The 72,089-nt window shown below is 36.6% G+C and overlaps 4 protein-coding genes across 14 annotated transcripts; 3 read left to right on the forward strand and 1 right to left on the reverse strand.

Moving 5' to 3' along the window:
* The first annotated feature begins 23,970 nt into the window (after positions 1-23,970).
* LOC103423437 (tropinone reductase homolog) lies at positions 23,971-25,742 on the forward strand. The gene is made up of 5 exons (XM_008361524.4): positions 23,971-24,205; positions 24,314-24,521; positions 24,616-24,832; positions 24,969-25,078; positions 25,202-25,742. Exons 1-5 carry the CDS (start codon positions 24,129-24,131, stop codon positions 25,370-25,372), a joined length of 783 nt encoding a protein of 260 aa, XP_008359746.1. The 5' UTR covers positions 23,971-24,128; the 3' UTR covers positions 25,373-25,742.
* A 4,249-nt stretch (positions 25,743-29,991) lies between these two features.
* Positions 29,992-31,745, forward strand: LOC103430383 (tropinone reductase homolog). Its single transcript, XM_070809637.1, has 5 exons — positions 29,992-30,169; positions 30,283-30,490; positions 30,846-31,062; positions 31,158-31,267; positions 31,393-31,745. The coding sequence occupies exons 1-5, from the start codon at positions 30,093-30,095 to the stop codon at positions 31,561-31,563; spliced, it is 783 nt and encodes a 260-aa protein (XP_070665738.1). The 5' UTR covers positions 29,992-30,092; the 3' UTR covers positions 31,564-31,745.
* A 3,709-nt stretch (positions 31,746-35,454) lies between these two features.
* On the forward strand, positions 35,455-39,119 carry LOC103450267 (ultraviolet-B receptor UVR8). 9 transcript variants are annotated; one of them, XM_070809386.1, is made up of 11 exons: positions 35,455-35,802; positions 35,909-35,982; positions 36,066-36,147; positions 36,779-36,910; positions 37,007-37,243; positions 37,400-37,615; positions 37,876-37,919; positions 38,105-38,287; positions 38,396-38,486; positions 38,584-38,627; positions 38,741-39,119. In XM_070809386.1, the coding sequence occupies exons 1-11, from the start codon at positions 35,589-35,591 to the stop codon at positions 38,861-38,863; spliced, it is 1,440 nt and encodes a 479-aa protein (XP_070665487.1). In that variant the 5' UTR covers positions 35,455-35,588; the 3' UTR covers positions 38,864-39,119. The 9 variants fall into 9 exon arrangements, 6 of the variants coding, with proteins under 6 accessions (XP_070665487.1, XP_008387813.2, XP_028945439.1 ...); XR_003767245.2 differs by having other exon boundaries at positions 35,457-35,802; positions 36,063-36,147; positions 38,105-38,282; positions 38,390-38,486; XR_003767246.2 differs by having other exon boundaries at positions 35,457-35,802; positions 36,063-36,147; positions 38,105-38,282; positions 38,390-38,486; positions 38,587-38,627.
* On the reverse strand, positions 38,915-44,040 carry LOC103413786 (transcription factor EMB1444-like). Of its 3 annotated transcripts, XM_070809385.1 has the most exons (12): positions 43,813-44,038; positions 43,274-43,727; positions 42,678-42,926; positions 42,260-42,347; positions 42,106-42,147; positions 41,938-41,997; positions 40,461-41,657; positions 40,273-40,374; positions 39,879-40,019; positions 39,669-39,794; positions 39,198-39,322; positions 38,915-39,117 (listed from the first exon to the last, which is right to left on the reverse strand). In XM_070809385.1, the coding sequence occupies exons 2-11, from the start codon at positions 43,369-43,371 to the stop codon at positions 39,233-39,235; spliced, it is 2,193 nt and encodes a 730-aa protein (XP_070665486.1). In that variant the 5' UTR covers positions 43,372-43,727; positions 43,813-44,038; the 3' UTR covers positions 38,915-39,117; positions 39,198-39,232. The 3 variants fall into 3 exon arrangements, with proteins under 3 accessions (XP_070665486.1, XP_008350445.2, XP_008350444.2); XM_008352223.4 differs by having other exon boundaries at positions 38,915-39,322; positions 42,678-42,884; positions 43,813-44,040; XM_008352222.4 differs by having other exon boundaries at positions 38,915-39,322.
* Between the last annotated feature and the right edge of the window lie 28,049 nt (positions 44,041-72,089).

Below are 72,089 nucleotides of genomic sequence, written 5' to 3' on the forward strand. Positions count from 1 at the left end.
TTGCCTCTGAAGTTATTGCCTTTGTAACCTAAAGAACTTGAGAAGCCTTGATAATGACCACCATTGTTGTGAAATTGACAGCCATTATTGTTGTAATGACCCCACAAAGTTTGACCAAAAGGTAACCCACTACCATCACTCTTATAGTTTTGGTCATTAATTCCAGAGCTTGAACCAATTTCAACAGAATACGAGGATTTTGATCAAGAACTAAAGATTTCCCTTTGTTTATTGTAGTACTAGCCACCAATGCAAAACCAAAAGATGTTGAAGACTCAAAATATTGACCAATTGTAGTCTCTTCTGCCAACAATTAGGACCTGAAATCCTTCAGTGAAATATTATTCTCTCTTCCTCTTATGACACATCTAAAGGTATTGAATTCTGTAGGAAGACCTTTTCAGGGCAATAATGATTATATCATCATCATCAAAATGAACACCTGCAGCTGCAAGATGATCCCTTGCATCCTTGATCTTTTGTAAATATACAGAAACAGATTCAGACCCTGTCTTGGTGTTTTGGAGTTCAGTTTTCATCTGAAATATTGTAGCTTTTGTAATTGTTGAAAATCTTTCAGCAAGATTAACTCATATTTCATAAGAACTTCGGCTCCCAATGATGCAGGACAGTGCAGTTGTAGACAGAGTTGCAATGATTAATTGCATAAGGGCACGATCGTGCATCTTCTAAACGAGATAGTCATCTTTTTCAATCCTTTCACTTGAAGAATCATTATCAAACCATGGAGGACATTTTCTTGATCCGTCCATAAACCCCATAATGCCATGTCTTTTGAAGATGAGTGTGATCTGAAAACTCAATGTGAGGTAGTTAGAATCATCGACCTTGACTGTAACGGATGTAGAGATGGTGGGAATAAGATTGGTGATCGGAGACTGAACAATCTTGATCTGATCATCAGTAACCATTGTTGATACTGTGTAGAATTCTTTCATTGAGACAATTTATCGAACAGTCGATATGCAGAAAACAAGAGCAATTTCTTGAAGCTCTGTGGAGATCAGAAGAAGCCAATTGTTTTTGTTTATCACAGAATAGATTGCAAACTAGAAGGTAAAGAAGAGAAAGAAATGCTTTGATTGAGGTGCAGAAGTGCCAGGTCGATGCTTGGTGATGATACCAAAGATTGAAGCAGTAGCTTCAATGGAGATGATTAAGAAAAACAGACTTGCAGATACAGAGAAAAAGAGAGAGAGAGAGCGAGAAAAGCTTTCTTGTATTTCTAAAGTGTTAAGTTACATTCCTTACACCTTTGTTATATGTATTTATATGATTGCATTGCTTAATGCACAAGGTAGTATTCTAACAACAGATTCTAACAACCTTGTAACTTTCCTTGGATCTTGTGACACTTGTCATCATCTAGACCCTCAAATTCCCTTCACTTGGATTCTCATCTTTGTATTTGTTTACACTCTTACTTATAGGATGTTTTTTTTTCAGACTTTCTTGTGGTCTTAATTTAATATTTTGGTTTCAAGTAGGTTTCCAGCAAGATTACTATATATACAAACTTGTTGCACAGATCATCAGCACAACACATTTTATAGTTCGTTTGCCTTCAGTATTCGATAATATAAATATAAAGCTTTCTTCTTGCCTGCTAATTACTAAATAACCTCTTGAAGTGAACAAACATTTAGTTTGAGAAGCAAACATACATGGCAGGTTTTGACAGCTATAGATGGTCACTAAAGGGTATGACTGCCCTCATCATCAATGGAACCAAAGGCATAGGGTAATTAAATTTGCTACATATCTCTTATCTTCATTAATTTTATTTGTGTACTTGAAACATTCATGTTAACTTATTTCGTGTGAAACTTTTGTTGCGAATGCAATATTATCAAATATGCCATAGTGGAAGAACTAGTCGGACTTGGAGCAACCGTGCATACCTGTGCTCGTAGCAAAACCCAGATTCTTGAGAGACTTCAACAATGGGAAAACAAGGGATTCAAAGTGACTGGCTCAGTTTGTGATCTCACCTCTAAAGCACAAAGAGAGAACCTCATCAAAACTGTCTCCTCTATTTTTGATGGAAAACTTAGCATCCTTGTAGGTTCATTTATGACTAACACTACCTTAATTCGCAGCTTATTGATTAACATGAAGATGAGTTTTGACTTCGCTACATATGGTGCAATATGTAGGTAAATAGTGCTGCAACATGCAAACTTAGAGGAACCACATATTACACTTTGGAAGATTTCTCAACTATGATGGAAACCAATGTTGAATCCCCCTACCATCTTTCTCAACTTGCACACCCTCTCTTAAAGGCCTTTAGAAATGTGAGTATTGTCTTCGTTGCCTCCATTGTCGGTGTGGTAGCTTTACCGAAACTCTCTACTATGCAGCAACAAAAACCGTCCTATGTTGATTTTCAATTTCTCCAGAAATAACTGTCTCACACCTATAACATGTGTAAGATTACTACAGTATTAATTATTAACTACAAGACCTACAACATTACTACCATTGTTATCTTATAGGTGTAGTCATCCAAATTTCGAAGAACTTGGCATATGAATGGGCAAAAGACAACATTTGTACTAATGTTGTGGTGCCATGGGCTGTCAACATCGGAGTTAAAGTTGAATCTGTAAACACCCATCCGCCCTATACCTAAATATTGTTGAGTCCTTTGTGTCTTAACAATTTAATTACTATGTTTTAGGTGTATCTAATCTAACAATTAAACTTGATTTAATTTGTTTTTTCAGGACTGTCATTCTGATGATTTCAGACGCCTAATAGGTCGAACTCCCATCTGTCGCCTTGCATAGCCTAATGAAATCTCATCTTTGGTCACTTTCCTCTGCCTTCCTGCTACTTCTTACATCAATGGACAAGTTATTAACGTTGACGGAGGATTTACCGTTAGCGGTTTCTAGCAAAAACTCATCAATGTATAGGCTGCAAAATCGGCATCTTATCTATCTGATCACATATATCATCTAACAATCCCAATAATACTTCTTCAATTATTTCCTATGCCTATGGATAATATCAGTTCCTCCAAGTTGTTGATATGTCAAAATCTCTATGTTAGTAATAAGCCTCGGGGAAATAGTCAATCCAATCTCAGTTCATTCATTCAAAAAAATACTTCTGTCGTTAAAAAGTCTCTATAATAATTGTAGACATGTAAATTTTGTTGCATACAAATGATGCAGTACAAAGCTCCACGTGGCATACTAATTTTATTTTAAAAAATTATGGAATAAACATATAAATGTTGCAGTCCTATTAGATTAGGAATGTGATTATGTAAATCCTAGTAGATATATGAATATCTCTTATATTCCTATTAGGAGTTGATTACTTATTAAGAGTTGTAATCCTAAAAGGGTAAGGATTTTACCTATCCTACTACTATAAATAAAGGCACAATGGGGTGGAATAGAACACACACACAATTACACATCTCTCTCTTCTCTCTCTATGCCGCACCATCTCTTTCTGGCCTCCATAATTGTTTAGTAAATTATGTCTACAACACGTTATCAGCACACTGTTGACGCTGCACTAAAGAGAGTTTATTCTTCAATCAGAAGAGTATTACGTTTTAATCATTCTTTTTATAATTAATTTATTATTTTATTGAATTGATCTACATGTTATTGATTCAATTTAATTTTTCTATGTTGAACGTGATACAACACATTGGAGATGCAATTTTAACTTGCCGAGAAGGATATTCTACAAATTCAAAGGTTTTTGTTGTTTTCTGTCACTCAGGTACGCTTAAAATAAAGGAAGATATTTGAAACGACCATGAAGCATGAAAACATTTCCCATGATGCATGAACCCCTTATATTTATATTTTCCTTTCGATATATATATATATATATATATATTGTATATGTTTATATATTTTTCAATATATATATATATATATATTTGTTTCATGCATTACGCAATTATATTTGCTATGTGGAATATGTGAGTCAAAATATATTCATAAATTAGAAGCAAATCTAGGGTTTGTAAAACCCTAACAATTTCAAAGAAAAAAAAGGAGGAAATTGGACATCACGACACCACCACCGTTGGCAAAGTCGCTGGATTGAAGTCCAACTGACCATCATAGCAACCAGGCCTCGGCCTGGGGTCAATCTAGATAGGACATGAAGCCCTACGCCCACCAAAGTCCTTCTGGCCTGACTGCCAGCAAGCCTTTGTGCTTGCTGCAACTTCTTGTTGCCCCGACCCGCAACCATTCCACCAGCCTAGTTGGCTGGGTCCTTTCCCACTACCCATGCCTCAGTCAGCCAGCCCACGAGGCTGGGCTTAGTCCTCGTGAGCATAAACCCGCAGGCCATCACTTCCCTAGGCCTAACCCGTGTACACAAACCCACAAACCAGACACCCAGTTGCGATTGGGGTTTCTCTCACACCCGTAGGCCTCTGGGCCTACCCCTGCTGCTGGGCTCATGTCATTTGGCCAGTTGCTTGAAGCCATTACATGGGCTGCTATTGCAGCCATACCCGTGCCCTTTGCTCACGGCACCCAGCCCAATTTTTGGGCTATGGTATTTTCAACCCAACACTATTATTTTAGCAATATTTTACTTCTACGATCGACCCCGTTTAGTCCCAATCTATTGAATTAATTAAAAGTGACATGCAGTCCATTAATCTGATAATGAATCCAAAATTATTGACCTGAAGATCACTTTTGGACATTAACGATTCAATAATTTATTTTTATACTTTGAACCATTGACATACTTTCGTAGTAACGAAGCTCTCACACTTGAGTTCCCGAAGAACCTCAAATCCACTACACTGAAATCAGCATATTGCATTTTGTGTTCTTGCATAAACCTCTCTTTTATGAACTAAACGTTCGTAAACTAAATTGAACCTGTAGTTTCAAATTTGTGCCTTTGAAACCCGAAGTTTTCATAAAACAATACACCCATGAAAACCTAACGTTTTTCATGAAAACCATGTTTTAAAACTCGAATGTTCTAACTTTGATGCTTATGGATGATTCATTCCTATAGCACCAATCACAATCTTGTTCCTTCCAAATTCAATGGATTGTTGAACCGTCACAAGTTCGATTTCCCTTATTTGGACGTTTCTAATAGAAACCACTTTATGTGGGGCACAAGACATTGCCTGAAGCACACCATGATTACGTCCATGAATGAGTACAATTCTGAAATTTATAAATCCGATCGAATTTTGACTAGATAATACTTTTCTCATCCTTCCATGTTTCTAATTCATTCCTGAATCAGCAATGTAGAAAGCGGAAGCTTACCAAATTCTCGAATCTGATTACTACCACATATGTCAGAGAATGGCATAGACTCGGTTCGGCTGAAGTCTACTGAATGGCTCAATCCAGTTTGATCACAGCCTACCGAATGATGGTGCCTTACTTGGGCGGAGGTGCACCGAACGGTGCTGCTCTGCTTCTCCAAAGACTTACCGAACAGACCTTTTCAGCTTTGGTTGGAGCCTACCGAATTTATTTCGGGGTATGTCTCCCTCACGATCCAATTTTGATTTTGTTTTTACAACGTATAGTAGAATCAGGGCCTGCCAAGGTGTGGCATCATGCTCGAAGCATGATCCTTGGCACTTAAGACCTAAAAACTTCATGAATAAGGGAAAATATTCCTGAACCTTAACCCTGCAGAATCTACTTTCGTCTCAATGGAATAGATCATTGGTTATGCACCTATTTGTGCCCCTACCAATGTTGTTGAGGAGTACCATTCTCATAGTCAATATGTGAGATTAATTTTGCTTCACCAAACGCCATTGGAAAAGCAGAATTTTGACATGAATGGCCTTGTTGGCCGAATCCACCCTAGTAACTTTGGTTTACTTTGTGAACGTTTTTCCTTGTTCTTGGATTCAAGTTTGGTGTATGTTTTACTTATGGATAATCTTATTGATATTTTCCTCGAATATGAGTTAATTGAATCATGTTTCTATATACATGTGACCAATTCAATTAAATGCGTACTACGCACACTAACTTTACACCTAAATCACATCTCTAACAACGACTTCAAGTCTATCCAACCTGATTAAAAGTATTGGCACACTCCTCGTTGTATGAATGGTACCGAATTATCATTTAAGGGACCTTAAATTCTCTATGTCGTTTTAAGGATATTTGAGAGAACAATGATCATAAATGAAACCACCGACGAAAATAGAGTGGAATATCTTTGCACCACCTCCAAAAATGAGCATGCAACTTTGATTTAGGGCCAATGGGTTGTCTTCCAATTGGGAACACACCACATGTGGCCGGCATAGAGCCTAGTGATTAAGCAGTTTACTTGCTTTGGCACGACCATTTGGGTTGAACAATGATGCTACGACGCATCTCCTTACCTGAAGTAAGGATCTTGTGCCTACAAGCATACTTTGCCAAGCCTCCTCATTAGGGAAATTGATTTTCTATATCATTTCTCGCAAAAATACGAAATCACCATTTTTCATAAGTGGATTCAAGGGAATATATGTGGACTAATCCAACCAAAATGCAGACCATATAAATACTTATGGTTTTGGTTAATGAATCAACAAACTGGTCACATGTTTGTCCACACACATTGCTGCTAAACCCCCTAGCCGATTAAGGGTTCACCACCCTACTTATCCTTTAAGGTCTGGGAGACTGGATAATGTCAGAGAGTTTATATCGACAGTTTTCGATAAAGTATTGCATGTGTTTTGAGTTTATTGAACATCGAATTCTCACATTCACCCCAAATAGCCTCGCCTAGTGATCATAAAGCGCACTTTAAATGATCGCCCGAATTTTGGTAAACATACCAAGTTTTCGGTTTCTGCCTAGGGCTATGCAATCTTGTACACAGTTATGTTGGTCTGCCTTGAAGCTCATTGCCACCCAACATATATGATGTTACAGTTGGTTACTGGGTACGAACCTGACGATTTTCGTATTTATGCATTTGGGTGTGCATTCCATGTGCCAAGTTGCGCCGCCGCAACATACCAACATGGGTCCTCAAAGAAAGATGTGAATCTTTGTCAATCATGATTCTTCTTCACATTAGCTCTCTTCGAGCCCTTGCACGCGATCTCTTTATTGCTCATTTGTGGGTTATCACTTTAATGAGACAGTTTTCCCATCGTTAAGGGGAAATAAGAACGTTAATGTTCCTAGAGAACGGCGCGAATTTGATTCGATTTTGCCCATTATGTCTTATCTTTATCCCTGTACCGCACAAGTATGATAAGCAAGTGCGATGAATTCTAGATTTTATAATGTTGCTCCAGACGCATTCCTCTGATCTAGCTAAAGTGACGAGATCATATATCAGCTGCAAACATGCCTGCAATAATAAATGTACTTAATGGACGTCGAGTCAACATCCCTAGAAGGTGTGTCGCCCCTGTTCAACGGTACGGTACATCAGCAGATAACCAATCAATCTGTCTTGGCCTAAAACACGACAGATTACTCAGTTCATAGGATTTACTTCCCTAGAAAAGAAAGACGCGGTATAAAAACGAACCCATACTTGATCCAAATCATTTCCATCTCATGAGATTAATCCAGATTACTCCCAAGACATGAAGTTCTTGGTCCAGTATACTAGTTTGGATGAGCCAAATGGAATTGAAATTAGATTACCATCGATGATGTTTTCACTTATATGGTAACTACCGACATAAATGAAAAGCAACGATATTGAACCGTGTTCCTTTAATTAAGTGACATGTAAGTTCCCGAAGAATTACATGGACTGGTTCCAAAACCACAAAGCACCCTTTTAACTTGTTTGAGGCGTTCACTTACAATCCGACGGATGTGGTATACCCATCTAAGTGATTATTTGATTAGTCAGGGATATGAAGTATGCCCTTGCGTGTAAAACTATGAAGTCTTATTCTGAATTGCTAGAGTTACAGTTTATGTCATTGACACGAATCTCACTAAGACTCCGGAAGAGCTTGAGAAAATTTCCTCGCACCTGAAGATGGAATTTGAGATGAAGGATCTTGGGAAAACTCATTTATGTCTTGACCTGAAGTTCAAGTGTTGTTCTGACGGTACCTTGGTCTACCAATCGAACTACACCCCGAATGTGTTACCTTTGAGTCTACCTTTGATCGTCCATACGTTATATGCAAATGAGACCCTTAAAAAGGTTATGAAATTTGAAATTCCATATCTAAAGTTCAACTTTGCACTTCGTTGTACTTAGCTCATTGTATTAAGACATGACATCTCCTTCACTGTTGATCTTGGTAAAGATGCAGCACCGCGCTTACACGTAACCACTCCATTGGTATTAAAGACATAGTACGTACTATGAATTTGGGCAAATCAAATCCCAATGCATCTCGAGCGGATCCAACCCTCTAATCCTGAGAATGATGCTTGCCTTGTTTGTTATACTAACGCATGTTACTTATCAAACCCGCACAAGGCAAATTCTCAAATGGTTATGTCTTTACCGTTAGGGATATCACAATATCTTGGAGGTCCACGATATGACCTTAGTTGCGAAATCTTCATATCGTTCCAAGATTCACCTTACTTCACTACGCCACAAGTGAGACATGGTTAAGAGTTCTTGTTGAGCATATTCGAAGTACTTGATGTGTTTTCATCCATCGTTGAGTCCCAACGACAATCCATGAACACTATGTTGCATGTATCAACCCGACCAAGCCATGCTACATCAACAAAGTCAACACCAAGACATATTGCGTCTACATCTACATTAGCAAAGTATTAGGAGATTGAAGTCATGCAAGCCAATCCCAGACAACCTTGTCGACCTCTACACGACGTCACTGCCGAAGTCAACCTTCCAGAAGCTTGTCCGAGGAATTGGTATGCCTAACTATCATATGCAATGCTTGTAGTTCTCATTTGGAAGTTATGTCAAACTCAAAGGGAGTATCCAGAAGTATACTCACTTGATCTTAATGTACTTTTTTTCCTTACAATTAGGAGCATTTTTCACACTGGGTTTTTACTACCTAACTAGGTTTTAATGAGGCACCCATCCTAGGCTAATCATATCCTTGTGAGCTCTTCTACTTGCGTCCATAAGACGTATAGTTTTGACTTAATGCAACTTCTCACTTTTCTCCTTAGTCTATGGGTTTTTCTCCCACCTTGGGTTTTACCATATGAGTTTTACTTTTTATGCATTCTTTCGTTGATTTGAGACTCTCAGTAGCTCATTGTGCCAACGACCTCATCAACTGTACTTGCTTCATCACTGAAGACCTGATGCACCATTTACTTGAGTATTTACACACTCAAGGGGAGTGTTGCAGTCCTATTAGATTAGGAATGTGATTGTGTAAATCCTAGTAGATCTAGGAATATCTCTTATGTTCCTATTAGTAGTTGATTACCTATTAATAGTTGTAATCCTAAAAGGGTAAGGATTTTACCTATCCTACTACTATAAATAAAGGCATAATGGGATGGAATAGAACACACCCACAATTACACATCTCTCTCTTCTCTCTATGCCGCACCCTCTCTCTTTCTGGCCTCTATAATTGTTCAGTAAATTATGCCTACAACAATAAATTCATTATCACATTAATGCTAGGAACTTTAATCAAAATTTGAAAACTAATAAAGTCTCAATCAATGAACAATAGTAACCAGGGACCATATACTAATTTTTCCTAGATAATATCGTTATCTAAACCCTAACTCAAAGTTAAATTATCATTATTATTAACTTAGTTAAATTATCATTATTATTAACTTGTTCCTCATGCTAAAAACGAAAAAAAATATTTTATTACAATTGATGGCAACGACAGCTCATGCTTTCCAACCTAACTTCAGTTTGAAGCTATATTGACTTTTCGATGACCAAGTTGGTTCATTCTTTGAACGCAAACCAGCAGAAATCTTAGCGGAGATGTGATTTTTAAGTTTTTTCCTCTTGATCAAATAAGTAACCTTAATTATCAAACCATTTTTCTGCGATTTTTTCTGATTAGACTCCTCTAAGCGAAAACTAGCTCCCGATTAGTAAACAGATTTTTAGTGCCTAAAGGAAAAGAAACTATTCCTACGACGTTTTTAATCACCAGAATTAAAATTAATTTGTAGTTATGCCGTCTCTTAAGCAGACCACAACATGATCAGCGTGGTGAGCTCTTACTACCAGAAATTATTATTTGCCCGACAAAGGTTTGCATGACAAACAAAATTTCATCTAGCAAAAAAACTGAACCCAACGGAAAAAAATTTGGTTGGACAAAAGCGGTCAATGTTTAGGTTTTTACAGAGGTTTTAGGCAACGAAACAATTTTGACGGGCAAAGTAACTTTCGTTAGGCAGAGTAACTTTTGTCAGGCAAAGTTCTCACACCAAGGAGAAAAAATGGCGTGCATTATGCTACCTTCTACCAGACAGAAAACCGATTCGTCTGCAAAGGTAACTTGGCGTGACATACTAGTTCGTAGGGCAAACCCCAATTCATAAAATATATATTTGCTTGGTTGCTTCTCCTTTTCCTTGGTGACTTAGGGTTTAGGGTTTATATTTCGTCGATCAAAATGTAATACGTCAAGCAATGATGAGTGACATTTTCGCATATTAAATTTCTTCAATGATCTTCGTAATCTATGAAATTAAACCTAATAGTCAACGTAATTGGTACATACTTTGAGATGGCATATGCCAAAATCATCCAAATTCAAGTTTCCGGATTAGATTACAAGACGAAATTCTTCGACCGGTGAAAATGTGTCATCATCACGACGTAACGGTTTTTTAGCTCCGATTTTGATGATTTTTTACTACATTCCTAGACCCTAGATTAATATATAATGAATGACCTGATCCTCAATTTAAAATATTTACACTAATGTTTACCACAAAATTTTACATACTACTTAATAGAAGTGTAGAATAAACTAAGTGTTTGTTGATTCTATTGTTTTGATGTGATACACAGTCTATAAAACTAAACTGAATGATCCAACCGTCAAACTTATTTGAATATACTATGAGATTGCATACTAAAAAAATCACGAAAAGCAAACTTTCAAAGATTAGGTAACGAGATGAAATTCTTGGATGGTTTGAAACGTATCATCACAATTTAACAGTTATTTTAGCTCCGATTTTAATAATTTTTTACAACTACACTCCTCGACCTAGAACAATACAATGACCGGACCCTATCATCAATTTTAAAAGGTTTACACTAGTTGTTATCACAAAATTTTACATTCTACTTAATATAAGTACACGATAATTTTTTAAGTATTTGTTGAATATATTGTTTTAACTGAAAACGCAGTTTGCTAAACTAACTTCAACAATCCAACTATCGATCACTTGTTTGAATATAGTACGAGATTGCATATATACGCCACTCCTATGGATAAAACTTAAAGAAAAAGACGAATGACGAAGCCAAGATACACTAAAACCAAGTGGTTCCACCAATATTGTGTATGATCTCAGAGGTCCATACAATATTCAGACCAGGTCCATTAGTGGGCTCTAAACTGGGGTCAGCAACTAAATGGTCAATTATAGCATGCAGTGCGTTCACTTAACCTAATTATTTGTTTATATGAGCCATCTAATCAATAACATAATATCACCCTTTTTGTATGCACTAAGAGCACTTGTTTTATGCTCAAAAGTAGTAAACACTGATTCCTTTTAAATTTGGGTACCAAAAAAAAAAAAAACAAAGTCAAGTATATACGCCACTCCTTGGCACTATGCTGTCGATAAAATTTAAGGAAAAAGACCAAAAGAAGAACTCAAGATAAAATAAAATCAACTGGTTCCACCAATACCGTATGTGATATCCAAGGTCCTTACACTATTCAGACCAGGCTCTAAACTGGGATCAGCAACTAAATGGTCAATTACACCATGCAGTGCGTTCACTTACCTAATTATTTGTTTATATGAAATTTTATGAGCCATCTAAATCAATAACATAATATCCTTTTTGCATGCACTAAGAACACTTGTTATATACTCGAAACACTGATTCCTTTTAAATTTGGGTTAAAAAATAAAATAAAATAAAATAATAAAAAAAAAACTATCAAAGTCAAGTATATACCATGGAAGAAAATGCCGATAATATCGGCGAAATATCGCCGATATTATCGGTTTTTCGGGACATGGATATTTTAATTGGTATCCGAATGGTTTTCGTCCAAATATCGCGATATTTTTTTGAACGGTGCAATCGGACTCCGAGCCGAACGTCGGAGAAGAACGCCGGAGACGGTGTGCCTATTCCCGAGCCGATTTCGTCCCAAAAACCTTGCAAAAACACGATTTTTAACTTCAATTTCACATATAAACTTCAAATTTCACGCATGCAAGAGGTAATAAACGATTCAACGGCGCACCGCCACAGACGACTGAGCCAACTCTGACTTCGCCAGAGCCACGATCAACGGCGGCGACATCCAGATATTGAGAGGGATTCGAGATTGTCGGACTGAGGAGCAGAAGGCCGTGGTGTGTGTGTAGGGGAAGGGAGAAGAGAGATCGAGAGATCTCTGTGTGTGTGTGTGTGTGTGTGCGTGGGAGAAGGGAAAAGAGAGATCGGAGAAGGGAGAAGAGAGATCGAGAGATCTGTGTGTGTGTGTGTGTGGGAGAAGGGAGAAGAGAGATCAGAGAAGGGAGAAGAGAGATCGGAGAATGGAGAAAAGAGATCGAGAGATCTCTGTGTGTGTGTGTGTGTGTTTGGGAGAAGGGAGAAGAGAGATCGGAGATCTCTGTGTGTGTGTGTGTGTGGGAGAGAGAAGGGAAAAGAGAGATCGAGAAGGATCGAGAGAGAGAGAGACTGAGGTCGTGGTCTGCGTGTGTGATGTTTGTGTGCGTGCGTTGTGTGCGTGTGTGGTTGCGTGCGTTGTGTCATTTGTGTGTGTGTGTGTGGGTTCCTCCTGTCAGGAGGACACATGACTCACTCAATATTCCCGACAAGTTTTACAATTATTTTGACAATTTGACAGACTCACTTTTACAATTATAATTTGTATTCTTTTCAGACCATGGATGGTGGTTTCATTCAAAACCGTGTGCCGATATTGTTTTAAAAGGTGGAGTATCAGAGCCATTGTGATATTCTTTCAAAGCTGCATTCTTTCAAGAGGTCGAGTATCATAGCCATTCAGAGCCTTTTCGATTATTTTATTTCCCTTACCCCTTTCAAAGTCATTCCAGATCCATTCCAGAGCTTGAACACAAAGGGTTCCATATTTAAAGTAAGTTTACAAACTAGTATTTATATTCTTATAATTTATACAACAACAAAAAAATTTGTGTGAACTCGTATGTTAATTTTTTTAAGTAATTAATACTTGCATGTTAGTTTTTGTAAGTAATTAAGTAATGTTAACAATTACATGTTAATTTTTTTAAGTAATTAATACTTGCATGTTAGTTTTTGTAAGTAATTAAGTAATGTTAACAATTACATGTTAATTTTTTTAAGTAATTAATACTTGCATGTTAGTTTTTGTAAGTAATTAAGTAATGTTAACAATTACATGTTAATTTTTTTAAGTAATTAATACTTGCATGTTAGTTTTTGTAAGTAATTAATTAATGTTAACAATTACATGTTAATTTTTTTTAAGTAATTAAGTAATGTTGTATAATTATTCCCTAGGATAATTTTAATATGTTTAATGTTATTTATTATTTTATTTCCCTTACCATTTTCAAAGCCATTCCAGATCTATTTCAAAGCTTGAACGCAAAGGGTTCCATATTTAAGGTAAGTTTACAAACTTATATTTATATTATTGTAATTTATACAACAACAAATAAATTTGTGTGGACTCGTATGTTAATTTTTTTAAGTAATTAATACTTGCATGTTAATTTTTGTAAGTAGTTAAGTAATGTTAACAATTACATGTTAATTTTTTTAAGTAATTAAGTAATGTTGTATAATTATTCCCTAGGATAATTTTAATATGTTTAATGTTATTTATTATTTTATTAATATTAGGTTTTATTATCAAATAGGATAATTATTCATTAATATTAGGTTTTTTTATTATCAAATTGGATTATTATTCATTAAATTAGATTATTATCAAATTGGATTATTATTCATTAAATTGGATTATTCATTAAATTGGCTTATTATCAAATTGGACTATTCATTAAATTGGATTATTATTAAATTGGATTATTATCAATTTGGATTATTATTCATCACTATGTTTTATATTAGGATTATTTTTAAGATAATTGGATTATTATTCATTAAATTGGATTATTCATTAAATTGGCTTATTATCAAATTGGACTATTCATTAAATTGGATTATTATTAAATTGGATTATTATCAAATTGGATTATTATTCATCACTATGTTTTATATTAGGATTATTTTTTTATCAAATAGGATTTTTATTCATTAATATTAGGTTTTTTTTATTATCAAATTGGATTATTCATTAAATTGGATTATTATTAAAGTGGATTATTATTAAATTGGATTATTATCAAAAAGGAATATTATTCATCACTATGTTTTATATTAGGATTATTTTCATGAAACATAATTATCATCATTTATAGTAGGATTATTTATATTAGGATTATTATCAAAAAGGAATATTATTCATCATTTATATTAGGATTATTTTTTTATCAAATTGGATTATTATTCATTAATATTAGGTTTTATTATTCCATATTATTTTTTTAATTACTTAAATTTTTACAATCATTTTCTTTACTTCATATTTAATTCTTCTGTAGAATAACTTTATTATTTAGGTTCTCTTATATAACCGTCATCACTACTATATTTTTTGGCCAAAAAATATTTGTCTAATTTTCATGAAAAATAAATGTAGGTACATTTACGATGTCCAGTGGAGCTACTAAACGTGATCCAGCTTGGGAACATGGATACCCAATAGACGGAAACAAACATGGCACAATTTGCAAATATTTTGGTCGGGTAATGAAGAGTGGCGGAATGACACGACTTAAGTATCATCTTAGTGGATTAGATCCAGCAAAAAATGTCCAACGATGCGATAATGTCCCCCCAGAAGTGAAGGCATTCATCAGCACATTATTAAAAAATAAAAAACAGCAGAAGGAAAAGATAACACAGGGAATGGAAAATATTCGAGCTGGGCTACGGGGAGAAGTCTATGGCCAAGAGCTTGACAGTGATGATGATGATGATGAGGACGAATGTGATGATGACATGGGACCTGAAGAACGACGCAGTTTGAAACAAGCATTACGTGCCTCCAAACAGTCAGCATGGGAAAGAGAACACCTTCATAAAATTCCTAATAGAGCACAAGGTTCCGGGACAAGTGGTGGTGCACAAATGAGACGGGGAGGCAGTCTTAGAGAATCACAACCAACACCACCAATAGCCCCAAGTTTATATAAGTCATCCAAAGCACGTCAAAAGAGTGTTTGGAGTTATTTCACTGGAGGTAATGTGAAGGAGGGAATGGGGCGTCTAATTAGCAAGTTCTTTATCTATGAAAATGTCCCTGCTGCGAAGGCATCATCACATCATTTCAAAAATATGGTAGTGGGATGTCAACAGGCCGGTGTTGGAGTACAACCTCCCACTCCCTATGAGATAAGAAACAAATATTTGGATATGGAGTATAAAGACATTGGCAAGTATGTTAACAAGTTGAGGTCAAAGTGGGAAACTAATGGTTGCACAATCATGTGTGACGGATGGATCGGCCCGACCAGATTGTCTATCATCAACTTCATGGTATACTCCAAGGGAAAGACAATTTTTTTGAAGTCTGTTGATGCTTCAGACCATATAAAGAATTACAAGTATATTTACAAATTATTGAGGGATGTAATCATGGAGGTGGGAGAGCATAATGTTGTCCAAGTCGTGACCGACAACAGTTCTGCATTTGTCAAAGCTGGAAAAAAGTTAATGAAGCATCATAATGTGTTTTTGGACATCATGTGTAGCACATTGTATTGATCTCATGTTTGAGGCAATGGGGAAGAGAGAGAATGTTGCTACTGTGATCAAAAGAGCTAGAACGATCACAAATTATATTTACAATCACGGTTGGTTGTTGGCAAAGATGCGTGAATTTTGCAAAGGAGAAATTATTCGTCCAGCTACCACTCGATTCGCCACCAACTATATTGCATTAGACAACATACTCAAGAAGAAAGCAGGGTTGAAACCACTATTCACTAGTGACGATTGGGCCAACCACAATTTGAGCCGCTCAAATACAGGTCGTATGGTGGAAAGTATAGTGCTTGATCATGCTTTTTGGACTCAATCAGAACATGTGTGCCAAGTGTTTGAACCTCTTTACAAAGTTTTACGGATCGTTGACACAGAGGTGTATCCTACTATGGGGGCAGTATATGAGTTGATGCGTGTAGTGAAGGATGAATTGGAAAGAAAACATGGTGCAAGGTGGGTCATAAAGATAATTGAAGACCGATGGTATAAAACATTATACCACGATTTGCATGCAGCAGGTATAAATTATGTCATAATTTTGCAATTCATTTCTTTAGTTGCATAAGTATTATTTCTCTTATTAGAGTATGTGTTTCTTTGAACAGCATATTATTTGAATCCCCGATACCAATACAGACCCGGTGTTGGAGATGATGGTAACCTTATACGTGCTGTACATAATGTATACTCTAAATTAGACCCTGCATCACCAGCAGTTGGCCAATTTGGAAATGAGGTAGACAATTACTTAAATTATAATAATTACTTTGTTGGATTAAACTAACACGATTTATTGAATTCAGCTAACATGGTTTAAAGATGCAAGAAGAACTTTTAGAGAACCAACATCAGTTGCTGCTCGAACAAATATGTCTCCTAGTGAGTATAAACATATTTCACTATAAGTTTATAATAGAATTTGTTGGAGTTATTAGGCTTATCAACATTGTTTTTCATTGTAGCTGAATGGTGGATCATGTATGGGACTGATGCACCAACTGTGAGAAAGTTAGCAATCAAAGTATTATCACAAACAGCTTCCTCATCTGCTTGTGAAAGAAATTGGAGCACATTTGCACTCATACACACAAAGCAAAGAAATAAGTTGGCTCATAGTAGCTTGGAAAAATTAGTTTATTGCTACTACAACATGAAGCTTCAAATTTGAGATAAGGAAGCAGAAATAGATCATGTCGACCGTGGGGACCCACTAGATGTGTTTGATATTGTTGGTGAAGATGATGATACAGAGGGTAACCAACTTTTTCAATGGATTAGACCTCTTCATCTAGATGATGATGAAGGCAACCCAGCTCCCAGAGTTGCTGAAGAAGCACGTAATGAAGGGATAAATGTAGAAAGAGTATTAGAGGAGGAGGTGGGATCTAGCAGCGCTGACTCTTTGGAAGAACTTTTGCGCCCAAGACCAAGAAACACTGGAATTCCACCTTCTTCCAATCCTACACAACCACAACATCGTGCTGATACTAATGATAGCTCTAGTACAAGATCAGGAGACTCACCTACCACCGGAGGTGGGAATGATGAAGGACATAGTGGAGCTGGAGGTAGTGGAGCTGGAGGTAGTGGTGGTGGGTATGGAAACTATTATGGACCACCACCTCCCGGATATATGAGCCCATTCACTGGTGAGGCAAACTTCACGCATGCAACACAGGATGATGACCATGGCAGTAGGCGGGCAGGACCAGGAATTGGTGCCATAAGGAATGACTATACTCGCAGAGAAATAGGCAAGGGGATTTTGTCAAGTCAAGAAGATGACTCGTTATCTAGAACTTCAGACTCTGTTGGATTGGGAAGTAGTAACTATGGTTATACTCATAACCAACCATTTCCCTACCCTTCATATCCCATTCCTGTTGGGATGGAATCGAGCGACTCATGGAAACAATCCCAGACTCAATCTTCAAATGATTTTTCTTATGGACAACCTCAACCAATCTCGGATCCATATGGGTGGCATGTTAACAATTACATGCAAAACTATTTTGGAGATTTATCATTTGATAACTACTCTTCACAATACACTCATTCTACACGTAGAGATGATGAAGATAGTGAAAAATTTGAACCTCATAGAAACTCTATGTGGTACTAAAGTGTAAAATATTGTACTAATTCATTATATATAAATGATTATGGTGTGTTTAGACTTCTTTCATTAATTACTACATATTTTCTACACTCACAATGTTTGTCAACTCGCTATATAATCAACTTGATAATGTTAAATCCATCATGCAATGCATTTCTTTCCAATTTTTTGTGATAAACTAATAGATAATTGACTAAATAAACATCCTACAAAGTTTCAATAAAAATTTCCAAGTTTTTCTTACAATTTCCGTGGTTTCCATGTAATTTTTATCGATATCGATATTTTACCGATATTTCCATCAATATTTCCGTGTTTTCGGACTACCGATATTTCCGATATTACCAATATTTTCTTCCTTGGTATATACTACCATCGATATACATTGAATTGACAAATGAGAATCCCGGCCCCTAACAATTTGGAGGCCAGTACCCAATTTTATTGATTGGTTGCATATATAGTAGATCTCATTCTCTTTTCATTTATCCCTCATGACTTCTCATAGTTCATAAGTTCCTACAATATTCCAAATAATAAACATGTATAAGGTCTCTTATATACCTCTTCACAATTCATCTAGAACAGACTTGCGTTATGTTTGATCGAATCTGTAAGCTTGGAGTAATGTTTTCTAGACCAGTTATTGTTTGCTTTTTTCTTGTCTACGACCGCCTTATAACCAAAAATAAAAGATAAAAAAATGGCACACAATAGCAAGAAAATAAATATGGGACACAAATCTAGTTTAATAATAGAAAAACGACATTATTGTATCACATTGTAACCACTTCTTTTGGAGGTAAATCTAATTTTCCTGCCATTTTGTCATTATTTTTTTAATACAATATTCTACACTAAGAAGAAGGTGATATGCTATTCTAATGGGAGCAGAGATAGAATTAAGCCCAGACAATGGGTCAATCACTTACTAAGTATTGCCGATTTGTTATTGTCAATTAATATCTACTAAAATTAATATATTTAAAGTTGAAGCTGCCTATATATGTTACGTACGTACATGTCAGTTCACATTCGGATGGGCCATGCTTCACAAAGTCAATTTCCGTATTCCATAATTTTTTTAGGAAAAATTTGAAATAGATCAAATTTTATAGGTCTATTTTTTAAATAGGTCCAATTTTTAGTGATTTTTGATTTTTGAAATAAATCATTTGGACCCATATCAAAATACCCCTTTTTCTATTAATGGTCAAGAAACAAGAACTACAGTACTGTACCTATTACAGAATCTAATTAAGAAATACGACCTTTGTTAATTTGGCAACAACAGTAATTACGGCTCAATGGCTCATACTTTGTAATCTTAAGACAGGCTTATTAGAATGTATCAAGGTCTTCCGTACGCGTTGAATATATCAAAATCAAGAACAAATATTTGATGTTCAATATCTATGCATTGAATTGATAAAATCGCAAGAAAAACTTTGACTCAGCCAATGGAGTGCCACAACGCCGTTTGCACCTTTCTTCTTATTAGTTTAATATTTTGGTTTGCAGTGAGAATGCGATATATATCCACAGCTATAGCTTTCACAGATTACCATCAGCATATCCACATCTAGCAATTTCATTAAATCTTTAGATATATAACCAATTACCGGTTCAAGTGAACAAACATCTTTACATACAGATAAAGCAAAAATACATGGCAGGTTTCGGCAGTCAAAGATGGTTTCTAAAGGGCATGACTGCCCTCGTTACCGGCGGAACCAAGGGCATCGGGTAATTAAAACTAGCATTTGCCTACACACTTTGTATGTATGTACACTTTTTTTAGAAAATGAGAAGGAGAGGGGGAGAGAGAGAGGGAGAGAGAGAACGTGGGGGAGTGGGAAGTTTTTGTTTTTAATTTTTTTTTAATATTGGAGGTATTTTAACATCACATGTAGGTGAGGCTTCACTAAAAAATAGTAAAATTTGGACTTGTGAAATTACATTATTGCCCATCATTATTTTTGTGTGATAGAATACTAATTTGTCTTTTCACCTTCTTTTGGTTGACAAAGAGGGTTTCATTAATTAGTAGAGATTAGCTATTTCTTGTCTAATTTGTAGTAAATTTTATTAATAAAGAGATATTATCGATAATAAAATAATTCTAAACTCAAAAGATTAGACCTATTTTAATAAAATGAACTATTTATAATACTAGTTCAAAGTATTAAACTCATATCAAAGTTTTTTTTAAGAGTATATTGTAGACTAACTTGTCTTTTTACCCTCCATAACATTAGCTTGCTTTATTTTTCATGTCAGTGAGCGAGAGTGAAGGCTCTGATACCAATTGTTAGTCTTATATTCTAATTAGATTGATGGAGTCCTTAATTACATATGATTATGATACTTTACTTGGAAGCAAGTAAGAGGGTTTTTAGGTTTCCTTTACGAATGGAAACACTATCCTTTTGGCTTATATAAATAACGGTCCCTATAAACCCTAGATATGACAACCATAGAGCACCATCATCAAGCTAGCTAGGAGTTTATAGAGGAGGCAAATTGTCTACCCTCCCATACCATGCCCTTCCCATCCCCTCCTACATTGTGCGGTCACGGTTAAGCCACGTCAACATTTTATATTGATTTTTTTATAGAGATAATAAGACATGTTGACGTGGCTTAACCATGACCGCACAAATAGGAGAGGATGGGAAGGGCATGGTAATAGGAGGGCAGACAATCTGCCTCCGTTTATAGAATGTTTGGTGTTGTTCCTCTTGGTTGTTTATCTCTCTCGGATCATCATCACCATGGCTGCTGGAGCATCTTTAGGTAAGGGTTCATATATTGTTTTATTATTTCATGTTATGTGTTCTAACTATATAAGCAAATAAGACTAACAGTTGGTATCAAAGCCTTTTAGTTAAAACTTATAAAGTTCAACATATGAATATGGATTTGAATGAAGTATACATGCACTACTTAATAGTCATGCTTGTTGTCGTGATTTTATGCATGAAATTGTCTCTGTTTTGACAAAGCTGCAATCATATTTATTACTGTCAAAATCTTTATATCACACTGTAATAATGCATCATGGTAAATCATGATAGTTTTAACTGTTCTACATGATTGTTGGTACTTCGGTACCTTATAGGTATTGCATGATTAGTATTTGTGTTGTTCAGTTAGGTCATATATTCAAGCTACAACTATTTATCATGAAATAACTAGACCATACAATCACGTTGTTTTTCTAAAATGCATTTAAATCATGACATGGACGTTGTTTATGTTGCTCACAAGTGTTGATCATGTTTCCTGATTACATTTTGAATGGCATGACATGGTTGTGAGGGTTTCCATCTTGCCACAAGTGCTGGAAATCACCATGAAAGTAATTGGTATAGTGCATAGGTCAGTGTCAAAAGTATACTAATCCATCTTGCTCACAAGCGTTGAAGTTTGTTGGGATTGTTTTACTTAAAATGTGCATGTTATATTATTCATTGATCAATGCTGTGAACACTGTTCAAATCTTAAGTGGTACAAACTACAAAAAGTGGAAACAAGACCTTGAATTTGTCTGGGTTTGATGGACTTGGACATGGTAATTAGGGTTGACTCTCGTCCAATGGCTACTGCTGAAGCAGCTGCTGAGGTCAAGGCTAAGTTAGAGAAGTGGCAAAAGGCTAATCATATTGCTCTTTTAGCGATCAAGAAATCAATGTCTTAAATAGTGAGATGAAGGATTCCAGAATCTGAGAATGCCAAAGACTACTAGGCATCCATGAGAAGTTCAAAGAATCAGACAAGGTAGAAACTGGGAATCTCATGAATGAACTCATGTCAAAGAAATACAATGGTATGGGATGTATTAGAGAACACATACTAGAATTGCTGGATATCGGTGCTAAGTTGAATGCACTGGATGTTCCTATGAGTGATCCCTTCCAGGTTCATGTTGCACTCAATTCACTGCCAAATGAGTACTCATAACTCTAGAATACATACAATGCACATAAGAAAAAGTGAAGCTTGAATGAATTGATTGCCATTTGTGTGCATGAAGAGCAGCATTAGGAAGGAAATATTTGAGAAAAAAGGTGAACATGGTGACTCCAATGATACTGCTGCAAAACAAGACAATAACAAAGCGGCATCATATCACTCTAAGCTAGGTGAAAACAAGGTGTTCGAAGCTTTCAAAGGAAAATGTTTCTTCTGCAAGCCTGGACACATGAAGAGACACTGCCAAAAGTACAAGAATTGTATTGACAGTGGTAAAGGAAAAGGTAATGTAATGATTTTTAAAGATGAAGTCTTAGTTTTTGAAACAAATAATGTTAATTAATATGCTCAAGACTCAGGGTGGATTGATAGTGGTGCTGCAATATATGTAACAAATTCCTTGCAAGGCTTGGTAAGGAAGAGGGTGTCAAGAAAGGATGAGGTCTCTTTCGTTGAACCCTTTACAAGGAATAATCTTTAACCTAATTCGACGGCCTTGAAATCAATCTGATAAGAGCTTTATCGATTGTTTTAAGTTCATTTGTGTATCTACTTTACTTATTTTTTTGTATTCAATATTATTAAAATCAATTTCAGCTTTGTACTTATTGCTCATGTTACTGTTGAAGATATATAGTGATTGACACATCATCATAAGTGTCATATCAGCTATTAGAGTTAGTTAGTTTGTTAAGAATTAGTTACACAGGTGGCTTAGCTGATAAGCTACATGTGCAAACTATATAAGAAGGAATCAGGGTTCTTTTGTAATCATCTTTTGCTCTTATGAAATAACAAAGCTTTCACTCATTTCTTTCTCTATTTCTCTCTATATTCCTTTCGATCTTTCTCTCTGTATTTCTTCGATACTGCTTGCATACATTCATCTGCTAGTTTTTAGATGAATGTTATCAGTTACTTATTGTCTTTACTCTTCTCTTATGAATAATTGAACTGAAGTGGTGTATTTGAAAATAACCAGTTTATATCTAACTCCATCTTAACATAATATCGATAAATAGTTGCGGTCCTTAATAGGAAAACCATTAAAAATAACCAAACTTGAGCTAGCTTCGGCACAATCATTTGATATAGGAGTTCTATTTACTTGTGGCGCAAGTATCGCATATACAAATAATCTATTCTAAATACATACCATTCTGTTGGCATAAGCCATCGGTATACGCTTTACAAACAACAAATTAAAGGATTCATTATATCTCTTCGAAGTCCAAAGAGTGAAAACCTATAAGCTCTGAGAAGCAAACTACTCAACAAGCAACTGAATTTGTTTTTTTTTTGGTTTTTTTTTTGGTAAACGCAACTGAATTTGTTTTCACGCAAACATTCATACGCATATCTGAGAATGGTGAACCGTGGACTTTTGATATGAGCTCAAATGTATGACCAATGGTAAACCCAGTTATGGTGAACCGTGGACTTACATTTTTCTTTCTTTCAATTGTTTTTACATTTGAAATTGGGCAAGCTCTACAAAGTCAATTAGTGCGTACCGTACATTTCCGTGTTTACAACTTGTAGATGTCAAAGTCAAGAATCGTATGCAAATTGCTCGTGTAAAAAAAAAAATTAATAATACAAATTGCTGGGAACCAAATCAAAATAAAAAATAAAAAAAGAATAATTAATACAAATTGCTGACTAGCATATGGTTCTATACATGCATCATGCATCCATGGACTCATCAATGCAAGAAGTTGACAATCCCTAATTGTCAGGAAGTTTGACTCAGCCCAATTGGAGTTCCACGTATAAGACGCGGTTGGAGACTTTGTGATCTTAATTTAATATTTTGGTTTCAAGTGGGTTTCCGGCAAGACTACTATATATACAGACTGGTTACACAGATTATCAGCACAACACATTTTAGTTAATTCGTTCGTCTTGAGCCTTCAGTAATATATATATACACACACACACACACATACATACAGAGCTTTCTTCTTGCCCGCTAAATAAAGAACAACTTGAAGTGAACAAACAGCTTTAGTTTCAGATCAAGTAAACACACATGGCAGGTTTCGACAGCCAAAGATGGTCACTACAGGGTATGACTGCCCTCGTCACCGGTGGAACCAAAGGCATAGGGTAATTAACTTTGCTACATATCTCTTTTCTTCAATATAATTTCTGTATTTGAAACATCATGTTAATTTATTTCGTGTGAAACTTTTGTTGCGAATGCAAAATTATCAGATATGCCATAGTGGAAGAACTAGCCGGACTTGGAGCAACCGTGCATACCTGTGCTCGTAACAAAACACAGATTCTTGAGAGGCTTAAAGAATGGGAAAATAAGGGATTCAACGTGACTGGCTCAGTTTGTGATCTCACCTCTAAAGCACAAAGAGAGAACCTCATCAAAACTGTTTCCTCTATTTTTGATGGAAAACTTAACATCCTTGTAAGTTCATTTATGAAATACAAACCTTAATTCGCAGCTTATTGATTAACATAAAGATGGGTTTTGAGTTTGCTACATATGATGCAATGTGTAGGTAAATAGTGCCGCAACATGCACACTTAGAGGAACCACAGATTACACCTTGGAAGATTTCTCAACTATGATGGAAACCAATGTCGAATCTCCCTACCATCTTTCTCAACTTGCACACCCTCTCTTGAAGGCCTCAGGAAATGCAAGTATTGTCTTTGTTGCCTCTATTGCCGGTGTGGTAGCTCTACCGAAACTCTCTGCCTATGCAGCAACAAAAAGTGAGTGATTAATTAATCTTCCAAAACCGTCCCTATGTTAATTCTCAATTTCTCTGGAACTAACTGCCTCACACGCATAACATGTGTAAGATTAATTGCAAGACCTCTAAAGATTACTACCATTGCTATCTTATAGGTGCAGTCATCCAAATTTCGAAGAATTTGGCATGTGAATGGGCAAAAGACAGCATTCGTACTAATGCTGTGGCGCCATGGGCTGTCAACACCGGAGTTAAAGTTGAATCTGTAAACATCCATCCACTCTATACCTAAATATATTGTTGAGTCCTTTGTGTCTTACCAATTTAATTAATATGTTTTAGGCGTATCTCATCTAACAATTGAACTTGATTTAATTTGTTTTGTCAGGACGGTCATTCTGATGATTTCAGACGCCTAATAGGTCGAACTCCCATCCGTCGCCTTGCACAGCCTAATGAAATCTCATCTCTGGTCACTTTCCTCTGCCTTCCTGCTGCTTCTTACATCAATGGACAAGTTATTAGTGTTGACGGAGGATTTACCGTTAGCGGTTTCTAGTGAACTCAACTCATCAATGTATAGGCTGCAAAATCAGCATCCTATCTATCTGATCACATATATCATCTAACAATCCCAACAATACTTCAATTATTTCCTATGGATAATATCAGTTCCTCCAATTTGTGGATATGTCGACATCTCTATGTTAGTAATAAGCCCCGGGGAAATAGTCAATCCAATACTTCTGTTGTTAAAAGTCTCTGTAATAATTTGAGCGTTTACTTTGTAAAATGTAAGGATAAACATAATTTTACTTCTTTGGATTTGGATGTCAGCTAAAGCCTAAGTATTATATCCAAACTTTTAAGCAGCTGGTATTACATTATGAGTACACAATGAAATTACAATTCAAAAAATATTTGTATCACATTTACGAGTTACATTACTCACATTCTACTATAGAACTGGGACCTAATATGAGTACAGTCTGTTTAATTGACCCCATATGCATGATTGATATAACTTTTTTTTATCAACGATGTCGTTTATCGGTATTTTCATGAAATCCCCAAAGGCAAAAAACCAAACCAAAAAGGCTAAACAAGAATAAAGATAAATAGGACAGGAGTCGGTACCTACTATGAAACAAACCATCATGTGACTAGATCATCACCAAGAGAGGGAAGAGTTGGGATGCCCATGAGGTTGAGATATTGCAAACCTTAGAGTTGACCGAAAGAGAAACTGCATGTGCAGCTCGATTACTATAGCGCAAAGCTCAATTTCCATAGAGTTCGTCTCAATATTAACCTACCATGGACGGCAGCGTCAATAGACTTATCTGAATACTTAGTTTCCATCTCATCATCATCAACCGTCGTGCTTTTTCCTCAGTGATAACTAACAAGACATGAATTGTTTAACCTACAACCAATGTATATACTTATCTATGTGTTTGACTCTTTAATCACGTTACATGTGACTTGTTACATAATGTGCATATATATAGAACTTATTGTAGGAAGGAAAACTAGCAAATTGAATAATTGTATGGAATATGAATGAATTAGACCTTTTTTCTAAGTCAAAGTTAATTAACATAATTATTCAATTTTTTTTTTTTTTTGGTGAAATTATTATTCAGTTTCTTCCTCTTGGTCAAATTGGCAACCTTAATTATCAAACCATTTTCTGCCATTTTTTCTGATTAGACTCGTCTAAGCGAAAACTAGGTCCCGACAAGTGAACAGATTTTTAGTGCCTAAAAGAAAAGAAACTAGTCCTCCCACATTTTTGTTACCTGAATTATTATTAGACATTAATTTGAAGCTACAACTTACGCCCTCTTAAGCAGACCACCAAATGATCAACGGGGTGAGCTCTCACTATCATAAATTACTATTTGCCCACCAAACAAAATTTTGTCGGACCGATAAACTTGATCCAACAAAAAAATAAAAAATTTGGTCGAGCAAAAAGGGTTAGCGTTTAGGTTTTTTTTTTTAGTGACTAGGCGACATAACAATTTCAACAGGCAAAGTAACCTCATCAGATTATGCCCCCTTCTGCCCGATGGAAAACCAATTCGTCAACGAAGGTAACTTGGCTCGACGAACCAGATCATCGGACAAACCCCAATTCATAAAATATTTCTTTGGTTATTTCTCATTTTCCTTGGTGACTTAGGGTTTAGGGTTTATATTTCTTCGGGAAAATGTAATATTTCGTCAAGCAAAGGTGAGAGACGTTTTAGCATATTAAATTCTTTCGATGATTTCTGCAATCTGTGAAATTAATTTAAGAAATTCAACAGTCAATGTAATTGGCATATAGTATACTTCGAGATTGCATATGCCAAAAATCACCCAAATGTAAGTTTCCAGGAATAGGTAATGGCACGAAATCCTTCAACGGTTGAAATCGCATTATCACAATTTAACGTTTTTTTAACTCTGATTTTGATATATGATTTTCTACAACTACACTCCTAGACCCTAGAAGAATAGAATGAACGGACTGGATCATCAATTTAAAATATTTAAACGAGTGGTTATTGTGGTAACAAGAATCCGCATGAACGGACCTGATCATCAATTTAAAATATTTACACGAGTGGTTATTGTGGTAACAAGAATCCGCAGTCTTCATTCTTGACGAATTTGTACCTACAAAACAATCAACACATTTGTTCAAGGCTAAAGCCACACGCACCCAAGAGGTGGGGGGAGGGGGGTCTGGGCAATGGATCCTATGCCTAAGTGTGTAGCAAAAGCTTACCAGAAGTTGGTGGAGATGGTGTAATTACAGGTAGGTGGTCGGCCTAGGTGTAGGGTTTTGTCCTACACATGGCAACTTCCCATTGGCCAAGCTGTGACATCCGTAAGATGGATGAGGAACAAATTATCTCCATATATTAATTAGGAAATAATATCGTGCGATGGTGATAGAAGCATCCTTGATTGATTGTGATGAAGATTATTTACTTGTTTGAGTTGATCTTCCTTTAGGAATGTATTAAAGATAAGATTTGGTGATTAATCCTATTTTTAATGCCTTTGACTTTTCCAAGCCACGAGCAGGGGAGCTTGGAGTAGTCGTAGTCAGCTACTTGAGTCTCCAGGAATGTTGAGCTGTGCGTGAGAATATTTGTGTAACCTTCCCATTTAATGAGGGCAATTTTGTCTTCTTTAGGAAAAATCCACGTGCTGTCTCTAGGATTTTTGGAATTATTTTGGCTTCACGGTTACCACAAAATCTTATATTTTATTTAATAGAAGTATAGAATAAACTCTAAGTATTTATTGAATATATTGTTTTGGTGGGATAAGCACTCTACGAATATAATTTCAATGATCTAACCGTTAAACTTGTTTGAATATAGTATGAAGCAAATTGGTGTGGAACTAGATCCTTTACTACAGTAACAATTGTTATGTAGCCAGGTTCACCTGCCCAATACCAATGATACCAAGCGGTAGCTTTGCTACTCGAAAAGTCTACTTGATCCACTACGGGATTTACATCAAAGTAGCTCCAGCGTGTGAACAGGGCCAGAGAGCCTGAGCAATCAAGTCCAGCGTGTGCTGGCAAGGGAGCCCGAGCAAGCCCGAGCAAGAAGTTGGTGGAGAGTTGCCAGCCCGAGAGCTCAGAGTGGATTTGACGCAAGGCTGACGTCAACCACGTTTTTTCTTCTAGTTTGCCTTGGCGTCCGTTAGATCTCAACCCACAAACTTGCCGGAGTTCGCTCCGAGGATGGACCAAAAACTGGGCAAGGTTTCAGAGAAATTGCAAGGGGTTAAATCTTTGGTTTCGAACTGGAAAAACACCACAAATCTTGTCCCAAGCAACATTAAGACATAATGAAACAAGATTTGCATAGAGAACCTCACCTGGGTTCGAGTTTCAGATCTTGAAGCTCTCGGCTTCAATGGTGGTTTACACCATGATGGTCTGATGACGCATGCAACGGTATAGCAAGGATCCTTTAGTCCTAGAGATTAAGGTTTCATGGTTTTGGAGTTTGATTTGTTTAATTTTCGAAGAGGAAAGTGGGTGAGAGCTCTCGGAGCTCTAGAGAGAGTGAGAGTGTAGAGAGAGAGTGAGAGAGGAACTTCAGAGAAAAATTGGAGAGAGAGAGAGAGTGAGGTGCACGGGAAAGAGAGGAGTGACGTGAGGGAGTGGGAAGGAGTGCAAAAAATATTATTATTTTATTTACCTGTTGCCAGGGCTATTTAAGTGTAGGGGTGGAGATACCAAAGGCAATTACTGTTCATTAAGGGTAATTACTGTTCACTAGGTGGATTAAATAGTGGATTGCCTGGGAGGAGGGCTCCAACGGTGAAGTTGCTCTCATATGCAACAAAAGTGCCTAAAGTAATAAATGAAATAGGGTTGGGCTCATGAATAAGAAAAGAGGATATCTCCTGTAACCCGTAAACCCTTTTTTCAATTGCGGGCCATCAGGCAATGGGAGCACCCCTTACAATTTTTTCCATGTCCCGCCACAAAGTTTGCATACGCAAAAATCACAAAAAGTAAATTTTCAGGGATTAGATAACGAGATTAAATGTTTCGATGGTTAAAAACATATCATCATGATTTAACAATTATTTTAACTTCGATTTTGATGATACATTATTTGGCTCAACGATATTATTTCGTTTGGAAAAGATTTTTTTGTAGTGTCTATGGACTTTAGCCTTAGGGTTTCAGATTAGCTCTTCAAAGTCAATTTTGTATAATACATTTTCCGTATTTGTTTATTTAATCTAAATAATTGTTGAAATTAAAACGAACGGGCGCAGACCTCTTCAAAATAAATAGCTATTGGCTAAGCCAACTACAGTAAAGGTAGACATAATAGAAACTTCCCAGTTTTTTTTTTTCGTGCTTCATCTTTCCTCTCAGTTGTATCAAATATATCAAAGTCACAAGAAAAAACAAAATATTTTCCAAAAGAAAGTCAATGACACGTACCAACTTTTGACGAGTATGTGGTATCGACTCCATCAACGTATTGAATTGACAAAACCCTAATTAAGAAGTTGGACTCAGCCAAAGGATGGCTACTACGATGTTTGATCCTTTCTTCATTTTAATTAATTAAAACTTTGTTTTCAATTTAAATGAGCAAGAATTAATACTATATATATGCAAAGCTTCCATAGATTATCCTCACATCAACATTTTAGTTCATTCTTCTTCATCCTTCTGTACTAACTAAACTCAGCCTCCTTATTGCCTGTTAAACAATCAACACTTCAAGCAAAACATACCAATGGCAGGTTTCAACAGCCAAAGATGGTCTCTAAAGGGTATGACCGCCCTCGTCACCGGTGGAACTAAAGGCATCGGGTTAGCGCTCTCTCTCTCTCTCTCTCTCTCTCTCGATTTGTTTTGCAACTATTTAGTAAATTCATATTTATTTGCCTTGCTGACATTGTTCTTTTGTATAATTTGTGCATTAGATATGCGATAGTAGAAGAGCTAGCGGGACTTGGAGCAACCGTACATACTTGTGCTCGCAACGAAGCACAGATTGTTGAGAGGCTTCGAGAATGGGAAGATAAGGGATTTAAAGTGACTGGATCAGTTTGTGACCTCACCTCTAAAGCTCAAAGGGAAAACCTCATCAAAACCGTCTCCTCAATTTTCAACGGCAAGCTTAACATCCTTGTAAATTACTTTTGCCCTTCCTTTTCTCTTTCTTTTGTGTGTTATGTGTTGAAATTTTAGAGTCGAGCAAGTGGACTTCTATAATCACACTGATATGTTCCAGCTTAACCACATGCACAGCTCCATAGGTGTTTGGTTTCATCACAAAAGGTCCTGGTTCAATTAAGAGTGTAAACCATATAATACAAGTTATAAAATTTCTGTCAAGTTTCCAATATTGGATTGCATCATTGTTCAACATTATGTGTGACTCTGCATAATAATAATCATGAGACCTTGGTTGCAGCATTAATTTTGCTCTCTTTCACAATCTTGGTGTAAAATCTAATTTTCTAAATGATTTTTATTGTCACAGGTAAATAATGCACCAACATGTACTCTCAGGAGTACTGCAGATTACACTTTGGAAGATTTTTCAAGCATGATGAGCACCAATGTTGAATCCCCCTACCATTTGTGTCAACTTGCATATCCTCTCTTGAAGGCCTCAGAAAACGCAAGTATTGTATTTGTCTCCTCTATTGCTGGTCTGAAAGCTCTACCCAGATTATCTGCCTATGCAGCAACCAAAGGTAATTTATTAATTATTATTGTTTAGTTAAAATAAAACTGCAAATGTTATTAGCTCCAAAGCCCTAAAAACAATTCTGTTTTTTCAAATTTACAGGAGCAGTGATACAGATTGCAAAAAATTTGGCATGTGAATGGGCAAAAGACAACATTCGCACAAACACTGTGGCACCATGGGCTGTCAACACCGGGGCTAAAGTCGAAAATGTATGTAGCACTCCCCTCCGGCTTATTATTTTGTCTGAGATTAATCGATCTTGATTTGCAACAATTTAATCAAACTGCGTTAGCGATATTCGATCTGACGCATTCTAATGATTTTACATTATCAGGATGGTCATGCTGAAGATTTCAGACGGCTAATAGGTAGAACTCCCATCAGTCGTCTTGCACAGCCTAATGAAATTTCGTCTCTGGTGTCCTTCCTTTGCCTCCCTGCTGCTTCTTTCATCAATGGACAAGTCATTAGCGTTGATGGAGGGTTCACAGTTAGTGGTTTCTAGCAAACTCATCAATATTATCAGTCCCAACATTTGTTTTTGTTTTTTTCCTGCGGATTCAGTCACACTCTAATGAGTTTGTTGACATATAGTTTCACATTTAATCAGTTTCTTAATAAACCTCGTCCAAAATTATGTAAAATGTTATGTACTTTTCAAGACTAATAAAGCTTAATGTCAACTCAGGCTCAAGCATATATATCTGCCTAAATTGTTAAGATATTTCAAATGTGAACGATTTAGATATGTAGGAAATGAAATGATATATGGTCTTCTCAATTGGTTGTATAATTAGCCAGCACAATATTTTGTGAATCATAGACGCACTCACGCACAGGTGCCACACACATAGGGAAGTAGCTTCGCTCCCAAATATTGGTATTCCAAGTTCAAATCTTCCTTCGTTGATAAATAAAAAATAAATAAAAAAGATTAATGATCATATGCTAGATGTAAGGGTGGTTCGGATAGGGATCCCGAACCGATCTCTTTTGGGATGGGATTTCGAAAACCGAAACCGAACCCAAATTTGTGTATTTCCAATTTTAGGATTCTCGAAAAAAAAATTTGAATTTTGGTACGGCCCGGGATTTTAATTCAATTTCTATTCACTTTCTTGTAAATGGAAGCCCCTGATTAATTCAATTCAAACCAGCATCAAAATCCCAAATCAAAGAATCAGATAATATCCCAGGTTATATGGATAAAATTACATAGGAAATGGAATGCAAATGAACATTTTCCTACAGTTTCGACTTTCAATACAAGCATGTTCGATTCAGTATCAATATCATTTTGAAATAAGAACAAAGCAACAAACAAGAGCAAATAAAAATTGCAAGAGATCTTGCAAAATCAAACATGCATAATAAGAAAATCAAGTTATTTAAATTGACAAATCCAAATCCAAATCCAAATCCAATAGCAGAATCCAAATCCATAAACAATAAAAATTGCATAAACCCAATTTTCACAAACCCTAGAAACCAAAATTAATTCGGAACCAAACCCTAGATTTTGATTCTTGAATTCCAACCTTAATTCGAAAAATAATTCGAAGCAAAACCCTAGATTTCAAAGGTAATTCAAAACAAATACCTCAACTAGGAGCTCGAGAGTCGCTCGATCGAGATAGAGAATTGGATAGAGATAGTAGCAGATGTGTCCGTGTGTGTGGTTTGTATGGTGTGGTCGAGGGGGAGGGTAGAGGAGAGGTGAAGTCGAGCTCAAGAGAGAAACGGCATACGGGCTACTTCATACCATTATCTTTTGGACTATGTTAACACAAAAAGAATTCGTGCTTAGAATAACTCGAGAAAAGAATTGGAGTCCCGCCTTCATGCTACATTTTTCCAATCGTGGTTCCTCATTAGTAGCTCCGCTGCATTATAAATTTAAAAAAAAAAAAAAGTTGTTCGACTAATAATGTTGACTATTCATACGAATCAATACTATCAAAGTAAAAATAGTAATTAATTGAATTTGTAACACAAAACTATAGTGAAAACTAATAGAATTGAATAGATATGCAATGAATAGTTCACTAACACAACTTACAAAGGAGATCAATAGTTCTCTAACACACTTTTTTTCAGTCAAAGCCATGAGATTATCATTGATGAATGGAAGAGTTACATCTAGAACAAAGTAGGACGCATCTCTACTGCAACAAAACAAAAAGTAGCCTTGCAAACTGAATATCAGCTAGACAATCTAGGGGATCTTCGAACCACAAACACGAGCTAGAGGAGAAGAGGCTAAGGCCAGCTAAACGATGAGCTGCTTCGTTAGCTTGGCGTGTGACATGTTTAAGGACAACTCTAGTTATTCCCAAAGCTAAAGACTTAGGGCTCGTTTAAAAGTGTTTTTGAAATAGCTGAAAGTGTTTTTTGTGAAAATATTTTTTTAAACCAATCTATAGTAAAAATCCAAGTAGATCCTGAAAAAACATTTTTAAGTATTTACTTTAAAGAGCACATATTTAATGTTTCTTCTAAAAAGTACTTAAAATATTTTTAAAACTCAAAATCAATTTCACCAAAAAAGAGTCATTAGGTCATCTCCAACCGAAGGGTCCAGAGGGCCGAAAATAGCCCTAAAACCGTCTCCAACCGAGGGCTAGGCCAGAGGGCTCTGGAATCTGGGAGGGCCCCACGGGATTGGAGAGGGCTGGAGGGCTGGCTATTTTTTTTTTTAATGATTTCCTATTGCTGTCGGTTATAGCCGACATCATTAAAGATATTCTTTTTTTTTAATAGTTCTACTATTAGTGTCGGTTATAACCAACACTAATAGTTTGAAATGTTTTTTAATATAACGGCTAGTAGCCGTTGTATTATTAGGCCTCTTTTTTTTTCTTTTTTTTTTAATGAATTTAAACTTCTTTTTTTTTTTTTTAATGAATGTAAACTTCTTTTTTCCTCCTTTTTTTTTCCTTTTCATATGAATCAAATTTTGTTTCATATTTTTTTTCCTATAACTTTTATTTCACAAAATTTGTTTCATATTTTTTTTCAATTCTATTTTTTTCATATAACTTCCTAGGCCATTTATACAACATTAAATTGTAGTTTTTAAATAATAAATTATGTTTGACCCTATGGCCCTTTGACCCTCGGTTGGAGACGGTTTTTTGTGACAGGGCTAAAACGAGCCATTTGGCCCTCTGGCCCTCGATTGGAGACGGAGGCAAATATGGCCCTGTACTGTTCATTAAAATATTAATATCTTGAGGAATCTTGGAGGGCTAGAGGGCTCAAACGAACCCTCTGGCCAGCCTTCGGTTGGAGATGGCCTTAGTAATAACATTTTGTAAACCCCAAAGTAAACACCATAGATAAGCCTTTCCTAACTGCCAATGCATTCACAAGAAGATGGAAAGAGACAAACTTGAAATTCAACGACAAAACAGCGATGAAGTGGCCATTATCACTAACACAACTTACATTAGTCATCATATAATATGATTAGATCCAAGCCGTTGTGGCACTTTCCTGACCGTCGATTATAAAAATGTTTGGATCCAACGTCGGTTTACCTTCCACGCAGCCGCTTCACCAGCATATGAGAACCCGGATTACCGGTCAAACAAGAGTACACTTTTGCTCACCACCATTTATGGCTGGTTTGGTATTGCTGTGCTTTGAAAAAAAATTTCTGTGAGAATAAGCTGTTGTGTTGTGAGAATAAGCAGCTGTAAAATAAATCAGCAGAGTGTTTGGTAAACTTTTTTGTAAAAGTGCTTTTGGAAAAAAAAGCAGTCTGATAGTGAGTCTTTTCATTAAAGGAGTACTGTAGCTCCGTGTGCTTTGAAAAAAAACCAGTTTTCCAAAGCTGCAAATAGCAGCTTTAGCTTTTTCCTTTGATTTCAGCTTATTCTTACAACAGTTTCCAAAATAAGCCCTTTTTTTTCAGTTTACCAAACACCTAAAACCCTCACAGCTTTTTTTCATGGGTGCTTTTTTTTTAAGCACCTCACTCCCAAACCACCCCTTAGTGTGGTGTATGATCACCACCTTATTTATTATCGTTAGATAAGTTTGAATTTTAAGATTTGTATTTATCCACTACACGAATCTTGATATTCAAAACTCATTTAGCGATGATTAATAAGATAATGAATATATAATATACTAAATGAATACTTCTGTCAAACAAAGACAAAATTTCAAACCGGACAGCGATTAAATATATGAATTCGAACAGTACAGCCCCACCCCACACGTGGCAGCCAACGAGCCCCACCTCCATAACTCCCCTTCCAGAAAGTTCCAGCAAACTCGCGGCTACCAAAATTGTAATCCATACTAACGGCCCAGATCCCTCCACGTGGCATCCGACGTGGCACGATTTGCATCCCGGCATATGATACGCCTCGCTCTTCCGAGTCTCTCTCTGTCCTCTTGCTTTCTTCTCCGGACTCGCTGAAACTCTCCCACTGAAACTTTCGCTAGAGAGAGAAAGTAGAGAGAGAGAGATTTTGTTCTCAGATTTGTTATACGAGACAACGGTGTCGTTTTGGATTGGCGATGGACTGCAATGAAGGAGGAGGAGGAGGGTCGACGAAAACGGAGGAGCGGAGAGAAGCTCTGGTGTATATGTGGGGATATCTTCCGGGAGTATCGCCGGAGAAGTCTCCGATACTGTCTCTGTCGCCGGTGCGGTTTCCTAATGGGATGGAGGGTGGATATTCGTGGAAGGACGTCTGCGGCGGCGGTTGCGGATTCGCCATGGCCATCTCAGGTTTGATCCTCGAATTCTCAATCTTTAAACAAGTGATCAATGCTTAATTACTTGTTCGATTTGTTAATCGTGTGTTTCAATTTGTTCGGATGATGGTTTTGATTAGAGTGTGGGAAGCTGATGACGTGGGGGTCGACGGACGAGGAGGGGCAGAGCTACGTCGTTTCTGGGAAGCACGGGGTAATGCAGCGGTCTTGTAATTACTTATAATTATTTAGGATTTCGAATTTTCTGGGATTAATTTTTTCATCTTTGTTAAGGAGACTCCGGAGGCATATGCTCTCCCAACTGAGGCTTCAATACTCAAGGCTGCTGCTGGTTGGGCTCATTGCGTTGCTGTTACGGGTAGGTTTTTTCGCTCTTATTTCTGATGACGGAATGAATATTCATTGTTCACTACTTAAATTTGTGTTTGAAATAAAAGGATTTATGTGTAAATTGGTTAGTTGACTGTTGTGTGGATTATTAGTGTTTCTTGATACTAGTTGCATTTAGTCAAATTGCGTGAAATACCGGGGTAATTCTACGATTTGAGTTTGGTAACATGATGAAATATGGATAATCTAGGGCCCGTTTGATAAACATTTCGTTGTTAGTTTTTAGTTTTCTTTTTTTATACTTGAGATATGGAAATAGTATATGGGGAAAAGGAGGGATGAAGAAGGGTGGTGAGAGGGAGGGGAAGAAATAAAGAATGAATGAGAACAAAATCTGGAAAGCGGAAACAACTTAAAATAGTGTTTGGTTTTTGGCTTTCATCTGTTTTCCTTTTCTTGTACATTTCTTCTACGTCTTTTCCACCCTACTTATCCTCTCCTCTATATCCTTCATTTCTCCCATGCATTCCCCCTCCCTCTCTACAAGAAAAATGAAAACTGATAAAGCTAAAAGCAAAATGGTTATCAAACGGGCCCCTAGTTTCTACAGGAGCAGAATGTGAACTAATTGGGATTATTGGTCAATCTACTTTCTACAGAGACTGGTGAAGTATACACTTGGGGTTGGAAAGAGTGTGTTCCCTCTGGGAATCTTATTGGTGATCTGGGCATGGTGGAACGTCTCCAAAAGGATACTACAGGGAATCAAAGTTCATTACCAGCTGAACAAGGTATTTCTGTAACCTGGGTATATCTGGAAAAACATGCACGGAAACCTTTTCGATTGTACTAGATCAGTGTGATTAAGACCTTATTGTCTTATACAGTAAACTCAATGTCTCAAGGCTTCAATTTGACTAGTGGGACAGTATCTCATCTTGAAAGCAAAAGGGCCAGAGAGGAAATTGCAAAGCGAAGGAAAATTTCGTCAGCTAAAGTCGAATCTGAAAGCTCAACAGGTGGTGAAGAATTCTTCAATCCATCCCCTTGTCTTGTAACTCTGGGTCCTGGAGTGAGAATCACCACTGTCGCAGCTGGTGGGCGCCATACTTTAGCATTATCAGGTAATGTTTCGGGGTTGTATTTAAGACTTTCAGGATGGTTGCTTTTCTTTGTGGTCACACCATATAGTTTTGTAGGTTGTAGGATGTACGAAGCTATGGAGGATTTTTGATGTAACACAAGACCCTGATGCATCATAATTTTAACCGAAGTTTCAGATATGGGACAGGTGTGGGGTTGGGGCTATGGAGGCGAAGGACAGCTAGGTTTGGGTACCAGGGTAAAAATGGTTTCTTCTCCTCATGTCATCCCCTGTATTCAGCCATCTGCGTCTGGGAAGGATAGGTCTTCTGTGATATCTCAAGGTTCAAAAATTCCTGGAAGTTATGTGAAGGAGATTGCTTGTGGAGGCCGGCACAGTGCAGTAATAACAGGTCAGCATTTATGGGATCGTATAGAGCTTGTAACCAGAGAATGAAGAGCTGGTTAATAGATTGTGTTTATAGGTTGTACGCGTTAATGTAATCCTACTTATTTGTTTTCCATCCTTAATTATCTTTGGATCTATGCAAAATGCAGGATTGTTCTTGGTTGTTGTATGGATCCTCTTCATTTGACGAAGACATCCTCTTTTTGTGTGACCATTTCAACTGTATCACTCATTTATATTTAGAAATAATTTTGCAATTTGCAGATGCTGGAGCACTGCTTACTTTTGGCTGGGGGCTTTACGGACAGGTGAGCTTGCTATGCTAGTCAAGGTCTATGCTGTTTGAGCGGAACTGAGAGAAATGATTGCTCTTCTTGTATACTTTGATAATTAGGAGTACTTCTGATTAGATTTTCAATTAGAACCGCATTTTCCTTTTCTCGTTCTTGTTATTTATCTGCTGCATTTCTCATCTTTTCCCATTCTGATCCAGTGTGGGCAAGGGAATACAATAGATCAGCTAAGACCAAGTTATGTGAAATCATTGTCCGAAACAAAAGTGAAAAACATTGCTGCCGGACTATGGCATACACTGTGTGTATCTGTTGACGGGCGTGTATATGCATTTGGAGGGAATCAGTTTGGACAGCTGGGAACAGGTGCTGACGAGGGTGAGGTACACTCAACAAGTTATCCATCCTGGTTCTTTTTTCAGCTTTGTGATCTTAGCTTGGCCCAACTTCTTGTTGTATGACTTAACTAAATCATATTCTTGTAGCTTCAGACTCTACCTAAGATATTGGATTCTCCGGGTTTGGGAAGCAAGCATGCAAAAGTAGCCTCCTGCGGCGCTCGACATAGTGTCATTCTAACAGGTAAGCTAATGAAGCTGAAAAGTGTTGATACTTGCACTAATCATTGATATTCACAAAGCTATTAATTTGAACATTCCATTTGTTATTTTGGCTGCAGAAGACGGCCAGTTATTTAGTTGGGGGTGGAACAAGTATGGCCAAGTATGATTCCTAACTTATATGATCAAAATCTTTTAGTCACAACGTCTACTCTTGCACGATCATTTTTAACGGCACGATCATTAACGAACTTCTCTATTCCTGTTTGGATGCAGCTTGGCCTGGGCGATGCCGTGGATAGGAACATTCCTTCTCAAGTTTCAATAGAAGGCTGCTTACTGAAAAATATTGCATGTGGCTGGTGGCACACGCTACTTCTAGCCGAAAGACCCATTTGAGTTTGGGTTCGATCGATGATGACAATAGAAAAGGAATGACTTGCTACAATATGACATCTTCAACTAGTCTGTGTTATTAGATGCTTACTTAGGGCTTGTATCATGGTGTACATTATTTCTTTGCGCACATTCGTGGAGCCGTGTAGGCATGTATTCCATTCTTTCCAGTTTTTAGAAGCTAATTTTTTTTCAAATTGCAGAGAAATCTTTAGTTTGTACACAAACAATTAAAGTAGTTGTACTGATAATTTAGTCTTGCTCTGATGAGGATGTAATGGTGATGCTTCCTAGGTCTCGCCATCGTCACCTGGTTTTGACGCACAATACCCGGCGGCTTGCCGGCTTTTCTTGGATATAAATGGAGGCGCATCAGATCCTGCTTGATATTGAACTTCTCCTGCGTTGCAGAAGATGCAGGAGTGGCCAAAATACATCCATTCTGTGAAAACCCCTTGGTGCCTGAGCATATTCAAACAAACATAACATTTAGAATGGCAAAAATTATGGGCTTCTTTAGACTATATTACGATTTTGGTGTTCGTATTTTCCGAATAATTGTTGGTCTATGTAGTTTCAGTTTTGGCATTTGGTATCTGTAGTTCCTAAATGCAACAATTCAAGGACAAATACGAGAGTAAATCGAGTAATTGTTCTTAAATTGCAACTAGTAGACCCCAATATGCTTAACATTGCGGGAACTAGAACTACATGGACTAGAGTGGAACTTCGCCTGAACTATATGTTACCACCGAAATCATACTTTGGCCGTTTTCCAAAACAAAATTACCATAGAGATGAACTATACCTCGACAACAAAATGTGCCCACATGTTGCTTGAGCGAGTTTCAATCACACCCTTCAAGATAGTCAGCTCTTGTCGTCGGATAGCTTGGGCTATGTCTAAGAAAAGTCCGTGTTCATCACATAGCATCTGCAGTAGTAGTCATGGAAATTTTAGACGAAACGCTTCTGCAACGAAGCTTCGCGTTGACAAATAGGGGGGCATGCAACAAACCTCTATAAGCATGTGTCCTGGGTGTTCAAGATCTTCTACCACAATGGGGCAAATCTGGAGTTCACTTCCAACTTCGAAAGCCCTGCTTGTCCCACTTTCGCAGCCACTTGTGGCTTCGCTTGTGTTATTGGAATGAGGTGCCTGCAAAAGCATCAAGGATATAGTTAGAAACTAGTGATTAATTCGTTGGTCTTCAACATTACGCACCAGCTGGATTCGGAACTACAAAATGACTTTGAGGACAAATAAAATTTCTAAGTCCAGGACGTTGTACAGAAGTTTTTTTCATCTTTGGGAGACCGTCATGGTGCTTGTCCTGGCCGGCTGCTGTTTATTGATATTTTCATTTTAATTATTTCATGCATAATTTACCAAGAAAAAAGGCTTTGCATACCTCTTGTGGTGTGTAGCACCTCAGTTTTTCGGTTTGGTCAGTCATGTTTCTTAAAAACTGCATGTGTTTAACGGTTCGGTCTAAAAGGCCGTCAATGCTGCACTGAATACCAGAAACCAAACACGTCTAGTTAGAGAAAAACAAGCAATTATGTATTTGTCCCTCAAAAAATAGAGAAAGGCTGTTACCTTAGCACCATTTGGGACAAGGTCTCGTAGCTCTTTCATACGATCCTGAATCAGTTGTCTATCTCTTGGTCTTAGCTTCCGGCTATTGCCAAGCCTGGTCTTTCTTGCAGTGCCACCGGACAACTTTTGTTCCTTTTTAGGCTTTGTAGACTTGTACCCTTTCTCCTTCTGCTCTTCGTCAACCAAAGTACTTATCGTGCCTGTGAAAGAAGTTGAAATCTCGCCCCTGGCAGGTAAAGCAGATGTATGGTTCCATGTTGCTGAATCACTTCCAACTGGGGCACTCGCTTCAAATTTCAATTGTTTGAAAGAAGCAGGAAGTTGACTTGATGAGGTAATAGATGATTTAATATTCTCTGATCTGCTAGATGAGGTTTCATCTTTGGCTACAAAAGCTTTCGAGAGGTTCTCAGCATCACTTGCTTTGGAAAACCATGATGGCTCAATACGGGTAGGGAGATCTTTCTGCAAACTAGAGCTGCTACATGTATCATCAATGCCGATAGATGGGTCCCATATATGTTCATCTGTCTGCCTCTGCAAAGGTGTTCCAAGTGCTTTGTGTAGTTCACAATTTTCAGGAAAGCTAAAGAAATTATTCACTGTGTTGTAACTTGTATCTTTAGCATTAACGTCTTCGAACAGTTCTGCTACACCTCCAACAGAGTAAGAATTGAAACCGCTCATGGATTCTCCAAACACTTCCAAACCATAGCCACCAAATTGAGAATAGGCTAGAAGTTCTTCCTCTAGACAAGACAGCCCAAACATCTGACTTTCCATCATACCCAAGCTGGTATCTATCGACTGACTGAGTGGACTTGATTCTCCACAGTGAAAAGTTGGCGGAACAGCAATCACACTTTCGCCTGTACTCTTAAGAACTTCTGGCTCGTCTGTTCCGGTCTCTAGAAGTGAATCTTCAGCAGTTGGCAATTGCAAAAATTGCCCGAAGGTCGACAATAAGTTATCATTCAGTCTGATGTTATGAACATCTTCTGACCCTTCAACGTTGAGTGGATTCATGGTAACAGCTGATGGCTCAAATGTGTTCTGCATTAAACTAAATGATTGTGACCATGATGATTGAGCTTCAATGTCTTTGTTTAAGGTAAAAGGTACAGTTTTCCCCTCAACATTGTGAATAGAATTGAATCTATCTTTCACAAAAGCAACCACTGCAGGATCTTCAGCAACCTGAAATTTTGATCAGAGAAGAAAGGGACTTATAAGATGAATACAAATCGGTGCATGTGTTACAGAGAGAGACAGAGAGAGAGAGAGAGAGACTGAGAAACACATGCGAGTCCTTAAGCTCCAGAAGGGGGGAAGAACATTATGTGAGATTCATGCAGTGTAAGTTATATAAATTCCACTGCCACAACTTCCCAAATAAACTTGTAAGCTACTATCCAGAATGGGATGTGACGGTAGACCAATTCAGGAAGTTTAGAATAAGTTCAGAATGAGCACGCACCGTCTCCAGGGAGCCAAGTTGCAGAACTCCATATGGAAGTACAGGTACAAGCAAAATTGTCTGCATGAGAAATCAAATATGTAATCAGATTTTCATCCATTACGAACATGCGAAACTTGAGCTATAAAATTAAAACTGTGGCCTAATCTGTGTTGCCAAAAGAATTACCTTGATACCCAATGCAAACTGAAGAAGCCATTCATCTGGACACTGAGAAAATATATTCTTTTTTTGGTTATACTGTCAACTACTAGAAGAAATTTTACCAACTGTATATGAAGATCGCTAAGAATTTACATTAGCTTGCTCGAATAAGATTTACCTGAGGAACTAAATCAGACTCTCTGGTGCATAGACTGTCAAGGAAAACCCAGGTAAAGCTCCCTGTACATGCCACCTCACCAACAACCCTGAGAAATTATTTAAATCCACAGTGAACCATTTTTCATTCCTTAAGACATTTGAGAACCTTAACAATAAACACATCGTGTGCCTTCCTGATATCTCTTACGAGACAGAACTTTTCCGGTTGTACCAGTTTAAAAAAGTCACGTTCATACGTGTGTTATGTGTATTCACTGATGGTGGCAAATAACGAAGAAAGCGAAATTGCCTCCACCAAAATTTCTTTTTTTGACTTCTATATTTGAAGATATTTCTTATAAAACATTTAGATAGAAACGTTTTTGGAGATTGAAAGGAAGTACACAACAAGACAAGAGTCAAGAACAAGATTGTACCCTTTTCCAAATGTGTACTGAAGATGTACCATATCAGCCACAGCCAGTCCAATTGGATATCCTGCAGATCCACCATCATGGATACTTGTTGCAAAATCCTTAAAATGCATCTGATTTGCGTCGCTGAAGTAGATGTCATCCGATGCATGTTCCACAGTTTCTCTTGGATTTGGGTGATGACAGTACCCATCCTCCCAAGACAAAATCCTTAAGACAACAAGAAGGCCAGTATCATACCGAAGATCGCCACTAGATTTGATATACATGAGACACACAATAAGCTCGGCATAGAAACACCATTAGGATGTCAATCCAAAGATAAGAATCGTACTAGAACTTTTATTTGTGTGAAATATAAACGTTGAAACCTCTATGCGGTTACGCATATGTATTGTATCGAATGTGATTAGAAATTTCAAATAGAATTCATCTAGTACACTAAGGAAACAGCAAGATCATCGTCAAAACAAAAATTGCAGAAGCATTTTGACTAACTAATTAATTACTTTCCGAATTCTAAGGACGGATAAACAGATTAAAATTTTCAACAAGGGTATGATTCATAGCAAAAAGCGAAGAAAAGGAAAGAAGCTTACAAATCACTCTGGTGCTTGAGCTTCCAAAACACTGAATAATTCCAAGGCGAATCACTGCAGAGGCTCTTCAGCAACTGCCTCAGAGCAGTAGTCCCCATTATCTTCTCAACTTCCTCAAAAGTCTCTCAAATACAACAACTAGTAACAAAATCAATAATCACTTCCAAAAAAAGCAGACAAAACCAACAAACACCTTATCTAGCTGCCCTGGTACGAAGCCCGACCCGCCTGCTTAATCCGCAATCCCGCTCTTCGTTTAATCGGTGGATCGGTCGAAGACAATTCCATCACTGAACACTATGCCCGCTCTCCCTCTCTCTCTCAGCTACTAATCAACTTAATAAAAAAGCACTTAAACAAATCGAGAATCGATAAGAAGCTCTGCCCCTACTCGTTCGACTGATTCGATTAAGCAGTTCATAACTCTGTTTCTATTAGTTCGAAGCAAAAATCGCTGCCAAACAAATACACACAAAACTATAAGGATATTTTCATGAAAATTCAATCAGCTACTGCAAGAAAACTAAGAAAGCAGTCACCTCTAGAAACGAAGACGCTGATCGTGTTCGTATTCGCTGGCTTCCATTTCTCTCTGTGTTTGTAGTGTTTGCTTGGGAAATTGGCCTTCTTCTTCTTCCTCGCTCTCCCCAAGTCCACAAGCTCCGAATGTCCAAACGCACCACAAACAGTGAAACAACGGTTGTATGCTTTTTCTTATACAAAATGCCTCCACCAGGGAACCGGTCACGTTTTTGGTTTTGGCGGATTTCAAACTGGTCCAAAGTCGGATTATATAGCTCGGTTGGAGCGGAGGGAGTGGGTTTCCGGACCCACAAATTTGTTTTTCTATGGGATGTGGGGGCCATTGTTTAGTAGTCATGTCAGGATTGAGATCCTCTCCGAATATCACACTCCCATGCCGATGTAAAGAGCAATACAGATCTTCAAGAGACAAATATATGAGCGTTGGGGAGAGAAATTGTGTGTGAGGTAGGCTAGAGGGATGGGGTTAATGGAGACTGTACAATTTAAATTGAATGATCCAGATTGATGTATGCGTCGACTCTAGATGTGAGATCTAGAGAGGATCTCAATCCATCCTGTTAACGTTTATTATCGACTTCTTATTTTGGATTTTTATCACAATTAGTCTTGAATTAACCCAACACATCAAGATGTTCCATGAAATTAAAAATCAATTAATGTAGTATCTTAATATAAATGCTGCAAATCGATATGGTACTTCCGTCACAATTTCATCAAAATTTATATTGGTGATAACGTGTAGATGTAGAGTAGATATGGGCACACAATTCTAGTAAAATATTACCATATGGATAATTATTGAAATGGCCCGCCTCTTTTTTTTTTTTTTCTTTCTGTTTTTTTTTTTTTTGTTTTTTGTCGTGTGGAAGTCGATACATAGAGCTGCACTTTAGTCATTAGGGCCTTCTATCTTGGGGGCCCAAAGTTTTTTTATATATCGTATATATCTTTATTAATTATAAAATTATCTTTGTCAACCAAAATATGATGAAAAAATAAATTAATTTTCTATCATAAAAAAAAAAGATGAACAATAATGTAATTTTACAGGTCTAAATTTTATTATTTTTTATTAAAATCCCATCTACATATGATGTTAAAATACCTCTAATATTAAAAAAAAAAACGAAAATAAAAACCTCTCACTCCCCCCACGACTCTCCCTCTCTCCTTCTCATTTTACAAAAAAATGTGTTTATACACACAAAGTATGTAAGTAAATGCTAATACATATAAATATAACAAAATTAAGGACATTATAATTGAATTGTGAGTGCAGTAGAAATGGTTCGCCTCTTTTTTTTTGGCTGTGTGCAGTTCGGAGCTACACTTTAGTCAATAGATTTTTCTTCTTTTAAAAATTTACTCCATATAAAATTAAAGGAAAACTAATGAAAAGAGCTTGAAAACTTTGAGTTTTAATGATAAGGACAAAATAAAGGGTAAAGTGAATAGTACCAGGATTGACTTTTTAGTGTAAAAATATGATTTTTCGTTAAATGGAACAGTACCAGGTGCTTTTCGTTAAAATTCCCTAAAATTAATGGCCCCATCCAACAATTGATTACAAACATGCCATCGTCCTAGTCCAAATGTTTTTTTTTTTTTAATTTTGCTTTTCAAATTCACTTTCAGTAACAAGTAACAAAAACAAAAAAATCATAGAAAGGGTCAGACAAAAAAAAACACATATTATATTTTGTTCAAAAAATTAGGATCTAATTGTTATATTAAATTACATAGAAAATCAAAAATATTTCATGCAATTATATATCAAAGTAATGCATACACATAAGTAACCAATGTTAAATGAACATAACATAATGGATTAGAAAAACTTGAAAATACGGTCAAGGCAAGTGTTTGACACTTTCTCTTTAAGACAGGTTAATGCCACACTACGGTGCTTATGATTGACTGATGCTCGTCTCCCAAGATACAATGACCATGTCCTTGTAATAGTAGCACTCCAAACCACAAGGCTCCAATAAACCACGATTGTGTTAAATACTCTCTCATATAGACTCAATGAAACTCTCTAATATTTAGTGCATTCTATGTATAATTATGTAATTAATAAAAAAATTATCAATCGATTATAGGGGCTTCCCTAATGTAGAATTTGAGATACCTTTTTAGAAAGCATGTGACTATTCAAAAAGAGTAAAAAATTACAATTCTTTATTTGAATAGACGCGTCTTTCTACCAAAATGCTCCATTTCTAATTTCCATTCAATGAATAAATTTAATATTATAATAATAATAATTTTTCAACATATTTTACCTTCTTCTTCAACGTATAAAGTTGTAAAACCTAAGCCCATTTGCAATCCTCTTTTTCTTTCAAATTCCCACTCTCTCTATTTCTATTGAATATGTAAATCAACTCTCACATGATCTTGAAGATTGTAATTTGAGGTAACCGAAACTGTGAATTTATATTTTGTTTTCAATAATTTATTAAACAAACACTGGATGATTCTAATATTCGATATTGTGATGTTGATTCTAGGAAGAACAAAAGAGAACCAATTGGCGCTATTGATTTTATTATATTCGTCAACCAAGTTTTATTGCTCTTTATTCTCTTGAAATCTTTAGCTCATTGTTGATTATTAATTATCCAGAGAATGATAACAATATATTAATGAGTATTTACTAAAATCTCATGCCCTGGGTTGGTCTAGATGGGGAGAAAAGAAAGGAGAGGAAAGCGAGGGAGAGGAACAATGGCAACGATGTTGACACCAATCCTACTATGGCGATAACCATTCTTATTGTAGCAGTGTAGATGAAGTGAAATGCAAGTACATGCGTAAACTTTAAATGTAGAGCTCGGGATACTATTTCGAAGAAGGAGATGAGAGTCTAGAAACTTATCTAGATCTAAGATCTATAATTGTGGTATTCTAAAGTAATCATGCATTGTCATTCCTTTAAATTTTTCACAAGATTGTCCATAACTGACTTGAGCTAACAATGAATTGACCATTCTTGTTACATGAAAGTTATGCTCGAAAGGAGATCACATTACTAGTTTTCGTCCATATGTTGTAATTCTGACTTTCACATTAACTCATAAGTGGATCACATGTTTATCGCATCACCAATTTAATGATAGATCATATAGTCAAATAGACAAAAACTATAAATTAATAAAATTTAAAATCTCATAGTGTGATGTGAGAAAATTAAAACTTTGCAACATATTTTAAAAATCACTCCAAACTTATAGTGTAAAATCGTAGTTAGCCAAACAATGAATCTACTCCAAACACGTTTGTGCAATTTGCGATATGTGATGCCTCCCCCAATTACTAGACCGGGAAAATGATTATTAATTTATTAATTAACTATACAAACATGCAAGTGGAAGTTACGTAAGTTAGATTAACATTGAATCATCGATCAAAAAGCTTATGAGATTTGGCATTTTATGATAAAAGTTGACAATACTTAGTAAAGCATACGTATACAATAAGTTGTTCAAGTTTTCTAAACACCTATTTGATATGCTGACCTTACCTCAGATAAGCACACCAATAGATTAAATATATTCGTTTCACCTATGAAACCAAATTAAGTAGGGCAACCTTCAATTATGCATAATTTTAAATAATATTGAGAGGTAGGAACCTAGACAGGTTCAACAAGAAGTTGACTTAAGCACAATATAAAATATGCTATTAATTATGTGATATTTTTTTTTTATGTTTGGTTACAAGATATTATTTTTTCGGACCGAAAAGACCCACATAATATGAAAATCTTAACCTAATGGACTATTGCTCCTTAGCTATCTAACACTGTCAATAAACTCTTAATTTATTGATATTTATTTTCTTTAATGGTAAGTGCCGTTTCAAGTTTGGAATTTTTTTCTTGCTCTTTATATTTCTTGAAAAATGATTTTCGTGATAATGATATGCGGAAATTATTTGTTGATTCCTTTTTATTTTTTGTGAAAGACGGCTTGACTTTAAGCTCATGCAAAAAACTTCTGAATTTATGGAACAATATTAGAAGAACAAGGTCAACAAAGATGACCTAAAACATGATTTCTTTATGCTTTTTATTATTTTTGGAGAAACACATTTGCATTTTTCTTCTAACCCATAAATAAAAATAAAAATAAAAACTCTCTTTTAACCAACATTATATAATTTATATTCCTTTTATAAAGTTTGTTTTTTTGGTACAACGATATATTTTTACATTAAAAGGAGGGGGAGTTCGGCTAAGTCACACAATAGGCAACCTAATTTGGTATCGAATTCGTCATTCACGAGATTCAAACCTAAAACTTTTAACTTATAAATGAAAAGAAATATCATCAGACCGTAATATTGAGTGGCTATTCCCTTCATAAAGTTAATAATTCATACCTTCTTAATGCATGCTAATTAACACAACATTACATTTAATAAACAATGAATTGTCCTGATGAATGGCACTTCTAGTAGATTGAAGAATTATTGTGACAATTCTACAGACGATTTAAAATAATTATAAAAAACATGTGTGTGTGCGCGCGCGCGTGTGTGTAATGTGTCAAGATTAATCAAGAGCTTATTTTGGTCAACTAAAAGAGCATTCGGCGTGCATGGATGGATAAATTATGGATTGACTACTTAAAGATGAGTATAAGTTCCTATTTAAAATGTGTGTGTGCGCGCGCGCTCGTGTGTGTGTAATGTGTCAAGAATAATCAAGAGCTTATTTTGGTCAACTGAAAGAGCATTCGGCGTGCATGGATGGATAAATTATGGATTGACTACTTAAAGATGAGTATAGGCTCCTATTTAAAACTCTTCGTTTCTAGTTCATAAACCTTTGTGTTTATAATCAGAACTGTTCATATTATATGTCACTCTATAAAAGTTATGTCTACAAAAAATTAATTAAAACTAAGGTCATTTAGTCATCGAATTGTATAAGAATAGATGAATGGAAATGGTAAAAATGTTACGAACCATTTATCTATTTGCTATAGTTAATTGACTTAACGACCTTAGTTTTATTCACGTTTTGTAAAGATGATTTTTACAGAGATTTATAATATGAACGGTTTCAAAAATAAACACAAAGTTATGTAAATCATTCACGAAAAATTTACAAATTTATTCTCATCTTTAAATAGTCAAGTATTGCTCTAAATTATGATGAAAAGGTTAAAGTCGTACATGTGTTTTGATCTAACCTAATATATTATCAATAAACTACAATTTCACTATCAACATTTGCGTGAGATTTACACTTAGAATCTTTTTTATTAATCTTTGTAGATCTTATCGTTTTTCGATGAACTCGACTTTCATCAAAGTGTTTGAAATTTACTCATTAGTTTTTAATTATGCTTCATTATAATTTGTTGAATATATCTATGTAATATGTCTTCTGACCACGTTTCTGAATGGAAATATTTATATTATGGAAGCCGAAATGTAAGAAAAAAGTCCTATAATTGATAGGGTTTTTTTCTGACAACCTATGCTCGCCTGACGACTTATAAAATATTGCGGCATGCTTGAATTTGCACACCAGTAAGGACTGCTGGTAGAGATTGAATAAGAACAGCTCCTAATTATTTTATGTAATTATGTACTATCTTACATCAAACAGAGGCATCTTCTAGGACACTATTTACATATTTAGGGTTTTAACTAAGGGGTGTGCTATCCATAGGGCTGGTTTGGTATGGGATCCCAAACCGAAAATGGGATCCCAAATTCCAAACCGATTTTTTTCGGGACAAAGTTTCAGAAACCAAAACCAAACCGATCTTTCGGTATTCCCGAATTTCGAGATTTCGGTATGGTTCGGGATTCATGGACCTCCCACCTTCCCTGCCAGCCCACACGGCCGCACCTTATCCCAGATTTGTTGATCTCCCCACCCCCATCTCCATCCCTCCCATTCCTGGGTTCGTCTTTGCTGCCAACGGGAGTCAGAGAGCATCGAAGAGGGTACCGATCCTCGTTGATGTGTGAGCTTTTCCATGTCTTGCCAAACGAAATCGCCACAGACGGCTACTCTGCTTTGCAGCGATGGATCTGATGTCTTGGAAGAACGATTGGGTTCCTCAGACGAAGGCTGCAATGGGTATGGTGTTTTAGGAAGAGCATGATGCGGGTATGGCTGCTTTTGAAGATTGAGAAAGCATTTGGAGGCCTTGGGCTTGCTTCTGCATTTGAGGGAGTCGGTGGAGGGAGAGAGGGTGGCTATCAATGCCTATGGGGGAGTGCGAATAGTTATCAAGAAATAAAAATAAGGAAAGTGTAATGGTGAGTGAAGTCTGTGAAGATGGCAGCCAATACAAAACCCCCTACCCCTACTCTAGTCAGCTTTCTAACTCTTTCTCCAACCTTCTAAAGAATAAAAAATGGAAAAGGTTGAAGAAAGATGTCATTGGACAGAGGAATGGTTGATTAAATTATATATATATATATATAGAAAGATGTCATTGGCCTGAGGAACGGCTTGGCTGATTAAATTTTATATATATATATATATATATATATATATATATATATATCGGTTTGGGAATCCCGAACAAAGAAAAGTGTGAGACTGATTCCCGTATCGAAAGGTTCGGGATCGGTTTGGGATTGATACCAAAATTTTCGGGATTTTTGGTTCGGAATTTTTTTGGTTTGGGATCGGGATGTTTTCGGTATGGTTCGGGATTTTTGGGATTTTTTTCCACCCCTAGCTATCCACACATCCTAAATTACTTCCCACACACTTCTTGCTAATTTTTGTCCGTTGATCTTCTTCAATTCATCCGATCCGACGGCCAAAAATTAGAAGGGTGTTGAGAAGTAAAATGGGGTATATAGATATCATACCTCTTAACTAATTGTCCGAGAAAACATGTGAAGGAAATTTTTTTTTAAATGAAACCCGTTACAGATTCTTTGTCACTTTTTTTTTTTTTTGTACAATATGTTTTAATGTTGGCATGGTTAATAATTGTAGTCCCAAACAAATCGTTTGGGAATTCGATGTTGCTAGGGTTTATTATTTAGAAAAAAAACAAGGCAGGGTAGTTTGTGAATTGAATATTAATTAGTTAGGGTTAGGCATCAAGAAATTAAGAATTTTTATTTTTATTTTTTTGCCTTTGTTCTACTAGAAAGAGAGAAGAATGTCTACTCTTTGTTTTACAAAAGTTAGGAGGGATGCATGGATGAAGTCAACTAGTTATTTAATTCATAATTTGTTGCAACTTGTAACCCAGCAGCATATATGGAAAAACGAAAATAATAATCGTAAACAAAACAAGAGTTCTAATATAATGTTTACATGAAATCAAACAAGAGTTTTACTAGCTATAATGTTGCAACTTATAACTCATGCTCCATCAACAATCTCAAGTAATTCCACGTAGATTGTCTCTGTGTGTGTGTGTGTGTGTATATATATATATAACTCATGCTCCATCAACAATCTCAAGTAATTCCACGTAGATTGTCTGTGTGTGTGTGTGTGTATATATATATCCCACCATAAATATTTACACGAAATCAAATATTCTTAAATTGAAAATAGATCAAATCTCATGATAATTCATAGTTTTAATTTTTCTGAAAATAAGATGTTTATGAGCACGTACATTACACAAACCATTCACTTAAAACACTTTTAAGTTTTTCGTTCTAAATTTCTTCACGAATGGTTTTTGCTTAAACACTTGTGGAATCGAGCTCTATCCGTCTATTCTAATTAAATTCACCTTCAAACACCAAAGTGAAATCTAAAATAACTAAAACACCCTTGAAATTATTTTTCCAAAATAACAAAATAAGTAAATAAAATTCCGGGGTAGGATATCACATATACCATCCTTGTAACTTGTGAGTTGCAATTGAATCAACCCAAAAAATAACCCTACCATTAAGTTAACTGCCAAATCAAGAGATGTACGAGTAAAAAGGTGAAAAATAAGTAGGCCATGTGGCCCTTTTTTTTACACAAAATGGAGGGATGAGGATTCCTCTATGGATCGTCTTTGTGAGGATTTCAGGGATCACTTCATCGTGTTCATTTATTGTATATCGTATGATTGATTTTCGTAGTACTGTTTGTGTTCGATTTTAAATAAAAAATTTCAAAATGACATAATGAAATGATCTTTAGAACCCTCACAAACAGAATCTATATAGGATCCTATTCCAAAACGGAGTGTACGGATACGAGTTTTACCCAAGGCACAGTCCAAAAGCAGCATTATTGCACAAAGCCAACCAGAGGCATACGGAAGCATTGTAAGTGTGGTGTTTTATTGCATACAAAAGCGCACCAGAGAGGGGCCATGCAGGGCCCATAACAGTGGGAACTTTTAACCTCTATATATGTGGGCCTGGGGATGAGGCCCGCCCTTGACGGTAAACAGCCTATTTCAGGAAAGATAGCAGACTGACGATATGAAACACAGGGCGCTTTGTTGGGAGACGGCCGTACCCTTTTGGCTTCTTTACTTTCTCGTTTGTTCAATCAATTCATTTTGTCGCGTCATTCGTGAGAAATTCGGCGTGGGGGCTCATTAGTTGACATGGAGTATCACAAACCAGAACTTGACACTTATACACATTTCCTACACCAACACACTGTTTTAGAATTAAAAAAATAAAACATATTGGGATTTGGGCCTTATTAGTCTCTTCTTCCTCCCTCCATTTTTCGGAAAAGGCTTTTTCATCAATCCAACACCAGCCTTCTCTCTTCCCTTTCCTTCGTCGTCGCTATGCACATCGGCAACCAAGCAATCTTTGACCAAAGCGTCATCACCACCTACATCCAAACGTCCGATACGGTCACCGCCAAGATCACCCACTTGTGGTGTAAAATGATGTTAAACCAACAACGTAAGTAGTGAATTGTTTTTGTAGTTAGGATGTTTCTCTTTATCCAGCTGCGTTTCGGGTTTCAACTTTAATCATCTCCTTAATGTAAACTACAACAGTAATATCGCTTGTATTAAATAAAATACATTTTTTTTGACAAATAGTTTATGCAATTTTAGATATCTTTTCATAAATAGTAGCAATCAGCACAGACGCTCTACCTATGCAACTAAATTTGTTTTTTATTTTACTACGACTTATCATTAATGAGCGTGGATGACAACCGTAAAGAGTAAAAGAAAAATGAAAAAAGGGAAAAGAAAAGGAGAGGACGGGAGAACATGGGGGAATGCAAAGAGAGGAAGAGAAGGAGAGAAGTTGGGTTTTCTTATTTGTTTTTTAATTTTTAAATAGGATATGTTATATTTACATGGCTATGAGGTTATTGTAAAAAATAGTAAAATTTATGTTAGACGTAATGACTAAATTGTCTACGTTTTTGTAATTTTCAATTTTGGTGAGAGGATTAGAATGGTATTTTGTTGGAGTTTTGTTTGATAAACAGAGTTCTATTAATAGATAGTTTAGATATTTGATAAAAAAAAAATTGAAACTTTTATGAAAAGGACTTGGGCTAAGTTTATTTTAATAAAAAAATCATGCTATAACTTTATTTAATTAAAAAGACTTAAATTTTAATGAAAAACTCTTAAATTTTAATAAAAAAAGACAACATAACTTAAATCTTAATGAAAAAGACATAATTTTAATATTAAAAAAATCTAACGTGCGGACCCACACGTTCTCACACAAACTGTTTATGAAACTTAACGGTACTACAATGTTTATGAAATGTACAACCTGTATTCTCCTTCATGCCACCAACTAGGTGATGAAATGTACAACCCGTACTCTAATATCATTTGGCAACTTGCCATTCATGCCACCAACTAGGTGAAGAAGGAACTCATCTTCAGCCACCAACCAGGTGATGAAATGTACAACCCGTACTCTCTTTCATGCCACCAACTAGGTGATGAAATGTACAACCCGTACTTTAATATCATTTGACAACTTGCCACTTATGCCACCAACTAGGTGAAGAAGGAACTCATCTTCATGCCACCAACCAGGTGATGAAATGTACAACCCGTACTCTCCTTCATGCCACCAACCATGTGATGAAATGTACAACCCGTACTCTAATATCATTTGGCAACTTGCCATTCATGCCACCAACCAGGTGATGAAATGTACAACCCGTACTCTCCTTCATGCCACCAACCAAGTGATGAAATGTACAACCCGTACTCTAATATCATTTGGCAACTTGCCACTCATGCCACCAACCAGGTGAAGAAGAAACTCATCTTCATGCCACCAACCAGATGATGAAATGTACAACCCGTACTCTCCTTCATGCCATCAATCAGATGATGAAATGTACAAACCGTACTCTCCTTCATGCCATTAACCAGGTGATGAAATGTACAACCCATACTCTAATATTATTTGGCAACTTGCCATTCATGCCACCAACCAAGGGAAGAATGAACTCATCCTCGTGCCACCAACCAGGTGATGAAATGTGATGAAAGGTGATGAAGGAACTCACCTTCGTACCACCAACCAAGTGATGAAAGCAACTCACCATTCATTCCACCTACTAGAAGACGAGTGGTACAACTTGTACATATGAACTCATAGCATTCACAAATAATAAAAAACCCTCAAGCTTGACAACTCAACTAGGGGAGCACTTATGCCCAACAAGAGTTATAGTCACCAACAAAGTCTTATTGCAAGCCAACAACAACTTCAGTGCATGACATACGAAGATCAAGCTATTCAGCCATCTTGCATCTGCTTCAAACATTTCCCTTGTGTAACAATGTAAACACTAGAACTCGTAGAAAACTTCACACATTCTTGATCAAGACAGTGTGAAGCAAAACCAATTTATAGTGCCAACAAGAGCTTCATCAAATGAGTTCAACCCCAATTATCAAAAGCTTCACACACTCTTGATCAAGACAGTGTGAAGCAAAACCAATTTATGGTACCAACAAGAGCATCATCAATGGAGGGCAACCACAATTATCAAAAGCTTCACACACTCTTGATCAAGACAATGTGAAGCAAAACCAATTTATGGTGCCAACAAGAGCTTCATCAAAGGAGTTCAACCACAATTCTCAAAAGCTTCACACACTCTTGATCAAGACAGTGTGAAGTAAAACCAATTTATGGTGCTAACAAGAGCTTCATCAATGGAGGGCAACCATAATTCTCAAAAGCTTCACACACTTTTGATCAAGACAGTGTGAAGCAAAACCAATCTATGGTGCCAACAAGAGCTTCATCAAAGGAGTTCAACCACAATTCTCAAAAGCTTCACACACTCTTGATCAAGACAGTGTGAAGCAAAATCAATTTATGGTGCCAACAAGAGCTTCATCAATGGAGGGCAACCATAATTCTCAAAAGCTTCACACACTCTTGATCAAGACAGTGTGAAGCAAAACCAATTTATGGTGCCAACAAAAGCTTTATCAAAGGAGTTCAACCATAATTCTCAAAAGCTTCACACGCTCTTGATCAAGACAGTGTGAAGCAAAACCAATTTATGGTGCCAACAAAAGCTTCATCAATGGAGGGGAACTACAATTCTCAAACCTTCGAAGCAAATTCAAGACTGTTCGAAGCAAATTCAATTTATATGGTTCATCCAAACCTTCGACTACTACAAAGTGTGGCTTGCATCACAATCTCTTGCTCAACAGTGTGGAAGCAAAATTTGTATATGTTGTTTCTCCCACATTTTCAAATTTCTAGTTTCCCAAAAAAAAAAAAAAAAAAAAAGAGGGAAATTCAACAAAGCTTCATCAATGGAGGACAACTACAAAATCTCAAAAGCTTCGCACTATCTTGATCAAGATAGTGTGAAGCAAAATCAATTCATGATACCCAACAAAAGTTTCACCCATAAAAGCTTCACCAACAAAAGCTTCACCCACAAAAGCTTTACCAACAAAAGTTTCAACTCCAAAGCTTCACCTACAAAAGCTTCAACACAAAAGCTTCACCCACAAAAGCTTCACCCACAAAAGCTTCACCCACAAAAGCTTCACCAATAAAAGCTTCATCAATGGAGGACAACTACAAATTCTCAAAAGCTTCACACTATCTTGATCAAGATAGTGTGAAGCAAAATCAATTCATGGTACCCAACAAAAGTTTCAACTCCAAAGCTTCAACTCCAAACCTTCACCTACAAAAGTTTCAACACAAAAACTTCACCCACAAAAGCTTCACCAACAAAGCTTTATCAATGGAAGACAACTACAAATTTTCAAAAGTTTCACACTATCTTGATCAAGATAGTGTGAAGCAAAATCAATTCATGGTACCCAACAAAAGCTTCAACTCCAAAGCTTCACCTACAAAGCTTCAACTCCAAAGCTTCACAGCTTCAACACAAAACCTTCACCCACAAAAGCTTCAACACAAAACCTTCACCCACAAAACCTTCACCGACAAAAGCTTGACCTACAAAAGCTTGACCTACAAAAGCTTGACCTACAAAAGCTTCACCCACAAAAGCTTCACCCACAAAAGCTTCACCTACAAAAGCTTCCCACAAAAGCTTGACCCATAAAAGCTTGACCCATAAAAGTTTCACATACAAAAGCTTCCCACAAAAAACTTGACCCACAAAAGCTTCACCTACAAAAGCTTGACCCACAAAAGCTTCACCTACAAAGCTTCAACACAAAAACTTCACCTACAAAAGCTTCACACTATCTTGATCAAGATAGTGTGAAGCAAAATCAATTCATAGTGCCCAATAAAGTTTCAACCTCAAAGCTTCACCTACAAAGCTTCAACACCAAAACTTCACCTACAAAGCTTAAAAATATATATATTTTTTCGGAAATTCGAAAATTCAAAAATTCGAAAAAAAAAATTTTGAAAATTCAAAAAAAAATAAAATTGCCTAGGCCTCCTCTTCTTTGGGCCTAACAACTTTCATAACAAATATATATGAAGGGGGAGTTTTGGGCTACCTCTTAGAAAGGAAATGCCTCACTCGTCAACTCCATCGACCGGAGACTTGGGGGACACCTACCATATGCTACTGCACTTTGATACTCAGAAGTTTCATTACCACTCAGTAACTTGGATTTTTCAAGTCTCCAACCGAGAAGTTTTCCTCACTCGGGAAATTAAGGGAGCACTACCTCAACATACATGCTTCACTCTCAAAGATTCAACATACAAGCTTCAACAAAAGAAAAAATTCAAAGAACTTAGTGAAGAAGGTCTTTGTGTATTTAACACAATACGTTGAAATGAAGCAAAGCTTGTTTATTGATATCTCCGATAAGTTACAAATATGTACATATACATGAATCAAAATAAACAAAGAAGAGGGTGCCTTCACAAAGGTTGCTCATGAGAAGTCTCAGCAGTCGGGAGAGCCCCAGAAAGAGTAGGCACCGGAGGGTGATCATTCGGAGCCTCAATATTGAGCAGAACCCCAGAAGGAGGAGGCACCGAAGGTTGATCATTCGGAGCTTCATTACGCGATACAGCCCCAGAAGACGAAGGCAATAAATGCCTTTAGAACAAACCCACAAACCTCTGATGATCAAGCAAAATCTGACCATCAAATTCATGCAGCTAGTCAAGCTTTCTCTTCATGTTTGTAGCATAGTCATGTGCGAGCATGTGCAACTGTTTATTCTCATGCTTGAGCCATCTGATCTCCTGTTTGAGACTTATAACTTCAATCGCCAATGATTCAACTTGGCGGGTTCGAACAAATAGGCGTTGGGCCATATTAGACACAGAACCTGCACACTGAACAATGAGAGCCAGAGAATCCTTAACAACCAACTTATTAGACTGTTTGGAAAGTAGTATGTTATCTTTGGGAGTGAGAAGGTTTTTGGCCACCACCACAGCAGTTATATCATTCTTCATCACATAGTCCCCAATGGTAAGAGGACCAGTAGAGGATAAGAAGGATGTGCGCCATATGTTATCTTGAGAAGGCATGGCTGCCTCTTCACCAAAGTTCAAGTCAAAACGACGGTCGGATGGGCCAGACATTCTCAGAAATGATGAAGGAGAAATGAGGTGCAATAAATCTCTGAAGTAAAGGGAAAATTCCTACAAGCAATAACTCTCTGAATTTACTTCTCGCACACGATTGGCGCCCTTATAAAAGAAATGGCAACATGGTCGTTGGTTCAAAAATCGAAGAGGCATCACTATCCAGATTCCGAAGAGGCACCACTTTCCACACGCTACATCAGTTCCTCGGGTACCACAGATAACTTTACCAAAGATCTCTGACATAGTTTAGACACATAAATTTTGAAGGTCTAGCTACCCTACTATTACCCACAAGGGTAAAGGAACAACACCACTGCTTGATAACTAGAAAGTCCCAATGTGTGTCAACCTCCGTGCTCCGTGGCAAGGCAGACTGGGAAAAATGCCCAACCTTTACTCTGAATCTCGAGAGTCAGTCTCCCAACAGGATTACTTTCTCAAAAATCGAAGAGACACTGCTCTCCGAATCTCAAGAGTCAGACTCCCAATAGGATTGCTTTCTCAAAAATCGAAGAGACACTGCTCTCCAAATCTCGAGAGCCAGACTCCCAACAAGATTGCTTTCTCAAAAATCGAAGAGGCACAATTCTCTGAATCTCGAGAGCTTGATCCCCGACAGGATTGCTTTTTCGAAAATCGAAGAAGCACCGCTCTCCGAACTTCGAGAGCCAGATTTCCTTGGATAAAGCTTATCTGCAATCTTCACACGCAACATCAGATACCACATACCACTTTTTCAAAGTGCTCTGACAAAGTTAAAACACGTGAAGCTTGCAGCTCCCACTACATTGATATGACCAAGAAAGGTAAAGGAATAGCACTACTACTTGTTGTTAGGGAGACTCCTATATATGTCGACCTCCATCCTCCACATCCAGGCAAACCTGCAAATAAAAAAAATGCTCAACTTTTCTTCACATCCGAGATGGCACTCTCAGCAGAGTCTCTTGAAATACTCAGCTTATTTTCCTCCCGATAATACCTCTGTAAACAAGCCATACCAGAGTAAGAGTATCTTATATCATCAGGGTTAAAAGCAAGAATATCCCATATCATGCTTTTTCCCTGTCTTTTCCTTTGACCTTGTTCTTACCTGCAAGACAAAGAGAAAGAGAGCAATCAGTCAGCACTTGGAATCAAGCTTCTAGTCAGGAACTGACTGCCTGGAACCCCTTGCCTGATTACTTACCTGGCATTGCTCTCGAGTACTTATCTTCAACATCTTTTGCTTACAAAGAAGATACCACATCTGCCTGAGGAACAGATAGGGCAAGTGAGAAAGATACAAGGAAGCATGTGGAGACAAGCGTAACAGAACACATGCCGACACATCCACTACTTTGTCAACAGCAAAAGTATCCCATATCATCAGGGTCAAACATACTCTAGATTTGATGGACTTGTTTTGACCCTCAAATTCTTGAGTCGGCCTTATACTCTGGAGGAAACTAGAAAACCCTCCAGCCCAGTTCAAGAATAAGCATGTGGAAAGTTAATTCTTCAAAAGCAAAAGTATCTCATATCATCTCTTATCCATTTGCTTCTCCTTATCCTTGTTGCTGTTTACGACACAAGGAGAAGGAGAACAATCAACCGGAAGCCGAAGTCGAACCTCTGATCCAAGTTGCTTGCTTGGAAGTCTGATTGCTTACCTTGTCTGTTACCTCCTTCAGCAAATCTCCTAGCCCGACGACTTGGGGGACTCCTACTATAGGGTTTGTATCGCACTTGACCAAGCTCGAAACTACAAGTAAGTTTCAAGTGAAATTGATACATTACCTTGTGCATCTTCATCGGTTAAAGATACCACCCCTGGATGGAGGAAAATTACTTCCAGAGAAGATGCCACATCTACATATGAGACATATAAGGCAAGTGAAAATGATATCACACTTCGGTACTTAGAAGTTTCGTGATTACTCAATGGCTTGGATCTTGCAAGTCCCCAACCGAGGAGCTTCCCTCACTCGGGAACTTAGGGGAGCACTGTTTGTACCATACTTGACCAATCCCGAAACTACTGAGCACCGGTCAACGTTATACCGTCAATGACCCAGAAGAATTTCCCTTCAACCAGGAGGCCAATCACAACACGACACGTGTTGACATCAGAAGACAATCATAGCGCGACACGTGTCAACATCAGAAGCCAATCACAACACGACACGTGTCAATGTCAGAATGAAACTAGAAACTCTCTTCTATAAATAGAGATCATTCTCTCACAATATTTCCTAATGTCATTTGTACTAAATCATTCACTTGTACTCACTAAAAGAGAGCTTGAACCTATGTACTTATGTAAACCCTTCACAATTAATGAGAACTCCTCTACTCCGTGGACGTAGCCAATCTGGGTGAACCACGTACATCTTGTGTTTGCTTCCCTATCTCTATCCATTTACATACTTATCCATACTAGTGACCGGAGCAATCTAGCGAATGTCACAAACTTAACACTTTCTGTTGTACCAAAGTCCTCACTGATTTTGTGCATCAACAAAATTCAATTTCAACTCATGTTGCTTTTGATTTATTATATTGTGATATTTTTTTTTGCTTCAAAAAAAAATCACATGCACGTAAAATTCTCATGCACTCGGAGTCTAGATCCTTTCTTATAGTTGTGGATGATTTTTATTAGATGCACGTGGATATTTCTTTTGCAATTTAAATTTGAAACTCAACACATTTTGAAAACCTTTATATCCATTGTCCACACACAGTTTCATCCCAACATTAAAGCAATCAAGGTTGATATATTTGCAGTGGTTCGTGAAGGAGATTTGGATTCGGTGTCTACTTTCTCGGATCAAAGTTTAGCTTCCTTTGAGGATGTGAAGACGGTGGCGCACTGTTTGGTTTATACTGCTTGAGATTAGGGTTTTTTTTTGTTTGTTTTTATTGCCTTCATACCTAAATTTGTGTGGACCTCTTGTTGTATCTTGGGTTGCATCTCTCTTTTTGCTTGAGCCTTTTGCTTTATCTGTTGTTGTTTAACAAGCTCTTTTAAGGCCTTGTACTAGTTTTTAATGGAAGTAATCTTGGTTGACCAAAAAATAAAAAAAAAATCAAATCAAATTTCCATACATTTAATTACACAAAAACTTAATGAAAAACTGAAGTTGTATGACAAAAACAAGGATAATACTTGCGTACTTATTAGTGAGTACTTTATATATTTACTTTTTTATTTGGCCAAATCAAAATATATCATATGTTCCTTATCTTTTAAAGCTAAGAAAAATTAATTAACATGTCTATAATTTTTTTAAATAATAAAACATATGTTAGGATTCATTTGGCCAAAATAAAAAACAAAGTACATAGGCTACTAAGTGCCTAAGTGTTATATAAAAAATAAAAAAACACGAGCTAGCTAGCATATATATAGCTGCTCCGTAACCCTCGCTTATCTTTTGCAATATATGCATTCCAAGTTGGAAAAACCTAGCTAATTGCTGTTGTAAAAATGAAGCTCCCTGGCTAGAGACACAGTTTCCATATATTATATATATCAAATCCATTTCTGTGAGGTAGCTAGGTATGCAGCTTTTTTTCTGCAAATTAAAGCTACCTTCTTTATTCTTTACAAAAAGCTGCATTATATATGCGTGTGTGTGTACTCTTTGGGGACCATGTGGGAAAAGCGGAAAAGATAAGAATTACTGGTTTAGAGCCCTCAAGATACATGTAGCATGGCAGTGGGGATTTACTTTATACTACGATGAACGAAACAAAATGATTTGTATTTCTGCAATATATAACTGAATATATAAGACAATTGTACTGCTTTCCCCATTGGGACGGCATATCAGCACGCGTGCATCCCCCACTGGAAAAAATTTCCCATGCTAAAACTTCACCTATATTTTTATGTTTTTGTTTCTTCCACAAAGTAATATCTTATAAAGTATTCTAATTTGCAGAATAGAAATTCAAACTCGGATGTAAAGGGGTGAACACACTACATATCCGACTTAACTAGCCTCAAACACATGCTGCATGTTTATTTTGCACTTAGGGTTTTAAAATTTCAATCTCAAACTTGTTTGAATGTGGCACAAAATTAAACTACTCCATCTTGATGAATAAAGATAACTGTAGAATTTTTCAGGTCGATGGGCCAAGGGCCCACTCCAACAACACCGATACTGTCCCCACTTAACCACCTGCACAATCCTCAGGTGTGGGGTTTTATCATAAAAGGCATCGGTGTTAGTTAGAGTGAGGTAATTCTATTTAAAGTGCTTTCTCTTCCCTTTTGGCCGATCTGGGACAATGGGTGTTCCAACACTTCCTTGCATGTGAGACCCCATTTTGTGGGTCACACGTGGAGATCCACACATCGGCAACCACGTGGAGCCAAGTCGGAGCTCACCCAAGACGCGGGGCCAAATGGGAACCCACCCAATCACGTGGCAACTTTGGCCTATGTGGAGCCATGTTGGGACTCACCCATTGCGCACCCACCTAATCACGTGGCAATACAGGCCCATCCATTGGCTTTGATACCATGTATAATTTTTCAGGTCAATGGTCAAGTCAATAGGCCGAGGGCCCACTCCAACAACACCAATACTATCCCTACATAACCACCTGCACAATCCTCAGGTGTGGAGTTTTATCACAAAAGGCCTTGGTGTTGGTTAGAGTGGGGTAATTCTATTTAAAGTGCTTTCTCTCTTCCCTCTTGGCCGATGTGGGACGATGGGTGTTCCAACACCCACAAGTATCCGACCTAAAAAAAAAAACAGATAACCCACAAGTAAGAAGCTCTGAACTTTTTACTTCAATGGAAATATAGTGGAACGGTAGGACCTTTCAAATTAATCCAAGTGTGATCAAGGAACTAGGAAAAGTAGTGACAAACATGAAGTTTTTGTTTCAATTAATTAGTGGCCAGAGCGCGTGCAAGAGACCATACTAGTAAGTGAAGGGAGAAGTATAGGGTGAGGTTGCAATTTCAGTGACATGAAATACAGGCAAGTAGTATCATCTCTTTGGGCCTTGAGCCCTCATAACATGTACTAGGAAAAATGAAAAAGAAAGGCAAAGCCCAAGTATGTAGAGGCCCAAGAAAACTTGCAACACGCATGCCAATTGGAGATCCGAGATTGACCTAAAGACACTGCTATGCTCTCCATTCTGGTTCGGGAGAGATGCACAAATGTAATAGTGACCATATGACAAGCATCAGATAACTGGGTTAATTCTGTACTACGGGTTGCATGTTTTATCATGCACCCGTAGTTTTTTGTGCACAAGATGACATGGTTGTTTAAGTCCAGAGGCCCTGATTTTTTTTTATTTTTTGGAGAAATTAGGTTCTTATATTTTCATTTGCTACTTCATTAATTAAAATCATATTCTTTTTCAAATTTTGATCAAGGTCCTTGGGTATTAATAACATCATTAATTATTTTAATAATAAAATATTTGTTTTATTTCTAAATATATTCATTTAATGTTAAAAATGTTACAATTAGTATATTTATATTTATGACTAAATTTTTTATCAATATTTTTAGCTTTAGTATGTACCCATTTTTAATTTGTAATTTTTTTTTAATTTGTACCAATTTTCTTTTCAATTTTAATTTGTACCCATATATTAATTTCTTTTTGTGCCCATATTTTTTAAAGTTTATTTGTATCTGTACCCATATATTTTTTTTATTTGTACTTTTTATTTTGCTAAATGTACCCATGCTAATTATAACTACCCATTCATGTAAAACTTTTTAATCTTAAAATGTACTCATTCTTAAATATACCAATTTGTTAAATGTAAAATGTACCCTTTTTTATATATAAAATCTATTCAATTTTTTTCTAATCAATTTTTAAACTTATATGGGTACATTCTTTTTTCTTTGATTTTAAAATGTATCCATGTCAAGTTTAATCGAAGAAATTTACTAATGTTATTAAGCCTAATATCTTTTTTTTTTTGTGATTTTGAAGAATGTACCCATGTTTTGATACAATAATTTTTTTAGTTAATTTTTGATGAATGTACCCATGTTTACACACACACATACACACACACACACACACCCACACCCACACACCCACACACCCACACAATAGTATATTTATATTTTAATATTTTTAATCCCATAAAATTATGGTTTTTTATATTTAAAATCTCATTTATATAAACAACTCAAATTTCTAATTTTTAATTTAAAAAATATAGTAATGTACATAGAAATAAATTATCACATTAATTTCAAGGACCTCGATCAAAAATTAAAAATCAACAAGGTTTCAATCAAAGAATATTCATAGCTAAGGACCGCATCCAAAGTCTTTTTTTTTTAATTTAAAAAAAAAACAGATTTTAAACTATATATATATAATCTTGCTAAATGGTTCTCAATCTTACATGGGTCATATTCAAAATATACACCTTCTTAATAAAAACAATGTGGTAAAAAATTATAATTAAATAATAGTTTAATTAGTTTAAGAGTGCTACTAAGCCCACTCCAATGTCTTATTTCTCCACCCACTTTGAAATGATAATTTGATTGATAACTTTATGCTTGCATAAAATGACCTTCAAAAAGACCTAAAGACCAACCAATCATGTCTTACCACTTCATTAGTTATACTGACAAAAAACCTAAAATATCATAAATGAGAAAAAGAAAAAGGAAAAAACCTAAAAAACGATCTTATTTGGTATTTTGGAACAATTTGGATACCTGCCATATATTGAATTTGGAGGAATCTGATTTGGGGTTATTGGTAGTGACGGTTCTGAAATTATGGGGCTGCTGTCTGCTGGCAATATTTCATATTTGGAGGTTCATGATAATCAAAATAATATCTGAATAGACAACCTATGATTTACTAGAAAAGCAGCTCGCCTTTTTTTGCGAGAGATTTCCTTTGAGTAAGAAATAGTTGAATTCTGGCTTTAGCAAAGAAGACCTTAATGTTGTGAAGGTGGTCTTAAAGACCGCGCTTGCAAGTGCCGAGGAGAAAGTAGGAATGGGTGTTCAAAAGCTTTCACTGCTGAGTTTGCTGCAACATTAATATTCCTTTGCCACCAGCAAGAACTTCCTTTGATGGGTCTTTCCATTTGTCAACTACCCAAGCAAAATGGCAGTCGAATAAAAGGCGTTTGGAGGGGAATTTGGCGACGTTGTAAGACTGTAACGGAGAGTGAGGAAGCAGCTGAGGACTCCATTATCTACCTCTACCACTCTCTGTTTAATGATATATTTTTTTAATTATAATAATTCTTTTAAAGCAAAGGAAAAATTGAAGAATAAATATATAGGGTCATTTTGGGAATAATGGTGGGTAGGAAAATAGTTTATATGTTTTTTCACTTTTTATGGTAGGTTAGGTGTAAATATAAGATGGATGGGAAAATAAGACACTGGGTGGGCATATCACCGCTCTAATTTAAACAACACATAGTAGTTAAAGTGTAAGTGTTGTACCATAATTGGAGATGAAAGATATAGCCCTACACTATTCCTTAAAAATTATATTTTTAGTGTGCTATATTTAAAAGAGTTGGCTAAATATGGCCAAACAGATGCTTAGAAGGTTAGAAGTGTTTCTAGCACAATTGCTATAAGATTATAGTAAACAAGCCAAGTTTATCCCCATTTTTAAATGGTGTCACTACAGTCACGTCATGCTATAAGATTATAGTAAACAAGCCAAGTTTATGATCAACATTCACCAATAAATCTTGAAATAGAAGATTGCACAGGCTGTATGTGATCTCATGCGCTCCACACCTTGCAACAGCAAACTATTATTTTCCATATATAATTATCAATCTTATTCGTGAATGGAATTACTATGATCGTGCTGATTGAAGACGAAATCAAAGACTAATTTAACATGACCCCACCACGAAATGGCAAAATCTGCACACCTAAGCCCTTTGATGTTGCTCGATACCAATTTTGTATGCAAGTTGATGAACCTTTTTCCCATTGTGTTTTTGCAACTTTGCATTCAAGTTCAAAGGGGAAAATAATACCACATCGAAGGCTGACAGCGTGACAGAAGCAGCTTTGTTTTCGTGCTCCCATGAAAACTAGGGTTTAGCTAGGCGCAACCGGCACGCAGGGTTTTGCTTTTGCTTAGGGTTTGGAGGGCTTTCGATGGCTGCTTTGAAGCTACAAATTCAATTGGGAAAGGAAAGTGACTTGAAGATTGAATTTCAATCGTGGGATTGGATTGGACTGTGATGCAGGCAATGACTTCATCTACGACAGAGACAATGGAGTGATTACTGTGATGAAGCAAGCAATATGCATATACAACATTAGAGGTATACATGGTTGACGACTATAATAAATAAAAAATAATTTCTTAAGATATACATGACCGGTCCAAAAATTCTATTTGAGTTTTTTACTTTGAGTATTCCAATAGTCTGATTTCCCATTGGTAAATTGACTTTGGATTAACGATTGATTTGCAGCTGATCTAGCCTAAGCTTCCTATATCATATGATAGCAAAAGAGTTTCTTATTATCATTAGTGGGATAAACTTTACTTGGCCTGTTTTCCAAATCAACTCGTATAAGGCAAACAGATTGTTAGGCTGTCAATTTTAGAGTTATAATCTAGCAAAACTTTTGACTCTCATACTCATAAATGTTGTATTCTCTATGGATATATACAATGTCGAAAATGACAGATTATTGAGGTATAACATGTCAAAGATTGGACAACCCAAACGTATTTAGACAGAGATTTGGATTGGGTTTAACTTTTTGTTTGATGAAGAAAGAATAATTTGGCGTAGACAGCCAGCTAAACACCCAATCAAATGATTCTTATAATATTCATAAATATATGTGGCGCCTGCTGAATCAATCAAACAAATGCTTTCCTTAGAAATCAAATTTGATCAAACACATAAAAATATAGTAATTAGATGAAGACAGCAACACAAAACCAACAGCTAAGAAAAAACTGATGCTGATTATGGCCATTAATATTAGAACAAAAATTAAAACGTTTTAATTACAAAGCAGACCAATAATCAATCTTGTTCGGAAAGCTCCAAGAAATCACTTATCTTGTTCAGAAAGTTCTTAACCAAACCAAACCCTAGTAAAATAATAATTAACGAACTTAGTAAAATAAACCATAATTACGAAATTTGGTAAGATGTTGATCAAAAGATGATAATGGTGTGAGTTTGGATAGAGCTTTCAAGGCCGTCGTGCGGGTTTGCGTTGAAGTCTCTTGGCTTAAAGAGCTGGACTCCAGATTCCATATCCCATTTACGCCACGTCACAATTTCATATCCCATTCCCCACACACCCTCTTATATTAAAACCCTCACCTCCTTCAACCCAAACCAAACCTGAAACTTCCCTAAAAGACAAACACACACACACACACAAACAAAAGAAGATTTTATTAGCCTTTGTTTTGCTCCCTTTCGGAAAGAAAAACTGCAAAAGTAAATGGAGGGTTTGATTCCTTTTGTGTACAAGGCCATAGTAGAATACAAGAATGGAAGACAAGGAGGTGGTCATCATGTGTTAAACTCGTGGCTCTGTGAGTCGCCTTCTGTTTCCTATATTCGGTTACCGTCAGGCGACTCGGACCGCTTCGAATCATCGGATTTTCAGCTGTTTTCTGGGACTTCACCAGCTTCTTCAGCTGTCCAAATGATTTCATCTGGAGTTCAGTCCCCATTTCGTCACCGAGTTGCTAGTAACTAATGGAATGAAATATGAAAGTATGAAGTGATTAGTACGTACGTGGCATGCCTGACTGAAGAAAGCTGAAGGTGTGCAAAGTTGTCAAACTATATGGTGGTGGTTAGCTGCTCGGTTAAGTGGAATTTGCGTATGATTAATCTTTATTTTCGTTTAGTCTTTTCTTATTTTCTTGTTTTTATGGTTTAATTTAGTTTGAACTTCGAAGCAGATAAGCGTATGAAAACCAAAGGGAATATACACTGTTTGCTTTGTTGTTGTTGTTAAGATTTGTGTCAAAAAATGGCTCAAATTTCAAATGTAAATGGTGATTTGTAATGTTTAAGAAAAGTTAAGTGTTTCCGGCCAAACGGCCATATTATGGATTGGTTTGAGATTGCTTAAATATTTTTCAAAGCAACTTCCTGAAAAAATGGGGCACTATCTCAAAGCAAAGTCTAAACACCATATCTGACTCTAGTTTCTAGCGAAAAACAGTATGTTTTCTCTCAAGAAGTGTTAGTAAGAAGTGATAGGGAAAAGGCAAATAACGCAACATTTAAATTAGAACAGTTGTGTCAAACGCAAACAACATTTGTAAAACCCCTCCCCAAATTCTTTGTAATTTTGTACCAAATATTGATGAAATGACAATTTTACCCCCGGAATCCTACCCTATTTGGATCCCTTTTCAGATTTCTCTCCTCTCTCTGCCTACCATGTGGCAGCCCACTAACTCATCCCTATATCTCTCTCTCTCTCTTTCCCCCAAGTCAACATTCTCCCTTCTCTCTCAGCTCAACTCTCTCTCTCTCTCACACACTCACACTCTCTTGGACCCTCTGCCTCTCATTTTCCCGGCGGCACCCAAGCACCTAATGATGACCTCACCACCACCACCACCCTTGAGAGGACCTTCCCTCCCTTTCCATCGTCTCTGTGAAGCTCTGGGGCACCCAGAGGACACCCAACCCAGGACCGACGAGCCCATGAGTCTCGAGCAAAGATCTGGCCACCATTTGACGTTATCATGGTACAAAATCCCTTCCCCTCGACCATACCTTCTTTTTGGTAGTTAGATCGTAAGGTTTACTGGTTAAATGACGGCGACCGAAGCTCGGGAGGCTACAATCTTCTTCTTGGCGAGAAACGGGCTACCTAGACCCAACCCATGGAGCCCAAACCCTTCGAAAGCCCAAAACCAAAACCCTTGTTAGTTTAGGCCTTTGGGCCATATAGGACTCGGACCTTAGGCCCGTTAACCCCAGATCTAAACCCATTAGTTTTTATTTATTTTATTTTTAAAAACCCAAAGGCACTTGGGCCGGGCTTTCAATCCCAAGCCCCTTATATGCAACCCAGGGCCCTCGGCCCGTTGAACCAGAAACCATTTCCCCTTAGGTTGGGTTACCAGCCCATTGACCCAAAGCCTAAGCCCACCGAACCCAAGCCTAAACCTATTGGACCTAAGCCTAAGAACCCATGCCCAAATCGGTCCAACCCAGCAGCCTAGTCACGCGTGAGCCTGTGCATGGTTGGCGCTGGTGATTTTTCCGGCGACCCACGACGGCTCGTGGGGGTACCTGAGGTCCCCTTTTATGTTTTCCAACGTCCTGAATCCATTTATGATGTCCATTTTCCGAAATTCAATCGTTTGAGTATAGTTTAATTAATAGGACCCTTTATGTGCTTAGGTGCAATTATTAGCAGCTTTTCCGTCCTTCCTATTTCGTATGGCTCTTTGACGAGGGAGTATTTGTTAGTGGACCCTTTCTAAAATGCATGTTTTAATAGTATATATGATGGATGACTATATACTATTTATGAACATGTTTTTACACTTTTTTGTAGTATATATGATGGATGACTATATGCTATGAAGATGTTTTGAGATATTTGTACCTATGTTTGGAAAGACAATGTTCAATGATTTTGTACGTATCTAGTGGTGACTGTTCTGCCTATGGGTGAGGGAGATATATGGCTTCGAGTCGAGGGAGCTATATGTAGATGGCTTTGGGCCGAGAGATATGTACTGGTTTCGAGCTAAGAGATACTGATACTGACACCACTAGTTAGCACATTACATACGAGATATGTTTCATGAAACGTTTTATGGCATGCTAGGGTTTTTGGAAAACCTATTACATATTACACTACTACAAAAGGGCCTTATAGTGTCAGTAGATGGTGTCGGTTTAATATAATTTAGTGGCGGACTAGACAGTTGCGACACTTATTGAACATGACGTCGAATTTACTGTCGCTTATAAGCGTCATAAGCATTTAATGTCGCTTTTAAACCGACGTAAACATTTAGCATCGCTTTAAAACCGACATACATTTTAATAATTTTTAAATACTAGTGTCGCTTTAAGTAAAACAGTGTCGCTTTAAATATAACAGTGTCGCTTATAACCGACACTAATTTTTTTTTTTTTAATATTTTGAAACCCAATGTCGCTTTAAATTAGTTTTTTTAAATATTTTGAAACCCAGTGTCGGTTTTAAGCGACAGATTGATTACTCTCCCCCGTGTTTTCTTCTTCCTTTCTTGCATTTTTCCTATTTGTTCTTCTAATTGACAAACCCCTCCCCGTGTGTTCTCTCTTGCATCTTTCTTATTTGTTCTTCCAACTTCATTTATTCCTTCTTTAGAGCAGTAAGTTTTTCTTGCTTGTAATATTTTTATTTTATCCTCTTATGTTTAATTTTTATTTACAATTTATTTTTTGTAGGGAATTTATTTGAGCTAGTTGAGTACATAAAGAATTGATCAACGACGGAATTCTTCCATAATTCAGGTTTTTATCACTAAATTCTTTAATTTTTAAATTGTATGATACACAAGTTTATTTATTTAAAAATTCTAATTTAAGTACTTAGATAAATTTCTACTATTTTTGTTAAATAATAAATATTTAGTCAAATTAATTAATTTTGTCACTTGAATTGTTATGAGAAAATGGAAATGAATAATATTTATAAGTGTTGATGCACAAAATCAGTGGGGACTTTGGTACAACAGAAAGTGTTAAGTTTGTGACCTTCACTAGATTGCTCTGGTCACTAGTGTGGATAAGTATGTAAATGGATAGAGACAGGGAAGCAAACACAAGATGTACGTGGTTCACCCAGATTGTCTACGTCTACGGAGTAGATGAGTTCTCATTAATTGTGAAGGGCTTACACAAGTACATAGGTTCAAGCTCTCCTTTAGTGAGTACTAGTGAATGATTTAATACAAATGACATTAGGAAATATTGTGAGAGAATGATCTCTATTTATAGAAGAGAGTTTCTAGTTTCATTCTAACATTGACACGTGTCATGTTGTGATTGGCTTTTGATGTTGACACGTGTCGCGCCATGATTGGCTTCTGATGTAGACACATGTTGCGCTGTGATTGGCCTCCTGGTTGGAGGGAAACTCTTCTGGGTCCTTGACAGTATAACGTTGACCGGTGCTCAGTAGTTTCGGGATTGGTCAAGTATGGTACAAACAATAAGCATTTATGTTAAATATAACATGAACTTGTAATATTTAGTAATATAAGAATATATTATGTTAAATTAATTTGTTTTGCATTCTAATTGTTATTTTAATTTGTTTTTGTTGTTATTTTGATAACTTTTGGTTGTCATTTACTAGAATAGATTAGATGAGCATAATTTTGATAAATTTTTGTTGTTATTTTAATTTGTTTTTACTATAATAGGTGTTGAAAATTAAAAAATTGCAATCGTGGTAGAGTTCGAGGGTTGAAAGATAGAAATTGAAAATTCTAATAGTTATGCCTACATGATAGGGATTGAAAGATTGTAGGTATCTTAGTGTCAACGTAATATTTTGCCCTCGTAAAGTGGTAAAACATGGACAAGAGTTGGTTGATGATACCCTGAAATGGAGACTTTTTTTAGGTTGCTTGAAGAGGCGGATCAAGATTTGTGGCCAGGTTGTAAGAAGTTTAAGAAATTGAAAGCAGTTGTAAGACTGTATCAGATCAAGTATTTAGCAGGAATGCCAGACGAGATCTTCACCACTTTACTGGAGTTAATTAAAAGAATGTTGCATGAAGGGGATTGTTTACCTGAATCCTGTTGTGAAGCCTTTCTCAAAAGTTTAAACCTTGCCAATGGAACTCAAAGCTTGCATGTTATTCCTTTTAAAAAATCCTCAATTTTCATCGATCTTGATGACATAAGATTTTGTGGTATCCACTTCTGTAAATATTTTAAATTGACGATCAAATTAGTTCATTGTATTCCTATAGGATCAAGGAGTGTAGCTGTAAAAAAATCATCAAAATCGGAGTTAAAATAACCGTTAAATCGTGATTTTTTATTTATAACCGTCAAAAAGTTTTGTCTCCTTACTTGATCTCTGAATGTTTGTTTTTTTGCAATTTTTGGCGTATGCAATCTTGAAGCATATATAAACAAGTTTAACGGTTGGATCAATGACATTAGTTTCGTAGAATGCGTATCTCATCAAAATGATAGATTCACTAACTCTTAGAGTTTATTTATACTTTCATTAAGTATAACATAAGAATTTGTGGTATCCACCAGTGTAAATATTTTAAATTGAAGATCAAGCTCATTCAT

The sequence above is a fragment of the Malus domestica genome, chromosome 12, assembly GCF_042453785.1.
Source record: "Malus domestica chromosome 12, GDT2T_hap1".
Lineage (NCBI taxonomy): Eukaryota > Viridiplantae > Streptophyta > Magnoliopsida > Rosales > Rosaceae > Malus > Malus domestica.

Excerpts from the sequence above, each read along its gene's own strand:
- LOC103423437 (XM_008361524.4), top strand. The coding sequence starts at position 24,129 with ATGGCAGGTTTCGACAGCCAAAGATGGTCACTACAGGGTATGACTGCC. Across the intron at positions 24,522-24,615 it reads ATGGAAAACTTAACATCCTT|GTAAATAGTGCCGCAACATG; the intron begins GTAAGTTCATTT and ends TGCAATGTGTAG. Across the intron at positions 25,079-25,201 it reads CCGGAGTTAAAGTTGAATCT|GACGGTCATTCTGATGATTT; the intron begins GTAAACATCCAT and ends TTGTTTTGTCAG.
- LOC103430383 (XM_070809637.1), top strand. The coding sequence starts at position 30,093 with ATGGCAGGTTTCAACAGCCAAAGATGGTCTCTAAAGGGTATGACCGCC. Across the intron at positions 31,063-31,157 it reads TGCCTATGCAGCAACCAAAG|GAGCAGTGATACAGATTGCA; the intron begins GTAATTTATTAA and ends TCAAATTTACAG. Across the intron at positions 31,268-31,392 it reads CCGGGGCTAAAGTCGAAAAT|GATGGTCATGCTGAAGATTT; the intron begins GTATGTAGCACT and ends TTACATTATCAG.
- LOC103450267 (XM_008389591.4), top strand. The coding sequence starts at position 35,589 with ATGGACTGCAATGAAGGAGGAGGAGGAGGGTCGACGAAAACGGAGGAG. Across the intron at positions 36,911-37,006 it reads TTCATTACCAGCTGAACAAG|TAAACTCAATGTCTCAAGGC; the intron begins GTATTTCTGTAA and ends TGTCTTATACAG. Across the intron at positions 37,920-38,104 it reads GCTGGGGGCTTTACGGACAG|TGTGGGCAAGGGAATACAAT; the intron begins GTGAGCTTGCTA and ends ATTCTGATCCAG.
- LOC103413786 (XM_070809385.1), bottom strand. The coding sequence starts at position 43,371 with ATGGGGACTACTGCTCTGAGGCAGTTGCTGAAGAGCCTCTGCAGTGAT. Across the intron at positions 42,348-42,677 it reads CAGTACACATTTGGAAAAGG|GGTTGTTGGTGAGGTGGCAT; the intron begins GTACAATCTTGT and ends ATAATTTCTCAG. Across the intron at positions 39,795-39,878 it reads CAGGACACATGCTTATAGAG|ATGCTATGTGATGAACACGG; the intron begins GTTTGTTGCATG and ends CTACTACTGCAG.